The sequence below is a fragment of the Nuphar pumila genome, chromosome 4 (genome assembly GCF_984573655.1).
Source record: "Nuphar pumila chromosome 4, dmNupPumi1.hap1.1, whole genome shotgun sequence".
Lineage (NCBI taxonomy): Eukaryota > Viridiplantae > Streptophyta > Magnoliopsida > Nymphaeales > Nymphaeaceae > Nuphar > Nuphar pumila.
Window position 1 is genome coordinate 105891854 of NC_143252.1, and position 72089 is coordinate 105963942.

Genomic DNA, 72089 nt, shown 5'->3' on the forward strand with positions numbered 1-72089 from the left:
CTTCAGGTGAAGCGAACTTTCTAAATCCAGTTTTCACTGGTCGAACTTCTTAAATCCGGTTTTTACTGGTCGAACTTCCTAAATCCGGTTTTTACTGGTCGAACTTCCTAAATCCGGTTTTTACTGGTTGAACTTTCTAAATCCGGTTTTTACTGGTCGAACTTCCTAAATCCGGTTTTTACTGGTCGAACTTCCTGAATCCAGTTTTCACTAGTCAAACTTCCTAAATCCGGTTTTTACTGGTCGAACTTCCGAAATCCGGTTTTTACTGGTCGAACTTCCTAAATCCGGTTTTTACTGGTCGAACTTCTTGAATCCAGTTTTTACTGGTCGAACTTCCTGAATCCAGTATTCACTGGTCGAACTTCCTGAATCCAGTATTCACTGGTCGAACTTCCTAAATCCGGTTTTTACTGGTCGAACTTCCTGAATCCAGTTTTCACTGGTCAAACTTCCTAAATCCGGTTTTTACTGGTCGAACTTCCTAAATCCGGTTTTTACTGGTCGAACTTCCTAAATCCGGTTTTTACTAGTCGAACTTCCTAAATCCGGTTTTTACTGGTCGAACTTCCTAAATCCGGTTTTTACTGGTCGAACTTCTTGAATCCAATTTTTACTGGTCGAACTTCCTGAATCCAGTATTCACTGGTCGAACTTCCTGAATCCAGTATTCACTGGTCGAACTTCCTAAATCCGGTTTTTACTAGTCGAACTTTCTGAATCCAGTATTCACTGGTCGAACTTCCTGAATCTGGTTTTTACTGGTCGAACCCTCTAAATTCAGTATTCACTGGTCAGACTTTTTCAAAGCCCAGCGTTCGTGCGGATACCTTTTTTAAAATCCAGTGCTCATGCTGATATCCTTCCAAAATCCAGTGCTCGTACTGGTAGCCTTTTAAAGTCCAGTGCTCGAACTGGTATCCTTTAAAAATTTAGTGCTCGTATTGGTAATCTTTCAAAATCCAGTGCTCGTACTGGTAACCTTCCAAAATCCAGCGCTCGTACTGGTAATCTTTTAAATACCAGTGCTCGTACTGGTAATCTTTTAAAACTCAGTGCTCGTACTGGTAACCTTTTAAAACTCAGTGCTCGTACTGGTAACCTTTTAAAACCCAGTGCTCATATTGGTACTCTTCCAAAATCTGATGCTCGTACTAGTTGAACTAGTCCCAAATGTCATCTTTATACTTATCAACTTTTCTTTCCTTTAAATGTTTTGAATTGGTCTAGAAGAGTCGAGTTTCGATTCGAATCTTCTTCCAAATCCAATTCAGAATTGGTCTAGAAAATCCAAGTTCCGACTTGAATTTTCTTACAAATCCAATTCATATAATTTTCTTTCCTCTAGATTCTAGAATTGGTCTAGAAGAGTCGAGTTCCGATTCGAATCTTCTTCCAAATCCAATTCAGAATTGGTCTAGAAAATCCAAGTTCCGACTTGAATTTTCTTACAAATCCAATTCGTATAATTTTCTTTCCTCTAGATTCTAGAATTGGTCTAGAAGAGTCGAGTTCCGATTCGAATCTTCTTCCAAATACAATTCAGAATTGGTCTAGAAAATCCAAGTCCCGACTTGAATTTTCTTACAAATCCAATTCGTATAATTTTCTTTTCTCTAGATTCTTGAATTGGTCAAGAAGAGTCGAGTTCCGATTCGAATCTTCTTCCAAATCCAATTCAGAATTGGTCTAGAAAATCCAAGTCCCGACTTGAATTTTCTTACAAATCCAATTCGTATAATTTTCTTTCCTCTAGATTCTAGAATTGGTCTAGAAGAGTCGAGTTCTGATTCAAATCTTCTTCCAAATCCAATTCAGAATTGGTCTAGAAAATCCAAGTCCCAACTTGAATTTTCTTACAAATCCAATTCGTATAATTTTCTTTCCTCTAGATTCTAGAATTGGTCTAGAAGAGTCGAGTTCCGATTCGAATCTTCTTCCAAATCCAATTCAGAATTGGTCTAGAAAATCCAAGTCCCGACTTGAATTTTCTTACAAATCCAATTCGTATAATTTTCTTTCCTCTAGATTCTAGAATTGGTCTAGAAGAGTCGAGTTCCGATTCGAATCTTCTTCCAAATCCAATTCAGAATTGGTCTAGAAAAATCAAAGTTCCGACTTGAATTTTCTTACAAATCCAATTCGTATAATTTTCTTTTCTCTAGATTCTAGAATTGGTCTAGAAGAGTCGAGTTCCGATTCGAATCTTCTTCCAAATCCAATTCAGAATTGGTCTAGAAAATCAGAGTTCCGACTCGAATTTTCTTTCAAATCCAATTCGCTTAGCTTTCCTTTACAAGTTTGAACTTCTACTCAAACTATCCTGCGAGTTGGTCTAGAAGATCCGAGTTCCGACTCGAATTGTCTTTCAAAATCCAATTCATCTAGTTTTCCTTGAAGAGTTGAATTCTGATTCGAATCTTCCCTCAAAAACCCAGTTTAGCACCTGGTCCATTCAAAGCTCACAAGTTGGAATCATTCCTTCTTAAGCTATGATCCTTAAGTTGAATTCCTATGGAATTGATAATTCGTAGGTCGAACCCCTGCGAAACCAATGCTGTTCTAAATTGAACCAATGTCGTTCGTAGGCTGAATACCTATCGAACCCATGTCGTTCCTAGTGAACCAATGTCGTTCTTAATTGAACCAATGTCGTTCTTAGGCTGAATCCCCATCAAACCTATGTCATTCCCAATTTCGACCCTTTTGGGTCACCCAATACCAATTTCAATCATCTTCTCTTGCGAGGGACCCTTTTTCCAAGGAGAGTTCAAGGGAGCTCATTCTTTTTCGCATGTCTTTATTGTACGTTTGTTGAACCCCTTTTTCTAGGGAGAGTTTGAAGGGACTCATGATTCACGAACAGTTTGCAAAACAATCTTTATTGTCACACAAGGAACCCTTTTTCCAGGAAGAGTTTTGACGGAAGCTCGTCCTCCTTGTAACCTTAAAAGTCTTTTGTTAGGCCACCCCCATCGTCGAGGACCCTTTTTCCACGGAGAGTGTGATCGACTCATTCCTCTATGATATCCTTTCAATCTCTGTTAGCGGCCCCCTTTCCATAAGAGAAGCCTAGAAATAGGGAGTTTTGACGAAAACTCTACTTCTCTTCGAAAGTTCGTTTTGCAAACACCTCCTCTTCAGGGAAGAGAGGAGTATCTTTTGTTACCCGTTCAGGTAAGGGTTAAGCCTGAGTCTCTCCTTTGGGGAAAGGAGAGAAGAATCTAGCCACAGATGTGTCATTTAGATCTCAAGTGATTTCTTTCACCAAGGATTTCAGGAATATTTTGCCAATTTGTCATGAAAAATAGTTGTTGATCTCAAAATCTTTACTGCATAAAATTGTACCTCAGAATACCTTTAGTATTACTTCCGAAAGGACAAAGCTTTTGTGAAAAAGGATTCAAAATTCAAAATCTTTCTATTGGCCAACCAAAAGGATGAAGAATAAATCCGCGATATGGCCAACAAAGAAAATTCAATGTTGTTGCAAAGCCAGAAGTGATTGATATTGATCGCAGTCAATGGCATATTTTTAAAGACCATTCTTGGAAAATAAGCAGTCAAAATATCCTGGGTGATACAGAAAAATCCATTCAATCTCCATATCTCCTCAATCACCTAAGCTGCAATTAAATATCTGCAAAAGGGATCTCTCAACTGTCATCAAGATGAAGGCAAATTAGACGAGTCGACCCCCGGGGCTAAAGAAGATTTGGATCATCTCCAAGATGACGGAGTTTGTGACGGATCCTTCCAGGGAAAGTTCAGATCACCGTCGAGATGAAGGTGAGTGTGATGAGCCTACCGACAAACCCTAAAAGATATTTAATTTCTGCTATCATCAAGAGATTCCCAACCAATGAGCCAATAACCGTCAATATAATCCCTGAGAGAAAAGAAGTTTGTGACGTATCCTTCCAAAAAAAATAAAGAGAGAAAAGCCAGGACATCTCCAAAATGAAGGATGATGTAATTCCCAAAAAATCCAAGAGAGCTCCAATTCTGTCAAAAAGAGAGTGCAGAAAGATCATCATGAGAAGAGAATCCCAAGATATCAGACTTCCGAATCTATCGAGAATCTTCTTTAATTTTGTGAAATTCTTTTATCAATATCCTTTCACTAATAGCTCTCGCAATATCAAGAATACATTCTTTTCCGTCCATATCAATGAAATTGATAGCCTCCTTGAAGAAAAGTCAATTGCAAGTAATTTGAATTCGAATCTTGATTCTACGGAGTTAAGCCCAGTCGGAGGTAATACTTCAGGTAGAAAAGAGGGAATATTTTTCATATATATATGTGCTTATCATGCTTGAATTAACTACAATTTTTTATCTTATTGGCAATCTTTTTAAGTTATCCTGACATGAAGTGAGAACTTGATATTTATTTTGATGTATCCAGGTGTTGTTGTTATCCTTTTTAGGATCGGATGATGGGAGTTGTCCAAGATCCTTCCCTTCTTGTTTTGATCTGAGTGCCTGGGCTCTCAGATTCGCACACTTCCCTGTGCTCCCCACTGTCCCACCATAGAGAGTTCCCGTTCAGGTTAAGTGTTAAACCTGAATTTTCTGCAAAAGGTCATCTGTCTTAAAAGCCATTCAGTCTTAGCAATGAGACGTCCAAGATCAATCCCTTTTCAAGCTTTAGGGAACCCCCTTTCTTCCTTTTGCAAACCCCTCTCGGATTTATTGTGCAGAATTCGAAGGTCCCATCATGGTTTCTTCATTTGAGGATTCCGTATATCGTCCCCTTTCAGGTTAAGGGTTAAGCCTGAGCCTCGTTTTTCCACGAGGTATCGTCCCCTTTCAGGTTAAGGGTTAAGCCTAAGCCTCGTTTTTCCACGAGGTATCGTCCCCTTTCAGGTTAAGGGTTAAGCCTGAGCCTCGTTTTTCCACGAGGTATTGTCCCCTTTCAGGTTAAGGGTTAAGCGTATCGTCCCCTTTCAGGTTAAGGGTTAAGCCCGAGCCTCGTTTTTCCATGAGGTATCGTCCCCTTTCAGGTTAATGGTTAAGCCTGAGCCTCGTTTTTCCACGAGGTATCGTCCCCTTTCAGGTTAAGGGTTAAGCTTGAGCCTCGTTTTTGCACGAGGTATCGTCCCCTTTCAGGTTAAGGGTTAAGCCTGAGCCTTGTTTTTCCACGAGGTATCGTCCCCTTTCAGGTTAAGCGTTAAGCCTGAGCCTCGTTTTTCCACGAGGTATCGTACCCTTTCAGGTCAAGGGGTTAAACCTGAGCCTCACTCTGAGGAGGTATTTAATTTATCGTCCCCTTTCAGGTTAAGGGTTAAGCCTGAACTTTGTTCCATACGAGGTATTTCCTGTCCCATCCAGTTTATGGGCAAAACCTGAATCTCACTTCTTTTCGAAGTAAAATTTTCTCCTTATTCTTCATTTCATATCTATCATAATCATTTGAACTAATTCTTTCATACCCAGTCAGATTCATCTAACTGGCGCATTTTTATAGTCCAAATTTGGTATGTTTTCTTTGCCACTAAGCTCGGCTTTCAACCGGCTTAGCAGCAAAGAGGGGCATGTGTAAACACACCAAATTTTTACCTTCATCCAGTGTTTGTCCATTTCATAAGTCATCACAGATCATTGCATGTCATTGCACGCATTCTGCATAGCATTGTATGACATTGCATCTCATTTTCGAGATCCAGCACTCCTATTTCAAAACATTCAATCCAGATTGGAATTTTAAAGCTTTATTTCAAAATCAATTTCAAAACCTGGGTTTTTATTCAATACTCTGTCATTTTCCAACCCCAGGACTTTGTATTTCGAAATATTATCTCAGAAAACAATCTGGATTCCTTTCAAATTCAAACTTTAATCGATTTCAATTCACAGATGAGACCCATTTAGATGGTGTCGCTTTTGAATGCCTCTATTCATCAAATTTCTCAAATTTTTGAAAGTTTCAGTCCGATCAGGACTCTGTCTCAGAGTCCTAATCCGGTCAGAAGTCTGGTTTTTAAGTCTGTTTTACTTCCATTCTCAATCTTTTTCGTTTGTTTTCAAAATTTAGGTCATTTTACAGAGTCCAGTTAGTTCAGGACTCTATTTTAGAGTTCGGTCGAGTTAGGAGTCTAACCCTGACCGTGTTTTCTGACTTATTTCATCATTTCTTGATAAAATCTTTTGAAAATTCTTTCATTTGGCTTTTAAAATCTAAAATCTCAGAGTCCTAAGAGTTCAGGACTCTAACCCGGAGTTCCAGTTCGCTTGAGACCCTATTTTCAAAGATCTTGAATTTCAAATACTGATTTTAACCCCTTTTCAAAGCCATTTCAGTGTTTATTTCAAAAATGTTCAAAATTCGATGTGGGCCCACTCAGTTGGCACCATATCCAGAGGAATTCTAACTCAGTTAAGACCTTATGCCATTTCAAAAATCCTAATTTTAAGTTTACTTTTGAAAATCTTTTGAAAACTTCTTCAATTTCAAGTTTTAAAATCATTTTTTTTGAAAAACTCAAGTAGGGCCCACTCGGGGTGGTGCCATATTCGAGTCAGTCAGGGCTAGACTAGGGTTAGTTGATGTCTTGGTTAGTGTTAGAGGTTTAGAAGAGTCAAAACCATTTTGAAAAAAACTCATTTTTGAAAGTTAGTTTTTAAAACTAGTGTTTTTAAAGGTTTTTAAAAATGTTTTAAAAACCCAATGTGAGAGAATGCCAAGTGGAACCACATTTGGGGGATTTTTAGGATTAACTAGGGGTTAATTAGGGAGGTGATCTGGGAGGTGATTCCTGACGATCAAAGTAATCCCCCAAATGTGTATCTGGGAGGAAAGGGGGTTCCCTAAAGCTTGAAAATGGATTGATCTTGGACGTCTCATTGCTAAGACTGAATGGCTTTTAAGACAGATGACCTTTTGCAGAAAATTCAGGTTTAACCCTTAACCTGAACAGGAACTGTCTATGGTGGGACAGTGGGGAGCACAGGGAAGTGTGCGAATCTGAGAGCCCAGGCACTCAGATCAAAACAAGAAGGGAAGGATCTTGGACAACTCCCATCATCCGATCCTAAAAGGGATAACAACAACACCTGGATACATCAAAATAAATATCAAGTTCTCACTTCATGTCAGGATAACTTAAAAAGATTGCCAATAAGATAAAAAATTGTAGTTAATTCAAGCATGATAAGCACATATATATATATGAAAAATATTCACTCTTTTCTACCTGAAGTATTACCTTCGACTGGGCTTAACTCCGTAGAATCAAGATTCGAATTCAAATTACTTGCAATTGACTTTCCTTCAAGGAGGCTATCAATTTCATTGATATGGACGGAAAAGAATGTATTCTTGATATTGCGAGAGCTATTAGCGAAAGGATATTGATAAAAGAATTTCACAAAATTAAAGAAGATTCTCGATAGATTCGGCAGTCTGATATCCTGGGATTCTCTTCTCATGATGATCTTTCTGCACTCTCTTTTTGACAGAATTGGAGCTCTCTTGGATTTTTTGGGAATTACATCATCCTTCATTTTGGAGATGTCCTGGCTTTTCTCTCTTTATTTTTTTTGGAATGGTACGTCACAAACTCCTTCATCTCAGAGATGTTCCGATCCTTCTTTTCTCTCAGGTATTATATTGACGGTTATTGGCTCATTGGTTGGGAATCTCTTGATGATAGCAGAAATTAAATATCTTTTAGGGTTTGTCGGTAGGCTCATCACACTCGCCTTCATCTCGACGGTGATCTGAACTTTCCCTGGAAGGATCCGTCACAAACTCCGTCATTTTGGAGATGATCCAAATCTTCTTTAGCGCCGGGGGTCGACTCGTCTAATTCGCCTTCATCTTGACGATTTTTATTTTCCATATTTTTCCCAATTTTCTAAAATACTGGACGATTTTCTCAAAATTCCCCAATCCATGTACTATCCATGTTTTAAATCCTGGACGATTTTCAAAACACTTCATTTTATAAAGTACTTCCTTATATTTCATCAAACCCTGGACGATTTTCCAAATTTCCCTTCATTTCCTTCAAAACTCCAGGTGATTTCCCATCTTTCCTGTCTTCTGGATCTCGAATTTCCTGCTTTATCCTGCCTGCATTTTCCTCAAAATTCCTGTATTTTTCAAGTCTTATTCCAATTTCCATGTCTTCCAGTCCGATGGCATCCAGTCAGCTTGATTCAGTCTTCCCTGAGGGTCACATCTCCTACGAGGTGCGACAAAGTCTTCCCGAACATCGAGTCCTCAACACCGGATCTTTCTTTCCCTGGTGGTATTATTCATGGTTCAAGAACTTCTCTCGTATGTTTCCGGACCATCTGGACGAGTGTGGATTGGAACTGGCGTCCGCAGTGAGAAAGCAGACAGTCAACGGCAACTTGATCCATGCACTAGCAGAGCGGTGGAATCCGAGCACTTCTACCTTCTGGTTCCCGTGGGGTGAGATGACAGTGCTGATGGATGAATTTTCAGAGATCATGGGATTGCCCGAGCCAGCCGGTCAGCCTGGAGATCCATTGGAGAAACAGTTTCTGATTAATGTTAAGGGTCTGGACCCTAAGGATGCCTTAGCTCGAATGACAGGACGCAAGTCTTGGCCATTGATAAAGGAGGATGGAAACGAATATGTGGACCAGCTCGAAATCTATAGACAGTATGGAACATTTGCAGAAGTCAGCTCGTTGTCCAGGACAGCTCAAGAAAGAATTCAGCAGGCGATGGTTCTGTGCACGGTGGGATTAGATTTCTTTCCCGACGGACGAAATTACATAGATATCAGAATAGTTCAGCTTCTAAGGAGATGGGGAAGTCGACAGACCAGCCGCCTCTCAATAGCCATGGCCGCACTCGCCTTTCTATACCGAGGGTTGACTCATTTTGCACTCGGAAAATCGATTCTAGTCGAAGGGTGCACCTATGCCTTGCAGTCTTGGTTCCTCCGGCATGTTCCAGTCCGAGCCAGTTCCTTCAGATACAATGGTGAAAAGCTTCTTCCAGTTGCGCGATACCGGTTCTTGATCGACAACCTTCAGGAGGAAGAGGTCGTATGGGATTACTTTGATCGTCAGGAATCACCTCCCAGATACACTTATGCTTATGGCAAGCGATTCAGACTACTTGGCTCCTTCTTCTGCGCATACTATCATCCAGAGCGGTGTGTCAGGCAGTTCTCTCAGAGGCAGAAGCGCGTAGAGATTTGTCCACTAGCAGGGGTTCTGCCAGAATTCAACCTCGCATCAGATCAGTGGTCCGAAGTATACCATTCTGCCAGACATGGCTGGGATTCCTTTGTCAATCTTACTATTTTTCTTGGTCCTCGAGTGTCCTCTGATTATCCAGAGTGGTGGAAAATTGTTTGTCCCCCTCCCCTCTGTCAAGAGTATTATTGATAAAATCATGTTTTTCCCCTCAATAAAATTCCTTTATTTTACATCTCATCTTGGTTTGACGACCTCGCCTAGGTAACAAGGCATATTTCCAGTTGTTTATTTTGCAAAGAATAGCAGCGCAATTGTCGTAATTCCAGCAACGACTCAATCCCTAGTAATGGGATACTCTTTCAATTGTCCACCAAATTTCTCAACAAATATTTTCTTTCAACCAAATTTCCTTCAAAAGCCTAATCATCAGTTCTACCTTGCAGAGAGCATCAGTAACATTCAGGAGAGAATTTGTGATACTCGATGGGTCAGACAAGGTCCAAAAAGAAAACCTCATCAGTTAAAGGCGTTGCATACTCAGTCACTTCAGAAGAGGAAATGGACTCACCCCGATCAGTCAGAAGTCAAGGTCAGCAAGCAGAGGATGATGTTGATCCTCAGATATATGCTATGTTCAAAGAGATGATGACCAAAATGTTGACAGAACAAGCTGAAGCTAGTACAGAAAAGATCCAGGTCAAGCAGAGGGCAAAAGGCCGGTCAGCCAAGAAAGTTTTAAAACTATCCAAGAAATATATCCAACACAAGGATACATCTAATGAGTCAGAATCAGTAGGCGGCACTGATAAAGAGTATGAAGTCTGGCAAGCACTTCAAAGATCCCCTCATAGGCAAGGGACAACCTATAAAGGGAAAAATCAAGCAATGGATGATCCGTTCCAAATACAGCTGAAGGAAATGGCAAATAAGATTAAAGATTTGCAAGCCCGCCATAAGGGCAAGAAGGTCTTCAGGAGCAAAGATTTCTACAAGAGCATCACTCCTGTCAGGAGTAATCAAGATTCAAAAAAGACAAATTCTGTTAAGGCCCACCGCGAGGGGTGCAAGGATAACAAGGGCAATCATACAAGTCAGAAAGAGAAATCTTTAAAGCAGAGTGAAAAATTGAGTCAACAGAAAGAGAAGAAAAAGCATGACGGTTGGGGTTACGATCGTGAATTCACTCCTCTAGATCAGCCCCTCGAAGAGGTCCTTGAATACATGCTGAGCAAAGGAATGGTTAAGCTTCCAAGAATTGCTAATCCTCTGGTCGCCCTAGGGAAATGGAAAGACCGCTTCTGCAAATTCCACCAAACAATGGGACACGATATTGAACATTGTTTCGTCTTTAAGAATATCATCCAAGATCATATCGACAAGAATCTCTTCATTGAAAATGAGAAAGAGTACTGGTCAACTGTCTTATCCAAGTCTCAGCAAAAATCAAGTACTCGACAAGAGATGCAGCGTGATGATCCAAACCAGGACCACAAGATGGCCCCATTAGATCAAATACTCGAGAGTTTCTTGGAATACATGCACACAAAAGATACAGTCGGGTCTCTGAAGGCTCACTCCACATTTTCTACCAATTCTACCAGAAGTAGCAATGGACAAAACAAAAGAGGAGGTAGAAAAAATCATACTGGAGGCTCAGGAAATCCAAACTTAGAGAAAAATGACCTCGCAAGACGGAAGGATAAAATGGACAAGCGAGATGACAAGTCTTCCTCAAGTGTCCAATTCGAATTAAAATTCCAAGGAAAACCAAAGCATGATGGTTGGGGGTACGATCATAATTTTACTCCCTTAGAACAGCCACTGGAGCAAGTTCAGGAATACATGATAGCCAAAGGGAAGGTTAGACTCCCCAAGATAGCAAATCCTCCTGTGACCATGGGAAGGTTTAAAGATCAGTTTTGCAAATTTCATCGGGCAATGGGTCACGATACCGAGCATTGTTTTGTCCTTAAAAATATTATCCAAGACGTCATTGACAAGAATATTCTCGTTGGAGATGAAAAGGAGGACCATTCATCCTGATCATGTTTCTCCCCAATCATTCAAAAAATTGATATCACTAGCACTTTCCTAATTTCTCATCTTGCTTTTATTATTTCAAAGGGATGATGTAATCTCGTCTGTCTTTCCTCTATTTGTTACCTTTCCTTCAATACATCAATAAAGTTGTCAGTTTTTCTCGCAAGCTCGGTGCCATTTTTTTTATTCTCCTCGGCAAAATGTTCTTTTATGAGGAATGACCTCTTCAGAGTCTCTTCTGAATCAATCAAAAGCCAATTGTCGTGTCACCTTCAGAGAGTGCTCCTCAAACATCAATCATTTATCCTTTTGTTCAAATTCTTCTTTTCCAGTTACACTGGGGCATTTTCAAAATTTTCATTTTATCTTCAAAACTTTCTGTATGCAGGCAGGATAAACAAATCTCTCATTTCACGTACTTGTGCACGCATGTGCACCCATTTACATTCATGTGCATTTGCATACATTCATTCGCATTTATCTGCATCAATTTGTATTTGCATCGATTACCCATTCAGGATAAGGGATAAATCCTGAGACCCCGACATTTGTCTATGTCAGCGTGAGGGTAAAAGTTTGAAAATCTCACATTACAATCATCAAGCGCTTTCTAAACACCAACCTTTTTCAAGTTCGTCCTGCGGGCCGAGTTTTTATCAAAACCATTTTTACCGGTCAACCTTCGGGTGAAGCGAACTTTCTAAATCCAGTTTTCACTGGTCGAACTTCTTAAATCCGGTTTTTACTAGTCGAACTTCCTAAATCCGGTTTTTACTGGTCGAACTTCCTAAATCCGGTTTTTACTGGTTGAACTTTCTAAATCCGGTTTTTACTGGTCGAACTTCCTAAATCCGGTTTTTACTGGTCGAACTTCCTGAATCCAGTTTTCACTAGTCAAACTTCCTAAATCCGGTTTTTACTGGTCGAACTTCCTAAATCCGGTTTTTACTGGTCGAACTTCCTAAATCCGGTTTTTACTGGTCGAACTTCTTGAATCCAGTTTTTACTGGTCGAACTTCCTGAATCCAATATTCACTGGTCGAACTTCCTGAATCCAGTATTCACTGGTCGAACTTCCTAAATCCGGTTTTTACTGGTCGAACTTCCTGAATCAAGTTTTCACTGGTCAAACTTCCTAAATCCGGTTTTTACTGGTCGAACTTCCTAAATCCGGTTTTTACTGGTCGAACTTCCTAAATCCGGTTTTTACTGGTCGAACTTCTTGAATCCAGTTTTTCCTGGTCGAACTTCCTGAATCCAGTATTCACTGGTCGAACTTCCTGAATCCAGTATTCACTGGTCGAACTTCCTAAATCCGGTTTTTACTAGTCGAGCTTCCTGAATCTAGTATTCACTGGTCGAACTTTCTGAATCTGGTTTTTACTGGTCCAACCCTCTAAATTCAGTATTCACTGGTCAGACTTTTTCAAAGCCCAGCGTTCGTGCGGGTACCTTTTTTTAAATCCAGTGCTCATGCTGATATCCTTCCAAAATCCAGTGCTCGTACTGGTAGCCTTTTAAAGTCCAGTGCTCGAACTGGTATCCTTTAAAAATTTAGTGCTCGTACCGGTAATCTTTCAAAATCCAGTGCTCGTACTGGTAACCTTCCAAAATCCAGCGCTCGTACTGGTAATCTTTTAAATACCAGTGCTCGTACTGGTAATCTTTTAAAACCCAGTGCTCGTACTGGTAACCTTTTAAAACCCAGTGCTCGTACTGGTAACCTTTTAAAACCCAGTGCTCATATTGGTACTCTTCCAAAATCTGATGCTCGTACTAGTTGAACTAGTCACAAATGTCATCTTTATACTTATCAACTTTTCTTTCCTTTAAATGTTTTGAATTGGTCTAGAAGAGTCGAGTTCCGATTCGAATCTTCTTCCTGACGATCAAAGTAATCCCATACGACCTCTTCCTCCTGAAGGTTGTCGATCAAGAACCGGTATCGCGCAACTGGAAGAAGCTTTTCACCATTGTATCTGAAGGAACTGGCTCGGACTGGAACATGCCGGAGGAACCAAGACTGCAAGGCATAGGTGCACCCTTCGACTAGAATCGATTTTCCGAGTGCAAAATGAGTCAACCCTCGGTATAGAAAGGCGAGTGCGGCCATGGCTATTGAGAGGCGGCTGGTCTGTCGACTTCCCCATCTCCTTAGAAGCTGAACTATTCTGATATCTATGTAATTTTGTCCGTCGGGAAAGAAATCTAATCCCACCGTGCACAGAACCATCGCGTGCTGAATTCTTTCTTGAGCTGTCCTGGACAACGAGCTGACTTCTGCAAATGTTCCATACTGTCTATAGATTTCGAGCTGGTCCACATATTCGTTTCCATCCTCCTTTATCAATGGCCAAGACTTGCGTCCTGTCATTCGAGCTAAGGCATCCTTAGGGTCCAGACCCTTAACATTAATCAGAAACTGTTTCTCCAATGGATCTCCAGGCTGACCGGCTGGCTCGGGCAATCCCATGATCTCTGAAAATTCATCCATCAGCACTGTCATCTCACCCCACGGGAACCAGAAGGTAGAAGTGCTCGGATTCCACCGCTCTGCTAGTGCATGGATCAAGTTGCCGTTGACTGTCTGCTTTCTCACTGCGGACGCCAGTTCCAATCCACACTCGTCCAGATGGTCCGGAAACATACGAGAGAAGTTCTTGAACCATGAATAATACCACCAGGGAAAGAAAGATCTGGTGTTGAGGACTCGATGTTCGGGAAGACTTTGTCGCACCTCGTAGGAGATGTGACCCTCAGGGAAGACTGAATCAAGCTGACTGGATGCCATCGGACTGGAAGACATGGAAATTGGAATAAGACTTGAAAAATACAGGAATTTTGAGGAAAATGCAGGCAGGATAAAGCAGGAAATTCGAGATCCAGAAGACAGGAAAGATGGGAAATCACCTGGAGTTTTGAAGGAAATGAAGGGAAATTTGGAAAATCGTCCAGGGTTTGATGAAATATAAGGAAGTACTTTATAAAATGAAGTGTTTTGAAAATCGTCCAGGATTTAAAACATGGATAGTACATGGATTGGGGAATTTTTAGAAAATCGTCCAGTATTTTAGAAAATTGGGAAAAATATGGAAAATAAAAATCGTCAAGATGAAGGCGAATTAGACGAGTCGACCCCCGGCGCTAAAGAAGATTTGGATCATCTCCAAAATGACGGAGTTTGTGACGGATCCTTCCAGGGAAAGTTCAGATCACCGTCGAGATGAAGGCGAGTGTGATGAGCCTACCGACAAACCCTAAAAGATATTTAATTTCTGCTATCATCAAGAGATTCCCAACCAATGAGCCAATAACCGTCAATATAATACCTGAGAGAAAAGAAGGATCGGAACATCTCTGAGATGAAGGAGTTTGTGACGTACCCTTCCAAAAAAAATAAAGAGAGAAAAGCCAGGACATCTCCAAAATGAAGGATGATGTAATTCCCAAAAAATCCAAGAGAGCTCCAATTCTGTCAAAAAGAGAGTGCAGAAAGATCATCATGAGAAGAGAATCCCAGGATATCAGACTGCCGAATCTATCGAGAATCTTCTTTAATTTTGTGAAATTCTTTTATCAATATCCTTTCGCTAATAGCTCTCGCAATATCAAGAATACATTCTTTTCCGTCCATATCAATGAAATTGATAGCCTCCTTGAAGGAAAGTCAATTGCAAGTAATTTGAATTCGAATCTTGATTCTACGGAGTTAAGCCCAGTCGAAGGTAATACTTCAGGTAGAAAAGAGTGAATATTTTTCATATATATATATGTGCTTATCATGCTTGAATTAACTACAATTTTTTATCTTATTGGCAATCTTTTTAAGTTATCCTGACATGAAGTGAGAACTTGATATTTATTTTGATGTATCCAGGTGTTGTTGTTATCCCTTTTAGGATCGGATGATGGGAGTTGTCCAAGATCCTTCCCTTCTTGTTTTGATCTGAGTGCCTGGGCTCTCAGATTCGCACACTTCTTTGTGCTCCCCACTGTCCCACCATAGACAGTTCCTGTTCAGGTTAAGGGTTAAACCTGAATTTTCTGCAAAATGTCATCTGTCTTAAAAGCCATTCAGTCTTAGCAATGAGACGTCCAAGATCAATCCATTTTCAAGCTTTAGGGAACCCCCTTTCTTCCTTTTGCAAACCCCTCTCGGATTTATTGTGCAGAATTCGAAGGTCCCATCATGGTTTCTTCATTTGAGGATTCCGTATATCGTCCCCTTTCAGGTTAAGGGTTAAGCCTGAGCCTCATTTTTCCACGAGGTATCGTCCCCTTTCAGGTTAAGGGTTAAGCCTGAGCCTCGTTTTTCCACGAGGTATCGTCCCCTTTCAGGTTAAGGGTGAAGCCTGAGCCTCGTTTTTCCACGAGGTATTGTCCCCTTTCAGGTTAAGGGTTAAGTCTGAGCCTCGTTTTTCCATGAGGTATCGTCCCCTTTCAGGTTAAGGGTTAAGCCCGAGCCTCGTTTTTCCACGAGGTATCATCCCCTTTCAGGTTAAGGGTTAAGCCTGAGCCTCGTTTTTCCACGAGGTATCGTCCCCTTTCAGGTTAAGGGTTAAGCCTGAGCCTCATTTTTCCACGAGGTATCGTCCCCTTTCAGGTTAAGGGTTAAGCCTGAGCCTTGTTTTTCCACGAGGTATCGTCCCCTTTCAGGTTAAGCGTTAAGCCTGAGCCTCGTTTTTTCACGAGGTATCGTACCCTTTCAGGTCAAGGGGTTAAACCTGAGCCTCACTCTGAGGAGGTATTTAATTTATCGTCCCCTTTCAGGTTAAGGGTTAAGCCTGAGCTTTGTTCCATACGAGGTATTTCCTGTCCCATCCAGGTTAAGGGCAAAACCTGAATCTCACTTCTTTTCGAAGTAAAATTTTCTCCTTATTCTTCATTTCATATCTATCATCATCATTTGAACTAATTCTTTCATACCCAGTCAGATTCATCTAACGGGGGTTCCCTAAAGCTTGAAAATGGATTGATCTTGGACGTCTCATTGCTAAGACTGAATGGCTTTTAAGACAGATGACCTTTTGCAGAAAATTCAGGTTTAACCCTAATTTTCAAAATTGTCAATTTTTAAACCTAATTTTTTTATTATAAATAGAGGCAAAAGGGGGGTCAATTTTTGAATCTCTCTCCTATTGGATTCTTGGAGCTTCTCTCTCCTATCCATCCCTTCATCCATTGCAGCAACCTCAAGGTAATGTTTTTCTTTAATTTTTAGTTTTTATTTAATGTTTTTCATTATTTTAAGCATGATTTAGCCATTGGCACCATCATCTTCATGGATTAAACCATGGATTTAACCTCAAGAACCATCAAGAATCAGCAAGAACACTCCAAGAAGGTGATCTAACCCTGTTTTGTATGATTTACAGAGATTTTAATCCATTAGAATTGATTTTAACATGATTCTTTGCATTATTAACCAATAAAATATATGATTTACCCTTTTTAATGGGTTAAATCTATGTTTTAAAGGTGATATCAAATTCCAGCCATTGATTCCCTGTTTTTAATTTATTTTCATGGTTTATTTATGTTTGTTTTACGTTCTATAGCATAGAAATAAGTTTTATTTACTGTTTTATGGTTTATTTTATTTATTTACATTAGTTAAAGCATGGTTTTTCAAGTTTCTTAAATTTCTGTGTGTTCTAGGTTTAGAACAGTAAAGATGATGTTATTTCGGATTGAAGCACTCGTTTTTTATTTCTGATTTTTTTATATGTAATGCATGCATGAGTTATTGAGTTACTGTAGAAAAATCAGATGTTTTGGATCTCGGGAACTCTGTCAAAAAAATCAGACATCAAATCGGTTTTTTAAAGCTTTAAAATCGTGTTTAAAATCAAGAAGGTAACTTGCTGTTATGATATTTCTCTCATCTTATATTCGATTTTAGATATGTAAAGTGATATGGATTCACATTGAGTAGACATGTCTGCTGTGAAATTTTCGGATTTTTTGATCACTGTTTAGTATTTTTCCCCTTTTAGAGAATCTGTTTTTAAAGTTTAAACTCGTTAGGGTTTACCAAAACCCTAATCAGACTTGTATTAGTCATAAATCCCAAACCACAGATCCGATTTTAGATCTGTAAAAAGTGAGTATTGTTTTTTTTCTGTCTACTATTCATCAATAAAATTTCAGAGATTTTTGTTTAGGTTTTCTATTTATTCCTGTATTTTCAATCTGAAGTAGCCGTTTTAATCCCTGTTAAGAGTGATATATTTTAGCCCAGGTTGCCGGAAGGGTTTCTCCCTAACCGGAGATGATTTTTCCGATCTGTAAATTGGGAAATATCTGTTTTCCTTTATAGTTAGTCTCTGTAAAATTTCATAAATTTCTATGGAGATTTGACCCCAAATTCAGGTCTTGGATTGAAACTGGTTGGTGAATTAGGTCAAAAATAGCATATTTTTAGGGTTTAATGCAATTTTCGGATTAATTTAATGTCAAAAAATTATTTTTATAATTCCAATTCGACATTAGGGTTATAACAAGTGCAGGTACCAATTTTTATGGATTTTGGAATCCATTTGATGGCTGAATCAAGCAAATTGCAAAACCGGGTTCCTGAAAGATCCAAAAACACTGCTAAAATCACAGTTTTTGTGATATTATTGGATTTTCGTGCATAAGCATATATTTTTAGGGTTTTATTATGTTCATAAGCATCTTAGGATACTTTAGGTTTAATTTTGTGCTCATTTGATTTCATTTAGTGCATAAAACCTAAGTTTTTACCAAAATCTCTTTTTAAAAACCCTGATTTCAAGGCCATAGTCTTGCTATCGGGGGCAATTTGGTCATTTGACCTAAATTTCGAAATCCCTAACCCTAATTTTCATATTTTTAAGCATGTCACATCATATTTAGCTTAGTTTATTACATTCAAATTTCAAAACTTGCATTTTATCAAAATATCTTTTTAAAAACCCTAATTTCAAGGCCATAGTCTTGTTATTATGGGTATTTTGGTCATTTGGACCCCAATTTCGAAATTTCATATCTTCTCTTCCTTATTTATTCCATTTTATTTCATATTTTATCATTTTGATTTAAGGGAATCATGGCAAAAAGACTTATATCTAGTAAAATCCAACAATTTCCTGATATTGTTGGATAAATCTAGAAAAGCCAACATATTTTCATTAACCAAGTTTTCTAGTTTTGCAGGTACATTGAAGACTTTATTTTTCATGTATTTAAATTTCAATAGTGATGTAATTTGTAATTAAACTTTGGAATAAGAATTTACATTTCCTGCTTAGCTTAAGTTGCATTGCATATAGTTTATTTTTATAATCTTAATGTGTGATGAATGATGATTCATGCATATTTTTACAAATTCACCATGGTCTACACGAATGGCACATGCACTAGCTTCTATGAAGTTTATAAACTTTGTGGAATTTGTATTTATGGCCATAGTCAGAATACGAACGATACTTAGATTTATGATCTTCACATTAGCCACATTCAGTCTACACTCTTAGGCTAACTTAAAAATGCACTGCATTTTTCAAAAATACAAAAAGTATTTCTCAATTCCTCAAATCCATATTCATTCATTTCATGCATTTGCCAATTCAAATTCAAATTTCAATTCAAAGAAGTTCATATTCTCAAAATCTCCTAAGTCTTATAGCAAAATCGATTTTCCCAAAGACATTGAATTTCAAAGGATATTTCAAGTATTTGCCAAGTTCCAAATTCAAATTTCCTAAGTTAGAATTTCAATTTCCAAGTTTGAATTCAGAGAAACCAAGTCTCTCAGAATCGATTTTCACTAAATGTCAAGGATTTCTCAAAATCGTTTTTTATTTCTTTTAGAAGTATATTTGAAATCCCAATTCACGATTTTCCAAGATTTACATTTTATATTTCAATCATTCAAAGCAAACACCATGTTTTCAAAATGTGCATTTTCTGAAAATTCATAGCACATGCCTGATTCTATGTGCAATTAGAAATTAGAATATGATTTAGACAAGTTGAATAGAGTAGAGCATAAGATTGATCCTTGGTACAATTACCCTGTTAAAGGTGGCAGGAACGGTTGAACCTCGTACCGACAGGCGAGTCCCATTCTACGGAATTTTCCCGCATTTTAAAAATGGAGGCGAGTTATTTTCAAAAACTTTTTCAAAGGTCAGTTTGATTTGCAAAAGTAAAATTTTGCGATGATAACAGGTTTGGCGACCGTGATGGGACCTGTCTTTGCCTGATCAATCTAATGCTCTACTTAGTTCAAATTGTCAAAATCGATTTCCATGGAATGTCAGCTTTGCTTTATGATATCATGTGAACCTAGGAGCCTAGACTTGAACCCAGCTGACATGGAATGCATATAGACTAGGTATGGTTTGGTTGGACCATATTGAGGAGAATTATTCATGCTCACATAGACTTAGGTCTAATACAACACTCCTCAATTTAGGAATTGTATGAAAACAATGTTTGCTTCTTCAAATATTTCAAAATTCTATCTCTTTAGGACTTAGAGCCTTCTGTTTGATTGCATGTGCTCATGTTTTTCAAAAACCACCCCACCTATATTATACCGGTCTTCACGTTGCTGGGCTCTCTTCCAGAACCATAGTTCGGGACAGAGCTTCACAACTGGGCCACTTATTTGGGTGAAAACCCCCTTGCCACGTACCAAGGGCCATAGTCCAACGTATATCGGCAGGTGCTCAAGGATGTTGGAAAACTTGAACCTAGAACCAGAGAAATTGATTTTATGCCACGTACATCGAGCCTTGGCTTGAGTATATAGGCATAACTGGATTGGATACAGTTGATCTGAACCTTAGAGTTAGGATTAAGGTCCTACAGCCATTTCAGAATTTATGCATCTAGAGTCAGCTTTTAGGGAATGTTGTTTGTGCATACTTGTTTATGCAGAATTTGATTGAATATGTTATTTCCTTTTTATTTTCCATATTTTTCCCAATTTTCTAAAATACTAGACGATTTTCTCAAAATTCCCCAATCCATGTACTGTCCATGTTTTAAATCCTGGACGATTTTCAAAACACTTCATTTTATAAAGTACTTCCTTATATTTCATCAAACCCTAGACGATTTTCCAAATTTCCCTTCATTTCCTTCAAAACTCCAGGTGATTTCCCATCTTTCCTGTCTTCTGGATCTCGAATTTCCTACTTTATCCTACCTGCATTTTCCTCAAAATTCCTGTATTTTCCAAGTCTTATTCCAATTTCCATGTCTTCCAGTCCGATGGCATCCAGTTAGCTTGATTCAGTCTTCCCTGAGGGTCGCATCTCCTACGAGGTGCGACAAAGTCTTCCCGAACATCGAGTCCTCAGCACCGGATCTTTCTTTCTCCGGTGGTATTATTCATGGTTCAAGAACTTCTCTCGTATGTTTCCGGACCATCTAGACGAGTGTGGATTGGAACTGGCGTCCGCAGTGGGAAAGCAAACAGTCAACGGCAACTTGATCCATGCACTAGCAGAGCGGTGGAATCCGAGCACTTCTACCTTCTGGTTCCCGTGGGGCGAGATGACAGTGCTGATGGATGAATTTTCAGAGATCATGGGATTGCCCGAGCCAGCCGGTCAGCCTGGAGATCCATTGGAGAAACAGTTTCTGATTAATGTTAAGGGTCTGGACCCTAAGGATGCCTTAGCTTGAATGACAGGACGCAAGTCTTGGCCATTGATAGAGGAGGATGGAAACGAATATGTGGACCTGCTCGAAATCTATAAACAGTATGGAACATTTGCAGAAGTCAGCTCGTTGTCCAGGATAGCTCGAGAAAGAATTCAGCACACGATGGTTCTGTGCACGGTGGGATTAGCTTTCTTTCCCGACGGACGAAATTACATAGATATCAGGATAGTTCAGCTTCTAAGGAGATGGGGAAGTCGACAGACCAGCCACCTCTCGATTGCCATGGCCGCACTGGCCTTTCTATTCCGAGGGTTGATCCGTTTCACACTCGGAGGGTCGATCCTAGTCGAAGGGTGCACCTATGCCTTGCAGTGTTGGTTCCTCCGGCATGTGCCAGTCCGAGCCAGTTCCTTCAGATACAATGGTGAAAAGCTACTTCCAGTTGCGCGATACCGGTTCTTGATCGACAACCTTCAGGAGGAAAAGGTTGTATGGGATTACTTTGATCGTCAGGAATCACCTCCCAGATACACTTATGCTTATGGCAAGCGATTCAGACTACTTGGCCCCTTCTTCTGCGCATACTATCATCCAGAGCGGTGTGTCAGGCAGTTCTCTCAGAGGCAGAAGCACGTAGAGATTTGTCCACTAGCAGGGGTTCTGCCAGAATTCAACCTCGCATCAGATCAGTGGTCCGGAGCATACCATTCTGCCAGACATGGCTGGGATTCCTTGTCAATCTTACTATTTTTCCTGGTCCTCGAGTGTCCTCTGATTATCCAGAGTGGTGGAAAATTCTTTGTCCCCCTCCCTTCTGTCAAGAGTATTATTGATAAAATCATATTTTCCCCTCAATAAAATTCCTTTATTTTACATCTCATCTTGGTTTGACGACCTCGCCTAGGTAACAAGGCATATTTCCAGTTGTTTTTTTTGCAAAGAATAGCAGCGCAATTGTCGTAATTCCAGCGACGACTCAATCCCTAGTAATGGGATACTCTTTCAATTGTCTACCAAAATTCTCAACAGATATTTTCTTTCAACCAAATTTCCTTCAAAAGCCTAATCATCAGTTCTACCTTGCAGAGAGCATCAGTAACATTCAGGAGAGCATTTGTGATACTCGATGGGTCAGACAAGGTCCGAAAAGAAAACCTCATCAGTTAAAGGCGTTGCATACTCAGTCACTTCAGAAGAGGAAATGGATTCACCCCGATCAGTCAGAAGTCAAGGTCAGCAAGCAGAGGATGATGTTGATCCTCAGATATATGCTATGTTCAAAGAGATGATGACCAAAATGTTGACAGAACAAGCTGAAGCTAGTACAGAAAAGATCCAGGTCAAGCAGAGGGCAAAAGGCCGGTCAGCCAAGAAAGTTTTAAAACTATCCAAGAAATATATCCAACACAAGGATACATCTAATGAGTCAGAATCAGTAGGCGGCACTGATAAAGAGTATGAAGTCTGGCAAGCACTTCAAAGATCCCCTCATAGGCAAGGGACAACCTATAAAGGGAAAAATCAAGCAATGGATGATCCGTTTCAAATACAGCTGAAGGAAATGGCAAAGAAGATTAAAGATTTGCAAGCCCGCCATAAGGGCAAGAAGGTCTTCAGGAGCAAAGATTTCTACAAGAGCATCACTCCCGTCAGGAGTAATCAAGATTCAAAAAAGACAAATTCTGTTAAGGCCCACCGCGAGGGGTGCAAGGATAACAAGGGCAATCTTACAAGTCAGAAAGAGAAATATTTAAAGCAGAGTGAAAAATTGAGTCAACAGAAAGAGAAGAAAAAGCATGACGGTTGGGGTTACGATCGCGAATTCACTCCTCTAGATCAGCCCCTCGAAGAGGTCCTTGAATACATGCTGAGCAAAGGAATGGTTAAGCTTCCAAGAATTGCTAATCCTCTGGTCGCCCTAGGGAAATGGAAAGACCGCTTCTGCAAATTCCACCAAACAACGGGGCACGATATTGAACATTGTTTCGTCTTTAAGAATATCATCCAAGATCATATCGACAAGAATCTCTTCATTGAAAATGAGAAAGAGTACTGGTCAACTGTCTTATCCAAGTCTCAGCAAAAATCAAGTACTCGACAAGAGATGCAGCGTGATGATCCAAACCAGGACCACAAGATGGCCCCGTTAGATCAAATACTCGAGAGTTTCTTGGAATACATGCACACAAAAGATACAATTGGGTCTTTGAAGGCTCACTCCACATTTTCTACCAATTCTACCAGAAGTAGCAATGGACAAAACAAAATAGGAGGTAGAAAAAATCATACTGGAGGCTCAGAAAATCCAAACTTAGAGAAAAATGACCTCGCAAGACGGAAGGATAAAATGGACAAGCGAGATAACAAGTCTTCCTCAAGTGTCCAATTCGAATTAAATTTCCAAGGAAAACCAAAGCATGATGGTTGGGGGTACGATCGCAATTTTACTCCCTTAGAACAGCCACTGGAGCAAGTTCTGGAATACATGATAGCCAAAGGGAAGGTTAGACTCCCCAAGATAGCAAATCCTCCTGTGACCATGGGAAGGTTTAAAGACCAGTTCTGCAAATTTCATCGGGCAATGGGTCACGATACCGAGCATTGTTTTGTCCTTAAAAATATTATCCAAGACGTCATTGACAAGAATATTCTCGTTGGAGATGAAAAGGAGGACCATTCATCCTGATCATGTTTCTCCCCAATCATTCAAAAAATTGATAACACTAGCACTTTCCTAATTTCTCATCTTGCTTTTATTATTTCAAAGGGATGATGTAATCTTGTCTGTCTTTCCTCTATTTGTTACCATTCCTTCAATACATCAATAAAGTTGTCAGTTTTTCTCGCAAGCTCGGTGCCATTTTTTTTATTCTCCTCGGCAAAATGTTCTTTTATGAGGAATGACCTCTTCAGAGTGTCTTCTGAATCAATCAAAAGCCAATTGTCGTGTCACCTTCAGAGAGCGCTCCTCAAACATCAATCATTTATCCTTTTGTTCAAATTCTTCTTTTCCAGTTACACTGGGGCATTTTCAAAATTTTCATTTTATCTTCAAAACTTTCTGTATGCAGGCAGGATAAACAAATCTCTCATTTCACGTACTTGTGCACGCATGTGCACCCATTTACATTCATGTGCATTTGCATACATTCATTCGCATTCATCTGCATCAATTTGTATTTGCATCGATTACCCATTCAGGATAAGGGATAAATCCTGAGACCCCGACATTTGTCTAGGTCAGCGTGAGGGTAAAAGATTGAAAATCTCACATTACAATCATCAAGCGCTTTCTAAACACCAACCTTTTTCAAGTTCGTTCTGCGGGCCGAGTTTTTATCAAAACCATTTTTACCGGTCAACCTTCGGGTGAAGCGAACTTTCTAAATCCAGTTTTCACTGGTCGAACTTCTTAAATCCGGTTTTTACTGGTCGAACTTCCTAAATCCGGTTTTTACTGGTCGAACTTCCTAAATCCGGTTTTTACTAGTTGAACTTCCTAAATCCGGTTTTTACTGGTCGAACTTCCTAAATCCGGTTTTTACTGGTCGAACTTCCTAAATCCGGTTTTTACTGGTCGAACTTCTTGAATCCAGTTTTTACTGGTCGAACTTCCTGAATCCAGTATTCACTGGTCGAACTTCCTGAATCCAGTATTCACTGGTCGAACTTCCTAAATCCGGTTTTTACTGGTCGAACTTCCTGAATCCAGTTTTCACTGGTCAAACTTCCTAAATCCGGTTTTTACTGGTCGAACTTCCTAAATCCGGTTTTTACTGGTCGAACTTCCTAAATCCGGTTTTTACTGGTCGAACTTCTTGAATCCAGTTTTTACTGGTCGAACTTCCTGAATCCAGTATTCACTGGTCGAACTTCCTGAATCTAGTATTCACTGGTCAAACTTCCTAAATCCGGTTTTTACTAGTCGAACTTCCTGAATCCAGTATTCACTGGTCGAACTTCCTGAATCTGGTTTTTACTGGTCGAACCTTCTAAATTCAGTATTCACTGGTCAGACTTTTTCAAAGCCCAGCGTTCGTGCGGGTACCTTTTTTTAAATCCAGTGCTCATGCTGATATCCTTCCAAAATCCAGTGCTCGTACTGGTAGCCTTTTAAAGTCCAGTGCTCGAACTGGTATCCTTTAAAAATTTAGTGCTCGTACTGGTAATGTTTCAAAATCCAGTGCTCGTACTGGTAACCTTCCAAAATTCAGCGCTCGTACTGGTAATCTTTTAAATACCAGTGCTCGTACTGGTAATCTTTTAAAACCCAGTGCTCGTACTGGTAACCTTTTAAAACCCAGTGCTCGTACTGGTAACCTTTTAAAACCCAGTGCTCATATTGGTACTCTTCCAAAATCTGATGCTCGTACTAGTTGAACCAGTCCCAAATGTCATCTTTATACTTATCAACTTTTCTTTCCTTTAAATGCTTTGAATTGGTCTAGAAGAGTCGAGTTCCGATTCGAATCTTCTTCCAAATCCAATTCAGAATTGGTCTAGAAAATCCAAGTTCTGACTTGAATTTTCTTACAAATCCAATTCTTATAATTTTCTTTCCTCTAGATTCTAGAATTGGTCTAGAAGAGTCGAGTTCCGATTCGAATCTTCTTCCAAATCCAATTCAGAATTGGTCTAGAAAATCCAAGTTCCGACTTGAATTTTCTTACAAATCCAATTCGTATAATTTTCTTTCCTCTAGATTCTAGAATTGGTCTAGAAGAGTCGAGTTCCGATTCGAATCTTCTTCCAAATCCAATTCAGAATTGGTCTAGAAAATCCAAGTCCCGACTTGAATTTTCTTACAAATCCAATTCGTATAATTTTCTTTTCTCTAGATTCTTGAATTGGTCTAGAAGAGTCGAGTTCCGATTCGAATCTTCTTCCAAATCCAATTCAGAATTGGTCTAGAAAATCCAAGTCCCGACTTGAATTTTCTTATAAATCCAATTCGTATAATTTTCTTTCCTCTAGATTCTAGAATTGGTCTAGAAGAATCGAGTTCCGATTCGAATCTTCTTCCAAATCTAATTCAGAATTGGTCTAGAAAATCCAAGTCCCGACTTGAATTTTCTTACAAATCCAATTCGTATAATTTTTTTTCCTCTAGATTCTAGAATTGGTCTAGAAGAGTCGAGTTCCGATTTGAATCTTCTTCCAAATCCAATTCAGAATTGGTCTAGAAAATCCAAGTCCCGACTTGAATTTTGTTACAAATCTAATTCGTATAATTTTCTTTTCTCTAGATTCTAGAATTGGTCTAGAAGAGTCGAGTTCCGATTCGAATCTTCTTCCAAATCCAATTCAGAATTGGTCTAGAAAAATCAAAGTTCCGACTTGAATTTTCTTACAAATCCAATTCGTATAATTTTCTTTTCTCTAGATTCTAGAATTGGTCTAGAAGAGTCGAGTTCCGATTCGAATCTTCTTCCAAATCCAATTCAGAATTGGTCTAGAAAATCAGAGTTCCGTCTCGAATTTTCTTTCAAATCCAATTCGCTTAGCTTTCCTTTACAAGTTTGAACTTCTACTCAAACTATCCTGCGAGTTGGTCTAGAAGATCCGAGTTCCGACTCGAATTGTCTTTCAAAATCCAATTCATCTAGTTTTCCTTGAAGAGTTGAATTTCGATTCGAATCTTCCCTCAAAAACCCAGTTTAGCACATGGTCCATTCAAAGCTCACAAGTTGGAATCATTCCTTCTTAAGCTATGATCCATAAGTTGAATTCCTATGGAATTGATAATTCGTAGGTCGAACCCCTGCGAAACCAATGCTGTTCTAAATTGAACCAATGTCGTTCGTAGGCTGAATACCTATCGAACCCATGTCGTTCCTAGTGAACCAATGTCGTTCTTAATTGAACCAATGTCGTTCTTAGGCTGAATCCCCATCAAACCTATGTCATTCCCAATTTCGACCGTTTTGGGTCACCCAATACCAATTTCAATCATCTTCTCTTGCGAGGGACCCTTTTTCCAGGGAGAGTTCGAGGGAGCTCATTCTTTTTCGCATGTCTTTATTGTACGTTTGTTGAACCCCTTTTTCTAGGGAGAGTTTGAAGGGACTCATGATTCACGAACAGTTTGCAAAACAATCTTTATTGTCACACAAGGAACCTTTTTTCCAGGGAGAGTTTTGACGGAAGCTCGTCCTCCTTATAACCTTAAAAGTCTTTTGTTAGGCCACCCCCATCGTCGAGGACCCTTTTTCCAAGGAGAGTGTAATGGACTCGTTCCTCTATGATATCCTTTCAATCTCTGTTAGCGGCCCCCTTTCCATAAGAGAAGCCTAGAAATAGGGAGTTTTGACGAAAACTCTATTTCTCTTCGAAAGTTCGTTTTGCAAACACCTCCTCTTCAGGGAAGAGAGGAGTATCTATTGTTACCCGTTCAGGTAAGGGTTAAGCCTGGGTCTCTTTTTTGGGGAAAGGAGAGAAGAATCTAGCCACGGATGTGTCATTTAGATTTCAAGTGATTTCTTTCACCAAGGATTTCAGGAATATTTTGCCAATTTGTCATGAAAAATAGTTGTTGATCTCAAAATCTTTACTGCATAAAATTGTACCTCAGAATACCTTTAGTATTACTTCCGAAAGGACAAAGCTTTTGTGAAAAAGGATTCAAAATTCAAAATCTTTCTATTGGCCAACCAAAAGGATGAAGAATAAATCCGCGATATGGCCAGCAAAGAAAATTCAATGTTGTTGCAAAGCCAGAAGTGATTGATATTGATCGCAGTCAATGGCATATTTTTAAAGACCATTCTTGGAAAATAAGCAGTCAAAATATCCTGGGTGATACAGAAAAATCTACTCAATCTCCATATCTCCTCAATCACCTAAGATGCAATTAAATATCCGCAAAAGGGATCTCTCAACTGTTGTCAAGATGAAGGCGAATTAGACGAGTCGACCCCCGGGGCTAAAGAAGATTTGGATCATCTCCAAGATGACGGAGTTTGTGACGGATCCTTACAGGGAAAGTTCAGATCACCGTCGAGATGAAGGCGAGTGTGATGAGCCTACCGACAAACCCTAAAAGATATTTAATTTCTGCTATCATCAAGAGATTCCCAACCAATGAGCCAATAACCGTCAATATAATCCCTGAGAGAAAAGAAGGATCGGAACATCTCTGAGATGAAGGAGTTTGTGACGTACCCTTCCAAAAAAATAAAGAGAGAAAAGCCAGGACATCTCCAAAATGAAGGATGATGTAATTCCCAAAAAATCCAAGAGAGCTCCAATTCTGTAAAAAAGAGAGTGCAAAAAGATCATCATGAGAAGAGAATCCCAGGATATCAGACTGCCGAATCTATCGAGAATCTTCTTTAATTTTGTGAAATTCTTTTATCAATATCCTTTCGCTAATAGCTCTCGCAATATCAAGAATACATTCTTTTCCGTCCATATCAATGAAATTGATAGCCTCCTTGAAGGAAAGTCAATTGCAAGTAATTTGAATTCGAATCTTGATTCTACGGAGTTAAGCCCAGTCGGAGATAATACTTCAGGTAGAAAAGAGAGAATATTTTTCATATATATATGTGCTTATCATGCTTGAATTAACTACAATTTTTTATCTTATTGGCAATCTTTTTAAGTTATCCTGACATGAAGTGAGACCTTGATGTTTATTTTGATGTATCCAGGTGTTGTTGTTATCCCTTTTAGGATCGGATGATGGGAGTTGTCCAAGATCCTTCCCTTCTTGTTTTGATCTGAGTGCCTGGGCTCTCAGATTCGCACACTTCCCTGTGCTCCCCACTATCCCACCATAGACAGTTCCCGTTCAGGTTAAGGGTTAAACCTGAATTTTCTGCAAAAGGTCATCTGTCTTAAAAGCCATTCAGTCTTAGCAATGAGACGTCCAAGATCAATCCCTTTTCAAGCTTTAGGGAACCCCCTTTCTTCCTTTTGCAAACCCCTCTCGGATTTATTGTGCAGAATTCGAAGGTCCCATCATGGTTTCTTCATTTGAGGATTCCGTATATCGTCCCCTTTCAGGTTAAGGGTTAAGCCTGAGCCTCGTTTTTCCACGAGGTATCGTCCCCTTTCAGGTTAAGGGTTAAGCCTGGGCCTCGTTTTTCCACGAGGTATCGTCCCCTTTCAGATTAAGGGTTAAGCCTGAGCCTCGTTTTTCCACGAGGTATCGTCCCCTTTCAGGTTAAGGGTTAAGCCTGAGCCTCGTTTTTCCACGAGGTATTGTCCCCTATCAGGTTAAGGGTTAATCCTGAGCCTCATTTTTCCACGAGGTATTGTCCCCTTTCAGGTTAAGGGTTAAGCCCGAGCCTCGTTTTTCCACGAGGTATCGTCCCCTTTCAGGTTAAGGGTTAAGCCTGGGCCTCGTTTTTCCACGAGGTATCGTCCCCTTTCAGGTTAAGGGTTAAGCCTGAGCCTCGTTTTTCCACGAGGTATCGTCCCCTTTCAGGTTAAGGGTTAAGCCTGAGCCTCGTTTTTCCACGAGGTATTGTCCCCTATCAGGTTAAGGGTTAATCCTGAGCCTCATTTTTCCACGAGGTATCGTCCCCTTTCAGGTTAAGGGTTAAGCCCGAGCCTCATTTTTCCACGAGGTATCGTCCCCTTTCAGGTTAAGGGTTAAGCCTGAGCCTCGTTTTTCCACGAGGTATCGTCTCCTTTCAGGTTAAGGGTTAAGCCTGAGCCTCGTTTTTCCATGAGGTATCGTCCCCTTTCAGGTTAAGGGTTAAGCCTGAGCCTCATTTTTCCACGAGGTATCGTACCCTTTCAAGTCAAGGGGTTAAACCTGAGCCTCACTCTGAGGAGGTATTTCATTTATCGTCCCCTTTCAGGTTAAGGGTTAAGCCTGAGCTTCGTTCCATACGAGGTATTTCCTGTCCCATCCAGGTTAAGGGCAAAACCTGAATCTCACTTCTTTTCGAAGTAAAATTTTCTCCTTATTCTTCATTTCATATCTATCATCATCATTTGAACTAATTCTTTCATACCCAGTCAGATTCATCTAACTGGGGCATTTTTATAGTCCAAATTTGGTATGTTTTCTTTGCCACTAAGCTTGACTTTCAACCGGCTTAGCAGCAAAGAGGGGCATCTGTAAACACACCAAATTTTTACCTTCATCCAGTGTTTTTCCATTTCATAAGTCATCACAGATCATTGCACGCATTCTGCATAGCATTGTATGACATTACATCTCATTTTCGAGATCCAACACTCCTATTTCAAAACATTCAATCCAGATTGGAATTTTAAAGCTTTATTTCAAAATCAATTTCAAAACCTGAGTTTTTATTCAATACTCTGTCATTTTCCAACCCCAGGACTTTGTATTTCGAAATATTTTCTCAGAAAACAACCTGGATTCCTTTCAAATTCAAACTTTAATCGATTTCAATTCACAGATGAGACCCATTTAGATGGTGTCGCTTCTGAATGCCTCTATTCATCAAATTTCTCAAATTTTTGAAAGTTTCAGTCCGATCAGGACTCTGTCTCAGAGTCCTAATCCGGTCAGAAGTCTGGTTTTTAAGTCTGTTTTACTTCCATTCTTAATCTTTTTCGTTTGTTTTCAAAATTTAGGTCATTTTACAGAGTCCAGTTAGTTCAGGACTCTATTTTAGAGTTCGGTCGAGTTAGGAGTCTAACCCTGACTGTGTTTTCTGACTTATTTCATCATTTCTTGATAAAATCTTTTGAAAATTCTTTCATTTGGCTTTTAAAATCTAAAATCTCAGAGTCCTAAGAGTTCAGGACTCTAACCCGGAGTTCCAGTTCGCTTGAGACCCTATTTTCAAAGATCTTGAATTTCAAATACTGATTTTAACCCCTTTTCAAAGCCATTTCCAGTGTTTATTTCAAAAATGTTCAAAATTCGATGTGGGCCCACTCAGTTGGCACCATATCCAGAGGAATTCTAACTCAGTTAAGACCTTATGCCATTTCAAAAATCCTAATTTTAAGTTTACTTTTGAAAATCTTTTGAAAACTCCTTCAATTTTAAGTTTTAAAATCATTTTTTTTTGAAAAACTCAAGTAGGGCCCACTCGGGGTGGTGCCATATTCGAGTCAGTCAGGGCTAGACTAGGGTTAGTTGATGTCTTGGTTAGTGTTAGAGGTTTAGAAGAGTCAAAACCATTTTGAAAAAAACTCATTTTTGAAAGTTAGTTTTTAAAACTAGTGTTTTTAAAGGTTTTTAAAAATGTTTTAAAAACCCAATGTGAGAGAATGCCAAGTGGCACCACATTTGGGGGATTTTTAGGATTAGCTAGGGGTTAATTAGGCATTATTTAGGATAATTTAGACTAGGGGTAGTTAGGTAACTCCACCTAAAAATCGCCCCCCCCCTTTAGAGTCCAAAATTTTCAAAATTGTCAATTTTTAAACCTAATTTTTTTATTATAAATAGAGGCAAAAGGGGGGTCGTTGAATCTCTCTCCTATTGGATTCTTGGAGCTTCTCTCTCCTCTCCAGCCCTTCCTCCATTGCAGCAACCTCAAGGTAATGTTTTTCTTTAATTTTTAGTTTTTATTTAATGTTTTTCATTGTTTTAAGCATGATTTAGCCATTGGCACCATCATCTTCATGGATTAAACCATGGATTTAACCTCAAGAACCATCAAGAATCAGCAAGAACACTGCAAGAAAGTGATCTAACCCTGTTTTGGATGATTTACAGAGATTTTAATCCATTAGAATAGATTTTAACATGATTCTTTGCATTATTAACCAATAAAATATATGATTTACCCTTTTTAATGGGTTAAATCTATGTTTTAAAGGTGATATCAAATTCCAGCCATTGATTCCTTGTTTTTAATTTATTTTCATGGTTTATTCATGTTTTTTTTACGTTCTATAGCATAGAAATAAGTTTTATTTACTGTTTTATGGTTTATTTTTTTATTTACATTAGTTAATGCATGGTTTTCAAGTTTCTTAAATTTCTGTGTGTTCTAGGTTTAGAACAGTAAAGATGATGTTATTTCGGATTGAAGCACTCGTTGTTTATTTCTGATTTTTTTATATGTGATGCATGCATGAGTTATTGAGTTACTGTAGAAAAATCAGAGGTTTTGGATCTCGGGAACCCTGTCAAAAAAATCAGACATCAAATCGGGTTTTTAAAGCTTTAAAATCCTGGTTAAAATCAAGAAGGTAACTTGCTGTTATGATATTTCTCTCATCTTATATCCGATTTTAGATCTGTAAAGTGCTATGGATTCACATTGAGTAGATATGTCTGCTGTGAAATTTTCGGATTTTTTGATCACTGTTTAGTATTTTTCCCCTTTTAGAGAATCTGTTTTTTAAGTTTAAACTCGTTAGGGTTTACCAAAACCCTAATCAGACTTGTATTAGTCATAAATCCCAAACCACAGATCCGATTTTAGATCTGTAAAAAGTGAGTATTGTTATTTTTCTGTCTACTGTTCATCAATAAAATTTCAGAGATTTTTGTTTAGGTTTTCTATTTATTCCTGTATTTTCAATCTGAAGTAGCCGTTTTAATCCCTGTTAAGAGTGATATATTTTAGCCCAGGTTGCCGGAAGGGTTTCTCCCTAACCGGAGATGATTTTTCCGATCTGTAAATTGGAAAATCTCTGTTTTCTTTTCTAGTTAGTCTCTGTAAAATTTCATAAATTTCTATGGAGATTTGACCCCTGATTCAGGTCTTGGATTGAAACTGGTTGGTGAATTAGGTCAAAAATAGCATATTTTTAGGGTTTAATGCAATTTTTGGATTAATTTAATGTCAAAAAATTATTTTTATAATTCCAATTCGACATTAGGGTTATAACAAGTGCAGATACTAATTTTTATGGATTTTGGAATCCATTTGATGGCTGAATCAAGCAAATTGCAAAACCGGGTTCCTGAAAGATCCAAAAACACTGCTAAAATCACAGTTTTTGTGATATTATTGGATTTTCGTGCATAAGCATATATTTTTAAGGTTTTATTATGTTCATAAGCATCTTAGGATACTTTAGGTTTAATTTTGTGCTCATTTGATTTCATTTAGTGCATAAAACCTAAGTTTTTACCAAAATCTCTTTTTAAAAACCCTGATTTCAAGGCCATAGTCTTGCTATCGGGGGCAATTTGGTCATTTGACCTAAATTTCGAAATCCCTAACCCTAATTTTCATATTTTTAAGCATGTCACATCATATTTAGCTTAGTTTATTACATTCAAATTTCAAAACTTGCATTTTATCAAAATATCTTTTTAAAAACCCTAATTTCAAGGCCATAGTCTTGTTATTAGGGGTATTTTGGTCATTTGGACCCCAATTTCGAAATTTCATATCTTCTCTTCCTTATTTATTCCATTTTATTTCATATTTTATCATTTTGATTTAAGGGAATCATGGCAAAAAGACTTATATCTAGTAAAATCCAACAATTTCATGATATTGTTGGATAAATCTAGAAAAGCCAACATATTTTCATTAACCAAGTTTTCTAGTTTTGCAGGTACATTGAAGACTTTATTTTTCATGTATTTAAATTTCAATAGTGATGTAATTTGTAATTAAACTTTGGAATAAGAATTTACATTTCCTGCTTAGCTTAGGTTGCATTGCATATAGTTTGTTTTTATAATCTTAATGTGTGATGAATGATGATTCATGCATATTTTTACAAATTCACCATGGTCTACACGAATGGCACATGCACTAGCTTCTATGAAGTTTATAAACTTGGTGGAATTTGTATTTATGGCCATAGTCAGAATATGAACGATACTTAGATTTATGATCTTCACATTAGCCACATTCAGTCTACACTCTTAGGCTAACTTAAAAATGCACTGCATTTTTCAAAAATACAAAAAGTATTTCTCAATTCCTCAAATCCATATTCATTCATTTCATGCATTTGTCAATTCCAATTCAAATTTCAATTCAAAGAAGTTCATTTTCTCAAAATCTCCTAAGTCTTATAGCAAAATTGATTTTCCCAAAGACATTGAATTTCAAAGGATATTTCAAGTATTTCCCAAGTTCCAAATTCAAATTTTCTAAGTTAAAATTTCAATTTCCAAGTTTGAATTCAGAGAAACCAAGTCTCTCAGAATCGATTTTCACTAAATGTCAAGGATTTCTCAAAATCGATTTTTATTTCTTTCAGAAGTATATTTGAAATCCCAATTCACGATTTTCCAAGATTTACATTTTAGATTTCAATCATTCAAAGCAAACATCATGTTTTCAAAATGTGCATTTTCTGAAAATTCATAGCACATGCCTGATTCTATGTGCATTTACAAATTAGAATATGATTTAGACAAGTTGAATAGAGTAGAGCATAAGATTGATCCTTGGTTCAATTACCCCTGTTAAAGGTGGCAGGAACGGTTGAACATCGTACCGACAGGCGAGTCCCATTCCAAGGAAAACCAAAGCATGATGGTTGGGGGTACAATCGCAATTTTACTCCCTTAGAACAGCCACTGGAGCAAGTTCTGGAATACATGATAGCCAAAGGGAAGGTTAGACTCCCCAAGATAGCAAATCCTCATGTGACCATGGGAAGGTTTAAAGATCAGTTCTGCAAATTTCATCGGATAATGGGTCACGATACCGAGCATTATTTTGTCCTTAAAAATATTATCCAAGACGTCATTGACAAGAATATTCTCGTTGGATGATGATGCATAAATATCATGTTTTATTAATACATTTTCACTGCATAAATGCATCATCTATAGGTTTAAAGCATACACTTAGGTGCATAATGATGTTAGAGAGCTCTGGTTCTAATTTCATCAAAATCGGAGTTACTTTGAAGGAATTATGGCATTTACAGTGTAACGGGTCAAATATCGGATCCGATTTGAGAGATTTGGATCCAGACGCCCATTTGGACTTTGGATCTGGACCAAATTACATGGATTTAACGCAGCTCCAGCCCACTTAAGTTTTGTAAAAACATTTTCTAAAAACCCCCATGCAGAAAGAGGCGCCCTGCAAATATTTTTATTTTAATCCTGTTTTTGTAAAATAGCCAAAAGAAGCCAAATCATCAAAATGGAGAGGGGGCGCCCATTCCACCGGGTCTTTGTCTTGATTTTTGTGCCCTAGGGGCACGATTCTAGCTCCAGCCCCTTCTCATCTTCCACCTCCTTCCATCTCCATTGAAGACATGGAGAAAAGCTTGAGAACCAAGCATTCTACCTTGTCTCCCTTTCAACTCTTTTCATTTCTTTATCTTCCATGTTGTTTAATCTCCATTGTTGCTGTGTTTTGCAGGTGCAGCAGAGGTGGGAAGCATCTATTCTCGTGTGGAAGTGCGAAACACTCCAACGAGAAGGGCCGGCTCTATCTCCATCCGGTCTTCTACGCCCCCCGATCGAGAATCGGTTCACACTTCATCTTCGGTGGATTTCCAACGTGTTGCAGCTGTAGGACATGGTACCATGGTGTATTTCCAGCATCAACGAGGTCCTGAACGGTGCGAAGCCAAGCAAAGTCCGCTCTTCTCTTCATCCCCCCATTCTTCGGATCGGCCAAAAGGTAGGTCTTCTCACCCATTGCTTCTAGTTAAAACCTATCATGTGCGTGTGTAATATGTGGGTGTTTTTCTGTATTTTTGTCAGCCTTAGTGTAGCTTTTGTTCGTGCAAAAGCCAGCACGTAGGATGTTTAGGTGTTTGGGTCATTTACTTTTAGGTTTTCAATCCAACGTTGGGCGTTTTTAATGTCTTTTTGAGTATGTGCGTGTATTTGAAATGAGATTTCTGCATGTCTGCGTTTTTCAGTTGTTCTAAGTCTAATGGTTCTTGTTTTGTTCGAGTTAGTACCTTAGGACAAGTGTCTAGATGATTTCATGTTTTATGTATTTTTAGATTTTGCTAAACTTGTCTAGTCGAGTGTAGTTTTTCCGGTTTTTAGGTAGGACGTTCAGCAGTTTGTAGCATTTTCTGTAGTTCTTTTATTTGTTATGTTCATGTCAATTTGTTAATCATTCTTTAGGTTTTTACTAGATTTTAAATCGTGTAGTAGTTTAGGTTATGAATTTATGTTTTGTTCTTAGGTTAGTCGATTGTAGTAATTTGATAGAATTCGTTTTCTGTTATGATTTAATTTCCAGCATGTTGGTTGTTTAGTTTGTGTGTTTTTTAGTTTAAATTAGATTGTCATAATCGTTTGTTAGTTTAGTTTAATTTAGCTTTGCAATTATTATTGTGTTTTTAGTTAAAATTAGATTTTCCAATTTTTTAGTGTGAGTGTCTTCTTCTTCCTCATAGGTAGGGCGGCCATTAGAGGTCCATCAAGGTTGCATAATTCGTGATTTTTGTGGTAGTTAATTTAGCATTAACTTAGTGTTTTTAATTTTTGTGTAGTAGTTAATAGGGATAGGTTTGATTTTGGTAGCTTTCCCTTTATACCCTTTGTTTGCTTTGTATATATGTTACGTTAGTTAGATTAATTATATTTTAGCATAGTAAAATAATTAGATGGAGTTGAAATTTAGGAGGGCAATATGGTCTTTTAAGTGTAAATCCGATTTTGGTATGAATACATCTCCTCCCAATTCGTGGCTAGTATTTAAGAAGATTATATTTCCCAATCTAATCATTAATGCATTCTCCTTTCCAATGGGGAACCCTTTGGAATTCCAAAGACCTTTTTAAGAGGGTTACACGATTTTTGGAAAACCTTTGGAATTCCAAAGGTCCTTCTAATTATCTCTACACGTTTTTTGTGGAAAGATTTGAAATTCTAAATGTGTATTTAAAGCCAACCCCAACAATCGTGTGGGATGCTTTGGGAAAGATTTTCAAAAAGAGGATTTAATGCTTGGTGGTTTCCGAAATGGTTTACTCGATTTTGGCAAGAATTTAAATGCTATTTCTTCATTTAAGACTAGTCAAAATCGTGTAGTGTGATTTTAGAAGGTTTTCAAAAGGGATTCAATAGTTTTTAATGCCTATTTGGAAAAACGTGTAAATCCAATGGGTTGGACGGTTTTTGAAGATGAGCCTTCCCCTAAGTGCAATTAAGGCAAGAAGAGGAGGAGATGTCCTCTACCAAAATCGTGCTTCTCAAATTTATTAGCCCTATTTATTCTTTCCTAGTTTAACGTAGCATAGGATTAATGTTAATTAATTTAGTAAGTTAGTAATAGTATGGATTTTAGAAAATCGTGTATACTTAATTAGGTAGGTGCTAACTCTAGAGTATATTGAAGATAGGATTTAATTTAGATTGACTTTAGTATTTTAGGAAATATCAATTAGTATTAGCCTAATTAAAATCAAGCTAGGTTGGCGTGAACCCATTTGAATCCTATTCTAAAACCGCCACCTAGACTAACCCTAGTTAAGTAAACCTAACCGACCCTAGTCTAACCGACCTTATCTAACCCTAGTTAGTTAATAACTGTAGTTAGCTAAACCCTAATCAACCATTGTAAACCCTAGTCGACCTTAGTTAATATATCCTAACCATAGTTAGATATTTAACCCTAACCTTAGTTTAATTAACTAGTTAGCCCTAGTTTACCCCATGTAACTAACCTAGTTAGTTAGTTGAGCCGAGCCTTAGTCTACCCTAGTTTATCTCATTTGACCTTAGTAAACCCTTACCTAAACCTAGTTAAGTACCCTAATCACCCTCTTAACCTTAACCGAACCATAGTTAATCATAGTTAATTCATTAACCCTAGTTAGTCTTAAGTAACCGATCCCTAGTTACACCCTCTTAACCCAAACCGACCCTAGCTAGTTAACCTAACCCTAGTCATATCTCTAGTCAACCATATCTAACCCTAGTCGACCCTACCTTAGTTAGGTTAGTTAGTGACTCTAGGTTGGCGTGTATTCAAATCTCTATCCTAAACCGTCACCTAGTGAACCCTTAACCCTAGTTAATGTTAGCAACCCTAGTAGTTACACTCTAGTTAATTAGTCGGTTAACCTAGTAACCTTAGTCAACTAACTATAGTTAGTCATTAGTCTAGTTAGCCTAACCCTAGTTAGTATTAACCGACCCTAACTAACCGTAGTTAATATTTAACCCTAGATAACTAACCTAGTTAGTTATTAGCTTAGTAAGCCTAACCGTAGTTAGAATTAATATTAGAATAGATGGTTAAGTTAGTTAGTAATATTAGATGTTATAAATTAGGTTTAATTAGAGTTTATACTCATTTAGATATCTTATTTAGAGTATTAGTGAGTTTAGGTTAGGTATTTCTTAAATTTTATAACTTAGTTTAACTGTTATTGTTTGCTGTAGTTTAACAGTAGGTTAGGTTCAGTTAGGACTGTTTTTGTACATGGTTCAATGTCCAAATGTCAAATGTGGATTCAAAGGGACGAATAGTGCACTGAACCAAAACCCTAATTTTTACCCGATCATGAACTAGCTAGTTCATGTGGATTTTTCGTGAGGTTTCTGGATATTATTTTTCTATTCTCCACATTGATGTGTTAACTGTCTGCAGACCAAATTTCAGCTCGATCCGAGTTGATTTGGTCTGGTTTTTAAGCGTATTATGAAAACAGCTTTTTCTGATTTTGAAATTTCGGGTCCTGCGATTTCTCAATTTATCCTGATTTTGAAACGCTTCGTTCTGGAGATCCAGAATGTATTTTTCACTTCTTTAAAATGCGTCAGCTTCTCAGATCTGTCTTTTACAGAATAGAAGTGATTTGACCAAATTTGGAATTCGTTTGTCCCCTCAAACATTCGTTTTGCGAAAAGCTGTCAGAATCCATTTTTGCCTTTTTTAGGAACAAAACAGTCTTTTACTTATTTGTCTGATTTCGTGTAGTTTTACTGTTCTCTCACATAGTAGTTAGTATATTAACAGTATTTAGAGTAATTAGAGTTATTTAGTTTAGTTAGTTTACTTAGTTAGTATAATTTTAGTTTTAGATATTTAAATTAACTGTAGTTTAATGTAGAAATAGTTTAGAATTAGTATTAGATGTAATTTAGATGATTTCTTGATTTAGTTACTGACTTTTTGTTTTTATTATGTAGGTTGTTAAGTTAGAACAGGTTAACAGATGCAATTCAATTGTGATGTGCGACTGCACTTGATGTGAAAAGATAGAAATGCCCCTGGAGACCTGCTGAAGACTTAGCCGCCTATTGTTGTTTATTTTCATAATTAGAATGTTATGCAATGTAACTTGTACTCATTGACATAGATGTAAACTTTGTCTTTATTAATAAAGTGTTATTTTGGAATTAATTTAGAATGTTCCCGTTCCCTGTGGATTCGACCCGTACTCGCCACTTCGGTGGAAAGTCGGTTTTAAATCTTTGGTTGACGATTTTCCAATGTTCTTATTGCAAAATATTGTTTAAAAATATTCACTCCAAAAGTCCAACCAAATTTTGGCGCCGTTGCCGGGGAACGGCGATATATTATGAATATTTCTGAGATATCATTTTATTAATATATGTGTTTAGTTTAGCTTAGTTTATTTAATCATTTTAGTTTGTAGAATTAACATTGTTAGAAAAATATAGGGTTCATTTGCTGTTTTTCTTAAAGATTCACTGAATTTCATGCTTCAATGATATATTAAACATGTGAGTCTTAGATAAAATAGTTGTGAATTCCTGTATTTGCTGATTTTTTGATTTAGAATAGCTTATCTCTTATTTCATAGAGTAATTAACTTAGTTTAACATTGTTAACATAGTTGCATGGTTTAATTAGATAACTTTAACATAGTTAAAACAGTTAGTTGTTTAACTTTCTGATTTAGAGTAGATGCATTTTTTATTTCGTAAAGTAATTAGATTAATCTGACATAGAGTAAAGTAGAGTAATTACTAATTTTCTGACTTAGACTAGATTGATTATCTTAGTTTAATTCTAACATAGGTTAGCTGCTACTTTGTTCATTGTTTTACTGATTTAGATGTAGATTATTCTAACATAGTTAGTGGTTATATATTAATGTTTTATATTATTTAGATGTATCATATGTACATTATAATAAAGTAGTATTTGTTTATGTGTTTTGTTTTATTCTGAATTTTATTTTGATTTCATTTGAATTTCATTGTGTACATGTATGAACATCCGATCCATCAATGTATGAGTCCAAGTAATCGGATATGAAGAAGCCTTCAAGAGTAGAACATTGACCAAATGAGCAGAAAACTATGCATTTATACATGCATAGTGGTAGTGCAGAGTCCAGTCAATCGACAACTCCAGAGGGTCGAGTATGCCAGGTTGTATCAATCCTTTCTCCTTATTCATTTTATTGTTCTATAGTGTGCATCTATATTACATGTTTACATTATTCTGTATGCCACTAGGGACAGTGTCATTCAAGCATGGGGGGATGGTTTAGATGCATAAATTTTAAAAAAAAAAATTCTTCATGTCTGATAGCTTAAAACTCATAAAAGTAGGTCTTTTAAGAATAATTTGTAGCATTTATGATTGTATTTCTGCATGATCTGACAATTTAGAAATGTATAAGCCCCATGTAAAATATTTTTTTTCTTATCTGATTTAAATAGAGTAGTGGTTTATGAAATAGAAAAGAAAAGATAGTATTTGATATGTTAGAAAGTTTTGATTCACTTAAGTATAAGTATGCATAGTGTGTTTTATGAGAAAAGTGAGCAATTGAATTATGTTTTGAAAAATGAGCTTAATAGTATAAAGCTACGTTTAGTTGTTGATGTCTTCGTGAATCCAAGTAGTAGAACTCAGACACGAGTTGAAATGTTTGAGTCTTTTACGAAATGGATAACGAAGGAGGTCATTCTCTTATTTAGTCGATATCTGTGGCCTTTGTGGTTCGAGTAAGTAGAGTCTGAAGGGTGTTTTACACCTGGTGCCCTAAAGCCAGCTGGTTTGGGAGCCACCGACTCAAAAACTTGTTACATGGACTGCATAGAAAGCCTAAGAGATAGAGACATTGCACGTGATGAGAGGAAAACTATACGTAACTATTAGAATTGAAGGTTTAGTGACTCGAGCAATTAAGTCTGAGGGATACTTTGTATCTAGTGCCCTAAGGCCGGCCGACGTGGGAGTCACTGACCTAAAGCTCGCTACACGGGTCATGAGACTTGATATTCGAAATAGTGCTCAATTTAGAAGATTGAAAAAGAGTGAAAATTGAATATAAAAAGAAAAAGAATGAGCTTAAAGAGAGAAATTCAATGCTTAAGAATAATTACTGAATTACTGTGCAGAAAATATACAGGTGAGGATAAATGAGTAAAACATGATAATACTTGATTTTCTGAAAAAGATTCATAAATATTTACAAGTTTAGAGAAGTGAAAGAAAAATGATTTTTACTATGGTGGCATAGAAATTTCTGAATTTGTTTTGAAAATGTAGATTACATGAAATATTTGTTTACAATAAGTTCTTAATTGCCTATTATTTCTGAAAAATTATTCATGCATGATTTTGATGTTTGTGGGTAGCATCTCTGCAAACCCTCACGAGTCCTTACTCGTCCACTGGGGTAACCCAGGGGTTTAAAGGGCTTGTTGCATATGCTAAATGCAACCGTGATTCCTACGAAAGTGAGTTAGTTTTTATTTCTTCAGTATTTTTTATTTTTATTTAATAAGAGCTTTCATGATTATTGGGTAGTCCATATTTTTATTGCATGTTAGAGTGTATTGCTAGGGACTAGCAATTATTCTAGCATGGGGGTATTTGATGATGCATAAATATCATGTTTTATTAATACATTTTCACTGCATAAATGCATCATCTATAGGTTTAAAGCATACACTTAGGTGCATAATGATGTTAGAGAGCTCTGGTTCTAATTTCATCAAAATCGGAGTTACTTTGAAGGAATTATGGCATTTACAGTGTAACGGGTCAAATATCGGATCCGATTTGAGAGATTTGGATCCAGACGCCCATTTGGACTTTGGATCTGGACCAAATTACATGGATTTAACGCATCTCCAGCCCACTTAAGTTTTGTAAAAACATTTTCTAAAAACCCCCATGCAGAAAGAGGCGCCCTGCAAATATTTTTATTTTAATCCTGTTTTTGTAAAATAGCCAAAAGAAGCCAAATCATCAAAATGGAGAGGGGGCGCCCATTCCACCGGGTCTTTGTCTTGATTTTTGTGCCCTAGGGGCACGATTCTAGCTCCAGCCCCTTCTCATCTTCCACCTCCTTCCATCTCCATTGAAGACATGGAGAAAAGCTTGAGAACCAAGCATTCTACCTTGTCTCCCTTTCAACTCTTTTCATTTCTTTATCTTCCATGTTGTTTAATCTCCATTGTTGCTGTGTTTTGCAGGTGCAGCAGAGGTGGGAAGCATCTATTCTCGTGTGGAAGTGCGAAACACTCCAACGAGAAGGGCCGGCTCTATCTCCATCCGGTCTTCTACGCCCCCCGATCGAGAATCGGTTCACACTTCATCTTCGGTGGATTTCCAACGTGTTGCAGCTGTAGGACATGGTACCATGGTGTATTTCCAGCATCAACGAGGTCCTGAACGGTGCGAAGCCAAGCAAAGTCCGCTCTTCTCTTCATCCCCCCATTCTTCGGATCGGCCAAAAGGTAGGTCTTCTCACCCATTGCTTCTAGTTAAAACCTATCATGTGCGTGTGTAATATGTGGGTGTTTTTCTGTATTTTTGTCAGCCTTAGTGTAGCTTTTGTTCGTGCAAAAGCCAGCACGTAGGATGTTTAGGTGTTTGGGTCATTTACTTTTAGGTTTTCAATCCAACGTTGGGCGTTTTTAATGTCTTTTTGAGTATGTGCGTGTATTTGAAATGAGATTTCTGCATGTCTGCGTTTTTCAGTTGTTCTAAGTCTAATGGTTCTTGTTTTGTTCGAGTTAGTACCTTAGGACAAGTGTCTAGATGATTTCATGTTTTATGTATTTTTAGATTTTGCTAAACTTGTCTAGTCGAGTGTAGTTTTTCCGGTTTTTAGGTAGGACGTTCAGCAGTTTGTAGCATTTTCTGTAGTTCTTTTATTTGTTATGTTCATGTCAATTTGTTAATCATTCTTTAGGTTTTTACTAGATTTTAAATCGTGTAGTAGTTTAGGTTATGAATTTATGTTTTGTTCTTAGGTTAGTCGATTGTAGTAATTTGATAGAATTCGTTTTCTGTTATGATTTAATTTCCAGCATGTTGGTTGTTTAGTTTGTGTGTTTTTTAGTTTAAATTAGATTGTCATAATCGTTTGTTAGTTTAGTTTAATTTAGCTTTGCAATTATTATTGTGTTTTTAGTTAAAATTAGATTTTCCAATTTTTTAGTGTGAGTGTCTTCTTCTTCCTCATAGGTAGGGCGGCCATTAGAGGTCCATCAAGGTTGCATAATTCGTGATTTTTGTGGTAGTTAATTTAGCATTAACTTAGTGTTTTTAATTTTTGTGTAGTAGTTAATAGGGATAGGTTTGATTTTGGTAGCTTTCCCTTTATACCCTTTGTTTGCTTTGTATATATGTTACGTTAGTTAGATTAATTATATTTTAGCATAGTAAAATAATTAGATGGAGTTGAAATTTAGGAGGGCAATATGGTCTTTTAAGTGTAAATCCGATTTTGGTATGAATACATCTCCTCCCAATTCGTGGCTAGTATTTAAGAAGATTATATTTCCCAATCTAATCATTAATGCATTCTCCTTTCCAATGGGGAACCCTTTGGAATTCCAAAGACCTTTTTAAGAGGGTTACACGATTTTTGGAAAACCTTTGGAATTCCAAAGGTCCTTCTAATTATCTCTACACGTTTTTTGTGGAAAGATTTGAAATTCTAAATGTGTATTTAAAGCCAACCCCAACAATCGTGTGGGATGCTTTGGGAAAGATTTTCAAAAAGAGGATTTAATGCTTGGTGGTTTCCGAAATGGTTTACTCGATTTTGGCAAGAATTTAAATGCTATTTCTTCATTTAAGACTAGTCAAAATCGTGTAGTGTGATTTTAGAAGGTTTTCAAAAGGGATTCAATAGTTTTTAATGCCTATTTGGAAAAACGTGTAAATCCAATGGGTTGGACGGTTTTTGAAGATGAGCCTTCCCCTAAGTGCAATTAAGGCAAGAAGAGGAGGAGATGTCCTCTACCAAAATCGTGCTTCTCAAATTTATTAGCCCTATTTATTCTTTCCTAGTTTAACGTAGCATAGGATTAATGTTAATTAATTTAGTAAGTTAGTAATAGTATGGATTTTAGAAAATCGTGTATACTTAATTAGGTAGGTGCTAACTCTAGAGTATATTGAAGATAGGATTTAATTTAGATTGACTTTAGTATTTTAGGAAATATCAATTAGTATTAGCCTAATTAAAATCAAGCTAGGTTGGCGTGAACCCATTTGAATCCTATTCTAAAACCGCCACCTAGACTAACCCTAGTTAAGTAAACCTAACCGACCCTAGTCTAACCGACCTTATCTAACCCTAGTTAGTTAATAACTGTAGTTAGCTAAACCCTAATCAACCATTGTAAACCCTAGTCGACCTTAGTTAATATATCCTAACCATAGTTAGATATTTAACCCTAACCCTAGTTTAATTAACTAGTTAGCCCTAGTTTACCCCATGTAACTAACCTAGTTAGTTAGTTGAGCCGAGCCTTAGTCTACCCTAGTTTATCTCATTTGACCTTAGTAAACCCTTACCTAAACCTAGTTAAGTACCCTAATCACCCTCTTAACCTTAACCGAACCATAGTTAATCATAGTTAATTCATTAACCCTAGTTAGTCTTAAGTAACCGATCCCTAGTTACACCCTCTTAACCCAAACCGACCCTAGCTAGTTAACCTAACCCTAGTCATATCTCTAGTCAACCGTATCTAACCCTAGTCGACCCTACCTTAGTTAGGTTAGTTAGTGACTCTAGGTTGGCGTGTATTCAAATCTCTATCCTAAACCGTCACCTAGTGAACCCTTAACCCTAGTTAATGTTAGCAACCCTAGTAGTTACACTCTAGTTAATTAGTCGGTTAACCTAGTAACCTTAGTCAACTAACTATAGTTAGTCATTAGTCTAGTTAGCCTAACCCTAGTTAGTATTAACCGACCCTAACTAACCGTAGTTAATATTTAACCCTAGATAACTAACCTAGTTAGTTATTAGCTTAGTAAGCCTAACCGTAGTTAGAATTAATATTAGAATAGATGGTTAAGTTAGTTAGTAATATTAGATGTTATAAATTAGGTTTAATTAGAGTTTATACTCATTTAGATATCTTATTTAGAGTATTAGTGAGTTTAGGTTAGGTATTTCTTAAATTTTATAACTTAGTTTAACTGTTATTGTTTGCTGTAGTTTAACAGTAGGTTAGGTTCAGTTAGGACTGTTTTTGTACATGGTTCAATGTCCAAATGTCAAATGTGGATTCAAAGGGATGAATAGTGCACTGAACCAAAACCCTAATTTTTACCCGATCGTGAACTAGCTAGTTCATGTGGATTTTTCGTGAGGTTTCTGGATATTATTTTTCTATTCTCCACATTGATGTGTTAACTGTCTGCAGACCAAATTTCAGCTCGATCCGAGTTGATTTGGTCTGGTTTTTAAGCGTATTATGAAAACAGCTTTTTCTGATTTTGAAATTTCGGGTCCTGCGATTTCTCAATTTATCCTGATTTTGAAACGCTTCGTTCTGGAGATCCAGAATGTATTTTTCACTTCTTTAAAATGCGTCAGCTTCTCAGATCTGTCTTTTACAGAATAGAAGTGATTTGACCAAATTTGGAATTCGTTTGTCCCCTCAAACATTCGTTTTGCGAAAAGCTGTCAGAATCCATTTTTGCCTTTTTTAGGAACAAAACAGTCTTTTACTTATTTGTCTGATTTCGTGTAGTTTTACTGTTCTCTCACATAGTAGTTAGTATATTAACAGTATTTAGAGTAATTAGAGTTATTTAGTTTAGTTAGTTTACTTAGTTAGTATAATTTTAGTTTTAGATATTTAAATTAACTGTAGTTTAATGTAGAAATAGTTTAGAATTAGTATTAGATGTAATTTAGATGATTTCTTGATTTAGTTACTGACTTTTTGTTTTTATTATGTAGGTTGTTAAGTTAGAACAGGTTAACAGATGCAATTCAATTGTGATGTGCGACTGCACTTGATGTGAAAAGATAGAAATGCCCCTGGAGACCTGCTGAAGACTTAGCCGCCTATTGTTGTTTATTTTCATAATTAGAATGTTATGCAATGTAACTTGTACTCATTGACATAGATGTAAACTTTGTCTTTATTAATAAAGTGTTATTTTGGAATTAATTCAGAATGTTCCCGTTCCCTGTGGATTCGACCCGTACTCGCCACTTCGGTGGAAAGTCGGTTTTAAATCTTTGGTTGACGATTTTCCAATGTTCTTATTGCAAAATATTGTTTAAAAATATTCACTCCAAAAGTCCAACCAAATTTTGGCGCCGTTGCCGGGGAACGGCGATATATTATGAATATTTCTGAGATATCATTTTATTAATATATGTGTTTAGTTTAGCTTAGTTTATTTAATCATTTTAGTTTGTAGAATTAACATTGTTAGAAAAATATAGGGTTCATTTGCTGTTTTTCTTAAAGATTCACTGAATTTCATGCTTCAATGATATATTAAACATGTGAGTCTTAGATAAAATAGTTGTGAATTCCTGTATTTGCTGATTTTTTGATTTAGAATAGCTTATCTCTTATTTCATAGAGTAATTAACTTAGTTTAACGTTGTTAACATAGTTGCATGGTTTAATTAGATAGCTTTAACATAGTTAAAACAGTTAGTTGTTTAACTTTCTGATTTAGAGTAGATGCATTTTTTATTTCGTAAAGTAATTAGATTAATCTGACATAGAGTAAAGTAGAGTAATTACTAATTTTCTGACTTAGACTAGATTGATTATCTTAGTTTAATTCTAACATAGGTTAGCTGCTACTTTGTTCATTGTTTTACTGATTTAGATGTAGATTATTCTAACATAGTTAGTGGTTATATATTAATGTTTTATATTATTTAGATGTATCATATGTACATTATAATAAAGTAGTATTTGTTTATGTGTTTTGTTTTATTCTGAATTTTATTTTGATTTCATTTGAATTTCATTGTGTACATGTATGAACATCCGATCCATCAATGTATGAGTCCAAGTAATCGGATATGAAGAAGCCTTCAAGAGTAGAACATTGACCAAATGAGCAGAAAACTATGCATTTATACATGCATAGTGGTAGTGCAGAGTCCAGTCAATCGACAACTCCAGAGGGTCGAGTATGCCAGGTTGTATCAATCCTTTCTCCTTATTCATTTTATTGTTCTATAGTGTGCATCTATATTACATGTTTACATTATTCTGTATGCCACTAGGGACAGTGTCATTCAAGCATGGGGGGATGGTTTAGATGCATAAATTTAAAAAAAAAAAATTCTTCATGTCTGATAGCTTAAAACTCATAAAAGTAGGTCTTTTAAGAATAATTTGTTGCATTTATGATTGTATTTCTGCATGATCTGACAATTTAGAAATGTATAAGCCCCATGTAAAATATTTTTTTTCTTATCTGATTTAAATAGAGTAGTGGTTTATGAAATAGAAAAGAAAAGATAGTATTTGATATGTTAGAAAGTTTTGATTCACTTAAGTATAAGTATGCACAGTGTGTTTTATGAGAAAAGTGAGCAATTGAATTATGTTTTGAAAAATGAGCTTAATAGTATAAAGCTACGTTTAGTTGTTGATGTCTTCGTGAATCCAAGTAGTAGAACTCAGACACGAGTTGAAATGTTTGAGTCTTTTACGAAATGGATAACGAAGGAGGTCATTCTCTTATTTAGTCGATATCTGTGGCCTTTGTGGTTCGAGTAAGTAGAGTCTGAAGGGTGTTTTACACCTGGTGCCCTAAAGCCAGCTGGTTTGGGAGCCACCGACTCAAAAACTTGTTACATGGACTGCATAGAAAGCCTAAGAGATAGAGACATTGCACGTGATGAGAGGAAAACTATACGTAACTATTAGAATTGAAGGTTTAGTGACTCGAGCAATTAAGTCTGAGGGATACTTTGTATCTAGTGCCCTAAGGCCGGCCGACGTGGGAGTCACTGACCTAAAGCTCGCTACACGGGTCATGAGACTTGATATTCGAAATAGTGCTCAATTTAGAAGATTGAAAAAGAGTGAAAATTGAATATAAAAAGAAAAAGAATGAGCTTAAAGAGAGAAATTCAATGCTTAAGAATAATTACTGAATTACTGTGCAGAAAATATACAGGTGAGGATAAATGAGTAAAACATGATAATACTTGATTTTCTGAAAAAGATTCATAAATATTTACAAGTTTAGAGAAGTGAAAGAAAAATGATTTTTACTATGGTGGCATAGAAATTTCTGAATTTGTTTTGAAAATGTAGATTACATGAAATATTTGTTTACAATAAGTTCTTAATTGCCTATTATTTCTGAAAAATTATTCATGCATGATTTTGATGTTTGTGGGTAGCATCTCTGCAAACCCTCACGAGTCCTTACTCGTCCACTGGGGTAACCCAGGGGTTTAAAGGGCTTGTTGCATATGCTAAATGCAACCGTGATTCCTACGAAAGTGAGTTAGTTTTTATTTCTTCAGTATTTTTTATTTTTATTTAATAAGAGCTTTCATGATTATTGGGTAGTCCATATTTTTATTGCATGTTAGAGTGTATTGCTAGGGACTAGCAATTATTCTAGCATGGGGGTATTTGATGATGCATAAATATCATGTTTTATTAATACATTTTCACTGCATAAATGCATCATCTATAGGTTTAAAGCATACACTTAGGTGCATAATGATGTTAGAGAGCTCTGGTTCTAATTTCATCAAAATCGGAGTTACTTTGAAGGAATTATGGCATTTACAGTGTAACGGGTCAAATATCGGATTCGATTTGAGAGATTTGGATCCAGACGCCCATTTGGACTTTGGATCTGGACCAAATTACATGGATTTAACGCAGCTCCAGCCCACTTAAGTTTTGTAAAAACATTTTCTAAAAACCCCCATGCAGAAAGAGGCGCCCTGCAAATATTTTTATTTTAATCCTGTTTTTGTAAAATAGCCAAAAGAAGCCAAATCATCAAAATGGAGAGGGGGCGCCCATTCCACCGGGTCTTTGTCTTGATTTTTGTGCCCTAGGGGCACGATTCTAGCTCCAGCCCCTTCTCATCTTCCACCTCCTTCCATCTCCATTGAAGACATGGAGAAAAGCTTGAGAACCAAGCATTCTACCTTGTCTCCCTTTCAACTCTTTTCATTTCTTTATCTTCCATGTTGTTTAATCTCCATTGTTGCTGTGTTTTGCAGGTGCAGCAGAGGTGGGAAGCATCTATTCTCGTGTGGAAGTGCGAAACACTCCAACGAGAAGGGCCGGCTCTATCTCCATCCGGTCTTCTACGCCCCCCGATCGAGAATCGGTTCACACTTCATCTTCGGTGGATTTCCAACGTGTTGCAGCTGTAGGACATGGTACCATGGTGTATTTCCAGCATCAACGAGGTCCTGAACGGTGCGAAGCCAAGCAAAGTCCGCTCTTCTCTTCATCCCCCCATTCTTCGGATCGGCCAAAAGGTAGGTCTTCTCACCCATTGCTTCTAGTTAAAACCTATCATGTGCGTGTGTAATATGTGGGTGTTTTTCTGTATTTTTGTCAGCCTTAGTGTAGCTTTTGTTCGTGCAAAAGCCAGCACGTAGGATGTTTAGGTGTTTGGGTCATTTACTTTTAGGTTTTCAATCCAACGTTGGGCGTTTTTAATGTCTTTTTGAGTATGTGCGTGTATTTGAAATGAGATTTCTGCATGTCTGCGTTTTTCAGTTGTTCTAAGTCTAATGGTTCTTTTTTTGTTCGAGTTAGTACCTTAGGACAAGTGTCTAGATGATTTCATGTTTTATGTATTTTTAGATTTTGCTAAACTTGTCTAGTCGAGTGTAGTTTTTCCGGTTTTTAGGTAGGACGTTCAGCAGTTTGTAGCATTTTCTGTAGTTCTTTTATTTGTTATGTTCATGTCAATTTGTTAATCATTCTTTAGGTTTTTACTAGATTTTAAATCGTGTAGTAGTTTAGGTTATGAATTTATGTTTTGTTCTTAGGTTAGTCGATTGTAGTAATTTGATAGAATTCGTTTTCTGTTATGATTTAATTTCCAGCATGTTGGTTGTTTAGTTTGTGTGTTTTTTAGTTTAAATTAGATTGTCATAATCGTTTGTTAGTTTAGTTTAATTTAGCTTTGCAATTATTATTGTGTTTTTAGTTAAAATTAGATTTTCCAATTTTTTAGTGTGAGTGTCTTCTTCTTCCTCATAGGTAGGGCGGCCATTAGAGGTCCATCAAGGTTGCATAATTCGTGATTTTTGTGGTAGTTAATTTAGCATTAACTTAGTGTTTTTAATTTTTGTGTAGTAGTTAATAGGGATAGGTTTGATTTTGGTAGCTTTCCCTTTATACCCTTTGTTTGCTTTGTATATATGTTACGTTAGTTAGATTAATTATATTTTAGCATAGTAAAATAATTAGATGGAGTTGAAATTTAGGAGGGCAATATGGTCTTTTAAGTGCAAATCCGATTTTGGTATGAATACATCTCCTCCCAATTCGTGGCTAGTATTTAAGAAGATTATATTTCCCAATCTAATCATTAATGCATTCTCCTTTCCAATGGGGAACCCTTTGGAATTCCAAAGACCTTTTTAAGAGGGTTACACGATTTTTGGAAAACCTTTGGAATTCCAAAGGTCCTTCTAATTATGTCTACACGTTTTTTGGGGAAAGATTTGAAATTCTAAATGTGTATTTAAAGCCAACCCCAACAATCGTGTGGGATGCTTTGGGAAAGATTTTCAAAAAGAGGATTTAATGCTTGGTGGTTTCCGAAATGGTTTACTCGATTTTGGCAAGAATTTAAATGCTATTTCTTCATTTAAGACTAGTCAAAATCGTGTAGTGTGATTTTAGAAGGTTTTCAAAAGGGATTCAATAGTTTTTAATGCCTATTTGGAAAAACGTGTAAATCCAATGGGTTGGACGGTTTTTGAAGATGAGCCTTCCCCTAAGTGCAATTAAGGCAAGAAGAGGAGGAGATGTCTTCTACCAAAATCGTGCTTCTCAAATTTATTAGCCCTATTTATTCTTTCCTAGTTTAACGTAGCATAGGATTAATGTTAATTAATTTAGTAAGTTAGTAATAGTATGGATTTTAGAAAATCGTGTATACTTAATTAGGTAGGTGCTAACTCTAGAGTATATTGAAGATAGGATTTAATTTAGATTGACTTTAGTATTTTAGGAAATATCAATTAGTATTAGCCTAATTAAAATCAAGCTAGGTTGGCGTGAACCCATTTGAATCCTATTCTAAAACCGCCACCTAGACTAACCCTAGTTAAGTAAACCTAACCGACCCTAGTCTAACCGACCTTATCTAACCCTAGTTAGTTAATAACTGTAGTTAGCTAAACCCTAATCAACCATTGTAAACCCTAGTCGACCTTAGTTAATATATCCTAACCATAGTTAGATATTTAACCCTAACCTTAGTTTAATTAACTAGTTAGCCCTAGTTTACCCCATGTAACTAACCTAGTTAGTTAGTTGAGCCGAGCCTTAGTCTACCCTAGTTTATCTCATTTGACCTTAGTAAACCCTTACCTAAACCTAGTTAAGTACCCTAATCACCCTCTTAACCTTAACCGAACCATAGTTAATCATAGTTAATTCATTAACCCTAGTTAGTCTTAAGTAACCGATCCCTAGTTACACCCTCTTAACCCAAACCGACCCTAGCTAGTTAACCTAACCCTAGTCATATCTCTAGTCAACCATATCTAACCCTAGTCGACCCTACCTTAGTTAGGTTAGTTAGTGACTCTAGGTTGGCGTGTATTCAAATCTCTATCCTAAACCGTCACCTAGTGAACCCTTAACCCTAGTTAATGTTAGCAACCCTAGTAGTTACACTCTAGTTAATTAGTCGGTTAACCTAGTAACCTTAGTCAACTAACTATAGTTAGTCATTAGTCTAGTTAGCCTAACCCTAGTTAGTATTAACCGACCCTAACTAACCGTAGTTAATATTTAACCCTAGATAACTAACCTAGTTAGTTATTAGCTTAGTAAGCCTAACCGTAGTTAGAATTAATATTATAATAGATGGTTAAGTTAGTTAGTAATATTAGATGTTATAAATTAGGTTTAATTATAGTTTATACTCATTTAGATATCTTATTTAGAGTATTAGTGAGTTTAGGTTAGGTATTTCTTAAATTTTATAACTTAGTTTAACTGTTATTGTTTGCTGTAGTTTAACAGTAGGTTAGGTTCAGTTAGGACTGTTTTTGTACATGGTTCAATGTCCAAATGTCAAATGTGGATTCAAAGGGATGAATAGTGCACTGAACCAAAACCCTAATTTTTACCCGATCGTGAACTAGCTAGTTCATGTGGATTTTTCGTGAGGTTTCTGGATATTATTTTTCTATTCTCCACATTGATGTGTTAACTGTCTGCAGACCAAATTTCAGCTCGATCCGAGTTGATTTGGTCTGGTTTTTAAGCGTATTATGAAAACAGCTTTTTCTGATTTTGAAATTTCAGGTCCTGCGATTTCTCAATTTATCCTGATTTTGAAACGCTTCGTTCTGGAGATCCAGAATGTATTTTTCACTTCTTTAAAATGCGTCAGCTTCTCAGATCTGTCTTTTACAGAATAGAAGTGATTTGACCAAATTTGGAATTCGTTTGTCCCCTCAAACATTCGTTTTGCGAAAAGCTGTCAGAATCCATTTTTGCCTTTTTTAGGAACAAAACAGTCTTTTACTTATTTGTCTGATTTCGTGTAGTTTTACTGTTCTCTCACATAGTAGTTAGTATATTAACAGTATTTAGAGTAATTAGAGTTATTTAGTTTAGTTAGTTTACTTAGTTAGTATAATTTTAGTTTTAGATATTTAAATTAACTGTAGTTTAATGTAGAAATAGTTTAGAATTAGTATTAGATGTAATTTAGATGATTTCTTGATTTAGTTACTGACTTTTTGTTTTTATTATGTAGGTTGTTAAGTTAGAACAGGTTAACAGATGCAATTCAATTGTGATGTGCGACTGCACTTGATGTGAAAAGATAGAAATGCCCCTGGAGACCTGCTGAAGACTTAGCCGCCTATTGTTGTTTATTTTCATAATTAGAATGTTATGCAATGTAACTTGTACTCATTGACATAGATGTAAACTTTGTCTTTATTAATAAAGTGTTATTTTGGAATTAATTCAGAATGTTCCCGTTCCCTGTGGATTCGACCCGTACTCGCCACTTCGGTGGAAAGTCGGTTTTAAATCTTTGGTTGACGATTTTCCAATGTTCTTATTGCAAAATATTGTTTAAAAATATTCACTCCAAAAGTCCAACCATTGGAGATGAAAAGGAGGACCATTCATCCTGATCATGTTTCTCCCCAATCATTCAAAAAATTGATAACACTAGCACTTTCCTAATTTCTCATCTTGCTTTTATTATTTCAAAGGGATGATGTAATCTCGTCTGTCTTTCCTCTATTTGTTACCTTTCCTTCAATACATCAATAAAGTTGTCAGTTTTTCTCGCAAGCTCGGTGCCATTTTTTTTATTCTCCTCGGCAAAATGTTCTTTTATGAGGAATGACCTCTTCAGAGTCTCTTCTGAATCAATCAAAAGCCAATTGTCGTGTCACCTTCAGAGAGCGCTCCTCAAACATCAATCATTTATCCTTTTGTTCAAATTCTTCTTTCCCAGTTACACTGGGGCATTTTCAAAATTTTCATTTTATCTTCAAAACTTTCTGTATGCAGGCAGGATAAACAAATCTCTCATTTCACGTACTTGTGCACGCATGTGCACCCATTTACATTCATGTGCATTTGCATACATTCATTCGCATTCATCTGCATCAATTTGCATTTGCATCGATTACCCATTCAGGATAAGGGATAAATCCTGAGACCCCGACATTTGTCTAGGTCAGCGTGAGGGTAAAAGATTGAAAATCTCACATTACAATCATCAAGCGCTTTCTAGACACCAACCTTTTTCAAGTTCGTCCTGCGGGCCGAGTTTTTATCAAAACCATTTTTACCAGTCAACCTTCGGGTGAAGCGAACTTTCTAAATCCAGTTTTCCCTGGTCGAACTTCTTAAATCCGGTTTTTACTGGTCGAACTTCCTAAATCCGGTTTTTACTGGTCGAACTTCCTAAATCCGGTTTTTACTGGTGGAACTTCCTAAATCCGGTTTTTACTGGTCGAACTTCCTAAATCCGGTTTTTACTGGTCGAACTTCCTAAATCCGGTTTTTACTGGTCGAACTTCCTAAATCCGGTTTTTACTGGTCGAACTTCTTGAATCTAGTTTTTACTGGTCGAACTTCCTGAATTCAGTATTCACTGGTCGAACTTCCTGAATCCAGTATTCACTGGTCGAACTTCCTAAATCCGGTTTTTACTGGTCGAACTTCCTGAATCCAGTTTTCACTGGTCAAACTTCCTAAATCCGGTTTTTACTGGTCGAACTTCCTGAATCCAGTTTTCACTGGTCAAACTTCCTAAATCCGGTTTTTACTGGTCGAACTTCCTAAATCCGGTTTTTACTGGTCGAACTTCCTAAATCCGGTTTTTACTGGTCGAACTTCTTGAATCCAGTTTTTACTGGTCGAACTTCCTGAATCCAGTATTCACTGGTCGAACTTCCTGAATCTAGTATTCACTGGTCGAACTTCCTAAATCCGGTTTTTACTAGTCAAACTTCCTGAATCCAGTATTCACTGGTCGAACTTCCTGAATCTGGTTTTTACTGGTCGAACCCTCTAAATTCAGTATTCACTGGTCAGACTTTTTCAAAGCCCAGCGTTCGTGCGGGTACCTTTTTTTAAATCCAGTGCTCATGCTGATATCCTTCCAAAATCCAGTGCTCGTACTGGTAGCCTTTTAAAGTCCAGTGCTCGAACTGGTATCCTTTAAAAATTTAGTGCTCGTACCGGTAATCTTTCAAAATCTAGTGCTCGTACTGGTAACCTTCCAAAATCCAGTGCTCGTACTGGTAATCTTTTAAATACCAGTGCTCGTACTGGTAATCTTTTAAAACCCAGTGCTCGTACTGGTAACCTTTTAAAACCCAGTGCTCGTACTGGTAACCTTTTAAAACCCAGTGCTCATATTGATACTCTTCCAAAATCTAATGCTCGTACTAGTTGAACTAGTCCCAAATGTCATCTTTATACTTATCAACTTTTCTTTCCTTTAAATGCTTTGAATTGGTCTAGAAGAGTCGAGTTCCGATTCGAATCTTCTTCCAAATCCAATTCAGAATTGGTCTAGAAAATCCAAGTTCCGACTTGAATTTTCTTACAAATCCAATTCTTATAATTTTCTTTCCTCTAGATTCTAGAATTGGTCTAGAAGAGTCGAGTTCCGATTCGAATCTTCTTCCAAATCCAATTCAGAATTGGTCTAGAAAATCCAAGTTCCGACTTGAATTTTCTTACAAATCCAATTCGTATAATTTTCTTTCCTCTAGATTCTAGAATTGGTCTAGAAGAGTCGAGTTTCGATTCAAATCTTCTTCCAAATCCAATTCAGAATTGGTCTAGAAAATCCAAGTCCCGACTTGAATTTTCTTACAAATCCAATTCGTATAATTTTCTTTCCTCTAGATTCTTAAATTGGTCTAGAAGAGTCGAGTTCCGATTCGAATCTTCTTCCAAATCCAATTCAGAATTTGTCTAGAAAATCCAAGTCCCGACTTGAATTTTCTTACAAATCCAATTCGTATAATTTTCTTTCCTCTAGATTCTAGAATTGGTCTAGAAGAGTCGAGTTCCGATTCGAATCTTCTTCCAAATCCAATTCAGAATTGGTCTAGAAAATCCAAGTCCCGACTTGAATTTTCTTACAAATCCAATTCGTATAATTTTCTTTTCTCTAGATTCTAGAATTGGTCTAGAAGAGTCGAGTTCCGATTCGAATCTTCTTCCAAATCCAATTCAGAATTGGTATAGAAAATCCAAGTCCCGACTTGAATTTTCTTACAAATCCAATTTGTATAATTTTCTTTCCTCTAGATTCTAGAATTGGTCTAGAAGAGTCGAGTTCCGATTCGAATCTTCTTCCAAATCCAATTCAAAATTGGTCTAGAAAAATCAAAGTTCCGACTTGAATTTTCTTACAAATCCAATTCGTATAATTTTCTTTTCTCTAGATTCTAAAATTGGTCTAGAAGAGTCGAGTTCTGATTCGAATCTTCTTCCAAATCCAATTCAGAATTGGTCTAGAAAATCAGAGTTCCGACTCGAATTTTCTTTCAAATCCAATTCGCTTAGCTTTCCTTTACAAGTTTGAACTTCTACTCAAACTATCCTGCGAGTTGGTCTAGAAGATCTGAGTTCCGTCTCGAATTGTCTTTCAAAATCCAATTCATCTAGTTTTCCTTGAAGAGTTGAATTCCGATTCGAATCTTTCCTCAAAAACCCAGTTTAGCACCTGGTCCATTCAAAGCTCACAAGTTGGAATCATTCCTTCTTAAGCTATGATCCTTAAGTTGAATTCCTATGGAATTGATAATTCGTAGGTCGAACCCCTGCGAAACCAATGCTGTTCTAAATTGAACCAATGTCGTTCGTAGGCTGAATACCTATCGAACCCATGTCGTTCCTAGTGAACCAATGTCGTTCTTAATTGAACCAATGTCGTTCTTAGGCTGAATCCCCATCAAACCTATGTCATTCCCAATTTCGACCCTTTTGGGTCACCCAATACCAATTTCAATCATCTTCCCTTGCGAGGGACCTTTTTCCAGGGAGAGTTCGAGGGAGCTCATTCTTTTTCGCATGTCTTTATTGTACATTTGTTGAACCCCTTTTTCTAGGGAGAGTTTGAAGGGACTCATGATTCACGAACAGTTTGCAAAACAATCTTTATTGTCACACAAGGAACCCTTTTTCCAGGGAGAGTTTTGACGGAAGCTCGTCCTCCTTGTAACCTTAAAAGTCTTTTGTTAGGCCACCCCCATCGTCGAGGACCCTTTTTCCAGGGAGAGTGTGATGGACTCGTTCCTCTATGATATCCTTTCAATCTCTGTTAGCGGCCCCCTTTCCATAAGAGAAGCCTAGAAATAGGGAGTTTTGACGAAAACTCTATTTCTCTTCGAAAGTTCGTTTTGCAAACACCTCCTCTTCAGGGAAGAGAGGAGTATCTTTTGTTACCCGTTCAGGTAAGGGTTAAGCCTGAGTCTCTCCTTTGGGGAAAGGAGAGAAGAATCTAGCCACGGATGTGTCATTTAGATTTCAAGTGATTTCTTTCACCAAGGATTTCAGGAATATTTTGCCAATTTGTCATGAAAAATAGTTGTTGATCTCAAAATCTTTACTGCATAAAATTGTACCTCAGAATACCTTTAGTATTACTTCCGAAAGTACAAAGCTTTTGTGAAAAAGGATTCAAAATTCAAAATCTTTCTATTGGCCAACCAAAAGGATGAAGAATAAATCTGCGATATGGCCAGCAAAGAAAATTCAATGTTGTTGCAAAGCCAAAAGTGATTGATATTGATCGCAGTCAATGGCATATTTTTAAAGACCATTCTTGGAAAATAAGCAGTCAAAATATCCTGGGTGATACAGAAAAATTCACTCAATCTCCATATCTCCTCAATCACCTAAGCTGCAATTAAATATCCGCAAAAGGGATCTCTCAACTGTCGTCAAGATGAAGTCGAATTAGACGAGTCGACCCCCGGGGTTAAAGAAGATTTGGATCATCTCCAAGATGACGGAGTTTGTGACGGATCCTTCCAGGGAAAATTCAGATCACCGTCGAGATGAAGGCGAGTGTGATGAGCCTACCGACAAACCCTAAAAGATATTTAATTTCTGTTATCATCAAGAGATTCCCAACCAATGAGCCAATAACCGTCAATATAATCCCTGAGAGAAAAGAAGGATCTCAACATCTCTGAGATGAAGGAGTTTGTGACGTACCCTTCCCAAAAAAATAAAGAGAGAAAAACCAGGACATCTCCAAAATGAAGGATGATGTAATTCCAAAAAAATCCAAGAGAGCTCCAATTCTGTCAAAAAGAGAGTGCAGAAAGATCATCATGAGAAGAGAATCCCAGGATATCAGACTGCCAAATCTATCGAGAATCTTCTTTAATTTTGTGAAATTCTTTTATCAATATCCTTTCGCTAATAGCTCTCGCAATATCAAGAATACATTCTTTTTCGTCCATATCAATGAAATTGATAGCCTCCTTGAAGGAAAGTCAATTGCAAGTAATTTGAATTCGAATCTTGATTCTACGAAGTTAAGCCCAGTCGGAGGTAATACTTCAGGTAGAAAAGAGTGGATATTTTTCATATATATATGTGCTTATCATGCTTGAATTAACTACAATTTTTTATCTTATTGGCAATCTTTTTAAGTTATCCTCACATGAAGTGAGAACTTGATGTTTATTTTGATGTATCCAGGTGTTGTTGTTATCCCTTTTAGGATCGGATGATGGGAGTTGTCCAAGATCCTTCCCTTCTTGTTTTGATCTGAGTGCCTGGGCTCTCAGATTCGCACACTTCCCTGTGCTCCCCACTGTCCCACCATAGACAGTTCATGTTCAGGTTAAGGGTTAAACCTGAATTTTCTGCAAAAGGTCATCTGTCTTAAAAGTCATTCAGTCTTAGCAATGAGACGTCCAAGATCAATCCCTTTTCAAGCTTTAGGGAACCCCCTTTCTTCCTTTTGCAAACCCCTCTCGGATTTATTGTGCAGAATTCGAAGGTCCCATCATGGTTTCTTCATTTGAGGATTCCGTATATCGTCCCCTTTCAGGTTAAGGGTTAAGCCTGAGCCTCATTTTTCCACGAGGTATCGTCCCCTTTCAGGTTAAGGGTTAAGCCTGAGCCTCGTTTTTCCACGAGGTATCGTCCCCTTTCAGGTTAAGGGTTAAGCCTGAGCCTCGTTTTTCCACGAGGTATTGTCCCCTATCAGGTTAAGGGTTAATCCTGAGCCTCATTTTTCCACGAGGTATCGTCCCCTTTCAGGTTAAGGGTTAAGCCCGAGCCTCGTTTTTCATCGAGGTATCGTCCCCTTTCAGGTTAAGGGTTAAGCCTGAGCCTCGTTTTTCCACGAGGTATCGTCCCCTTTCAGGTTAAGGGTTAAGCCTGAGCCTCGTTTTTCCACAAGGTATCGTCCCCTTTCAGGTTAAGGGTTAAGCCTGAGCCTCATTTTTCCACGAGGTATCGTCCCCTTTCAGGTTAAGGGTTAAGCCTGAGCCTCGTTTTTCCATGAGGTATCGTACCCTTTCAGGTCAAGGGGTTAAACGTGAGCCTCACTCTGAGGAGGTATTTAATTTATCGTCCCCTTTCAGGTTAAGGGTTAAGCCTGAGCTTTGTTCCATACGAGGTATTTCCTGTCCCATCCAGGTTAAGGGCAAAACCTGAATCTCACTTCTTTTCGAAGTAAAATTTTCTCCTTAATCTTCATTTCATATCTATCATCATCATTTGAACTAATTCTTTCATACCCAGTCAGATTCATCTAACTGGGGCATTTTTATAGTCCAAATTTGGTATGTTTTCTTTGCCACTAAGCTCGGCTTTCAACCGGCTTAGCAGCAAAGAGGGGCATCTGTAAACACACCAAATTTTTACCTTCATCCAGTGTTTGTCCATTTCATAAGTCATCACAGATCTTTGCATGTCATTGCACGCATTCTGCATAGCATTGTATGACATTGCATCTCATTTTCGAGATCCAGCACTTCTATTTCAAAACATTCAATCCAGATTGGAATTTTAAAGCTTTATTTCAAAATCAATTTCAAAACCTGAGTTTTTATTCAATACTCTGTCATTTTCCAACCCCAGGACTTTGTATTTCGAAATATTATCTCAGAAAACAATCTGGATTCCTTTCAAATTCAAACTTTAATCGATTTCAATTCACAGATGAGACCCATTTAGATGGTGTCGCTTCTGAATACCTCTATTCATCAAATTTCTCAAATTTTTGAAAGTTTCAGTCCGATCAGGACTCTGTCTGAGAGTCCTAATCCGGTCAGAAGTCTGGTTTTTAAGTCTGTTTTACTTCCATTCTCAATCTTTTTCGTTTGTTTTCAAAATTTAGGTCATTTTACAGAGTCCAGTTAGTTCAGGACTCTATTTTAGAGTTCGGTCGAGTTAGGAGTCTAACCCTAACTGTGTTTTCTGACTTATTTCATCATTTCTTGATAAAATCTTTTGAAAATTCTTTCATTTGGCTTTTAAAATCTAAAATCTCAAAGTCCTAAGAGTTCAGGACTCTAACCCGGAGTTCCAGTTCGCTTGAGACCCTATTTTCAAAGATCTTGAATTTCAAATACTGATTTTAACCCCTTTTCAAAGCCATTTTCAGTGTTTATTTCAAAAATGTTCAAAATTCGATGTGGGCCCACTCAGTTGGCACCATATCCAGAGGAATTCTAACTCAGTTAAGACCTTATGCCATTTCAAAAATCCTAATTTTAAGTTTACTTTTGAAAATCTTTTGAAAACTCCTTCAATTTTAAGTTTTAAAATCATTTTTTTTGAAAAACTCAAGTAGGGCCCACTCGGGGTGGTGCCATATTCGAGTCAGTCAGGGCTAGACTAGGGTTAGTTGATGTCTTGGTTAGTGTTAGAGGTTTAGAAGAGTCAAAACCATTTTGAAAAAAACTCATTTTTGAAAGTTAGTTTTTAAAACTAGTGTTTTTAAAGGTTTTTAAAAATGTTTTAAAAACCCAATGTGAGAGAATGCCAAGTGGCACCATATTTGGGAGATTTTTAGGATTAGCTAGGGGTTAATTAGGCATTATTTAGGATAATTTAGACTAGGGGTAGTTAGGTAACTCCACCCAAAAATCGCCCCCCCCCCCTTTAGAGTCCAAAATTTTCAAAATTGTCAATTTTTAAACCTAATTTTTTTATTATAAATAGAGGCAAAAGGGGGGTCGATTTTTGAATCTCTCTCCTATTGGATTCTTGGAGCTTATCTCTCCTCTCCAGCCCTTCCTCCATTGCAGCAACCTCAAGGTAATGTTTTTCTTTAATTTTTAGTTTTTATTTAATGTTTTTCATTGTTTTAAGCATGATTTAGCCATTGGCACCATCATCTTCATGGATTAAACCATGGATTTAACCTCAAGAACCATCAAGAATCAGCAAGAACACTCCAAGAAGGTGATCTAACCCTGTTTTGGATGATTTACAGAGATTTTAATCCATTAGAATTGATTTTAACATGATTCTTTGCATTATTAACCAATAAAATATATGATTTACCCTTTTTAATGGGTTAAATCTATGTTTTAAAGGTGATATCAAATTCCAGCCATTTATTCCCTGTTTTTAATTTATTTTCATGGTTTATTCATGTTTGTTGTACGTTCTATAGCATAGAAATAAGTTTTATTTACTGTTTTATTGTTTATTTTATTTATTTACATTAGTTAATGCATGGTTTTTCAAGTTTCTTAAATTTCTGTGTGTTCTAGGTTTAGAATAGTAAAGATGATGTTATTTCAGAATGAAGCACTCGTTGTTTATTTCTGATTTTTTTATATATGATGCATGCATGAGTTATTGAGTTACTGTAGAAAAATTAGAGGTTTTAAATCTCGGGAACCCTGTCAAAAAAATCAGACATCAAATCGGGTTTTTAAAGCTTTAAAATCATGGTTAAAATCAAGAAGGTAACTTGCTGTTATGATATTTCTCTCATTTTATATCCGATTTTAGATCTGTAAAGTGATATGGATTCACATTGAGTAGATATGTCTGCTGTGAAATTTTTTGATTTTTTGATCACTGTTTAGTATTTTTACCCTTTTAGAGAATCTGTTTTTAAAGTTTAAACTCGTTAGGGTTTACCAAAACCCTAATCAGACTTGTATTAGTCATAAATCCCAAACCACAGATCCGATTTTAGATCTGTAAAAAGTGAGTATTGTTATTTTTCTGTCTACTTTTCATCACTAAAATTTCAGAGATTTTTGTTTAGGTTTTCTATTTATTCCTGTATTTTCAATCTGAAGTAGCCGTTTTAATCCCTGTTAAGAGTGATATATTTTAGCCCAGGTTGCCGGAAGGGTTTCTCCCTAACCGGAGATGATTTTTCCGATCTGTAAATTGGGAAATCTCTGTTTTCCTTTCTAGTTAGTCTTTGTAAAATTTTATAAATTTCTATGGAGATTTGACCCCTGATTCAGGTCTTGGATTGAAACTGGTTGGTGAATTAGGTCAAAAATAGCATATTTTTAGGGTTTAATGCAATTTTCGGATTAATTTAATGTCAAAAAATTATTTTTATAATTCCAATTCAACATTAGGGTTATAAAAAGTGCAGGTACCAATTTTTATGGATTTTGGAATCCATTTGATGGCTGAATCAAGCAAATTGCAAAACCGGGTTCCTGAAAGATCCAAAAACACTGCTAAAATCACAGTTTTTGTGATATTATTGGATTTTCGTGCATAAGCATATATTTTTAGGGTTTTATTATGTTCATAAGCATCTTAGGATACTTTAGGTTTAATTTTGTGCTCATTTGATTTCATTTAGTGCATAAAACCTAAGTTTTTACCAAAATCTCTTTTTAAAAACCCTGATTTCAAGGCCATAGTCTTGCTATCGGGGGCAATTTGGTCATTTGACCTAAATTTCGAAATCCCTAACCCTAATTTTCATATTTTTAAGCATGCAACATCATATTTAGCTTAGTTTATTACATTCAAATTTCAAAACTTGCATTTTATCAAAATATCTTTTTAAAAACCCTAATTTCAAGGCCATAGTCTTGTTATTAGGGGTATTTTGGTCATTTGGACCCCAATTTCGAAATTTCATATCGTCTCTTCCTTATTTATTTCATTTTATTTCATATTTTATAATTTTGATTTAAGGGAATCATGGCAAAAAGGCTTATATCTAGTAAAATCCAACAATTTCCTGATATTGTTGGATAAATCTAGAAAAGCCAACATATTTTCATTAACCAAGTTTTCTAGTTTTGCAGGTACATTGAAGACTTTATTTTTCATGTATTTAAATTTCAATAGTGATGTAATTTGTAATTAAACTTTGGAATAAGAATTTACATTTCCTGCATAGCTTAGGTTGCATTGCATATAGTTTATTTTTATAATCTTAATGTGTGATGAATGATGATTCATGCATATTTTTACAAATTCACCATGGTCTACACGAATGGCACATGCACTAGCTTTTATGAAGTTTATAAACTTGGTGGAATTTGTATTTATGGCCATAGTCAGAATACGAACGATACTTAGATTTATGATCTTCACATTAGCCACATTCAGTCTACACTCTTAGGCTAACTTAAAAATGCACTGCATTTTTCAAAAATACAAAAAGTATTTCTCAATTCCTCAAATCCATATTCATTCATTTCATGCATTTGCCAATTCCAATTCAAATTTCAATTCAAAGAAGTTCATATTCTCAAAATCTCCTAAGTCTTATAGCAAAATCGATTTTCCCAAAGACATTGAATTTCAAAGGATATTTCAAGTATTTCCCAAGTTCCAAATTCAAATTTTCTAAGTTAGAATTTCAATTTCCAAGTTTGAATTCAGAGAAACCAAGTCTCTCAGAATCGATTTTCACTAAATGTCAAGGATTTCTCAAAATCGTTTTTTATTTCTTTCAGAAGTATATTTGAAATCCCAATTCACGATTTTCCAAGATTCACATTTTATATTTCAATCATTCAAAGCAAACATCATGTTTTCAAAATGTGCATTTTCTGAAAATTCATAGCACATGCCTGATTCTATGTGCATTTAGAAATTAGAATATGATTTAGACAAGTTGAATGGAGTAGAGCATAAGATTGATCCTTGGTTCAATTACCCTGTTAAAGGTGGCAGGAACGGTTGAACCTCGTACCGACAGGCGAGTCCCATTCTACGGAATTTTCCCGCATTTTAAAAACGGAGGCGAGTTATTTTCAAAAACTTTTCAAAGGTCAGTTTGATTTGCAAAAGTAAAATTTTGCGATGATAACAGGTTTGGCGACCGTGATGGGACCTGTCTTTGCCTGATCAATCTAATGCTCTACTTAGTTCAAATTGTCAAAATCGATTTCCATGGAATGTCAGCTTTGCTTTATGATATCATGTGAACCTAGGAGCCTAGACTTGAACCCAGCTGACATGGAATGCATATAGACTAGGTATGGTTTGGTAGGACCATATTGAGGAGAATTATTCATGCTCACATAGACTTAGGTCTAATACAACACTCCTCAATTTAGGAATTGTATGAAAACAATGTTTGCTTTTTCAAATATTTCAAAATTCTATCTCTTTAGGACTTAGAGCCTTCTGTTTGATTGCATGTGCTCATGTTTTTCAAAAACCACCCCACCTATATTGTCCCGGTCTTCACGTTGCTGGGCTCTCTTCCAGAACCATAGTTCGGGACAAAGCCTCACAACTGGGCCACTTATTTGGGTGAAAACCCCCCTGCCACGTACCAAGGGCCATAGTCCAACGTATATCGGCAGGTGCTCAAGGATGTTGGAAAACTTGAACCTAGAACCGGAGAAATTGATTTTATGCCACGTACATCGAGCCTTGGCTTGAGTATATAGGCATAACTGGATCGGATACAGTTGATCTGAACCTTAGAGTTAGGATTAAGGTCCTACAACCATTTCAGAATTTATGTATCTAGAGTCAGCTTTTAGGGAATGCTGTTTGTGCATACTTGTTTATGCAGAATTTGATTGAATATGTTATTTCCTTTTTATTTTCCATATTTTTCCCAATTTTCTAAAATACTGGACGATTTTCTCAAAATTCCCCAATCCATGTACTGTCCATGTTTTAAATCCTGGACGATTTTCAAAACACTTCATTTTATAAAGTACTTCCTTATATTTCATCAAACCCTGGACGATTTTCCAAATTTCCCTTCATTTCCTTCAAAACTCCAGGTGATTTCCCATCTTTCCTGTCTTCTGGATCTCGAATTTCCTACTTTATCCTACCTGCATTTTCCTCAAAATTCCTGTATTTTCCAAGTCTTATTCCAATTTCCATGTCTTCCAGTCCGATGGCATCCAGTCAGCTTGATTCAGTCTTCCCTGAGGGTCACATCTCCTACGAGGTGCGACAAAGTCTTCCCGAACATCGAGTCCTCAGCACCGGATCTTTCTTTCTCCGGTGGTATTATTCATGGTTCAAGAACTTCTCTCGTACGTTTCCGGACCATCTAGACGAGTGTGGATTGGAACTGGCGTCCGCAGTGAGAAAGCAGACAGTCAACGGCAACTTGATCCATGCACTAGCAGAGCGGTGGAATCCGAGCACTTCTACCTTCTGGTTCCCGTGGGGCGAGATGACAGTGCTGATGGATGAATTTTCAGAGATCATGGGATTGCCCGAGCTAGTCGGTCAGCCTGGAGATCCATTGGAGAAACAGTTTCTGATTAATGTTAAGGGTCTGGACCCTAAGGATGCCTTAGCTTGAATGACAGGACGCAAGTCTTGGCCATTAATAGAGGAGGATGGAAACGAATATGTGGACCTGCTCAAAATCTACCGACAGTATGGGACATTCGTAGAAGTCAACTCGTTGTCCAAGACAGCTCGAGAAAGAATTCAGCATGCGATGGTTCTGTGCACGGTGGGATTAGCTTTCTTTCCCGATGGACGGAATTACATAGATATCAGAATAGTTCAACTTCTAAGGAGATGGGGAAGTCGACAGACCAGCCGCCTCTCAATAGCCATGGCCGCACTCGCCTTTCTATACCGAGGGTTGACTCGTTTTGCACTCGGAGAATCGATTCTAGTCAAAGGGTGCACCTATGCCTTGCAGTCTTGGTTCCTCCGGCGTGTGCCAGTCCGAGCCAGTTCATTCAGATACAATGGAGAGAAGCTTCTTCCAGTTGCATGATACCGGTTCTTGATCGACAACCTTCAGGAGGAAGAGGTCGTATGGGACTACTTTGATCGCCAGGAATCACCTCCCAGATATACTTATGCATACGGCAAGCGATTCAGGCTACTTGGCCCGTTTTTCTATGCATACTATCATCCAGAGCGGTGTGTAAGGCAGTTCTCTCAGAGGCAGAAGCGCGTAGAGATTCGTCCACTAGCCGGGGTTCTGCCAGAATTCGATCTCACATCAGATCAGTGGTCCGGAGCATACCATTCTGCCAGACATGGCTGGGATTCCTTTGTCAGTCTTACTATTTTTCCTGGCCCTCGAGTATCGTCTGATTATCCAGAGTGGTGGAAAATTGTATGTCCCCCTCCCCTCTGTCAAGTGTATTATTGATAAAATCATGTTTTTCCCCTCAATGAAATTCCTTTATTTTACATCTCATCTTGGTTTGACGACCTCGCCTAGGTAACAAGGCATATTTCCAATTGTTTATTTTGCAAAGAATAGCAACACAATTGTCGTAATTCCAGCGACGACTCAATCCCTAGTAATGGGATACTCTTTCAATTGTCTACCAAAATTCTCAACAGATATTTTCTTTCAACCAAATTTCCTTCAAAAGCCTAATCATCAGTTCTACCTTGCAGAGAGCATCAGTAACATTCAGGAGAGCATTTGTGATACTCGATGGGTCAGACAAGGTCCGAAAAGAAAACCTCATCAGTTAAAGGCGTTGCATACTCAGTCACTTCAGAAGAGGAAATGGATTCACCCCGATCAGTCAGAAGTCAAGGTCAGCAAGCAGAGGATGATGTTGATCCTCAGATATATGCTATGTTCAAAGAGATGATGACCAAAATGTTGACAGAACAAGCTGAAGCTAGTACAGAAAAGATCCAGGTCAAGCAGAGGGCAAAAGGCCGGTCAGCCAAGAAAGTTTTAAAACTATCCAAGAAATATATCCAACACAAGGATACATCTAATGAGTCAGAATCAGTAGGCGGCACTGATAAAGAGTATGAAGTCTGGCAAGCACTTCAAAGATCCCCTCATAGGCAAGGGACAACCTATAAAGGAAAAAATCAAGCAATGGATGATCCGTTCCAAATACAGCTGAAGGAAATGGCAAAGAAGATTAAAGATTTGCAAGCCCGCCATAAGGGCAAGAAGGTCTTCAGGAGCAAAGATTTCTACAAGAGCATCACTCCCGTCAGGAGTAATCAAGATTCAAAAAAGACAAATTCTGTTAAGGCCCACCGCGAGGGGTGCAAGGATAACAAGGGCAATCATACAAGTCAGAAAGAGAAATATTTAAAGCAGAGTGAAAAATTGAGTCAACAGAAAGAGAAGAAAAAGCATGACGGTTGGGGTTACGATCGCGAATTCACTCCTCTAGATCAGCCCCTCGAAGAGGTCCTTGAATACATGCTGAGCAAAGGAATGGTTAAGCTTCCAAGAATTGCTAATCCTCTGGTCGCCCTAGGGAAATGGAAAGACCGCTTCTGCAAATTCCACCAAACAACGAGGCACGATATTGAACATTGTTTCGTCTTTAAGAATATCATCCAAGATCATATCGACAAGAATCTCTTCATTGAAAATGAGAAAGAGTACTGGTCAACTGTCTTATCCAAGTCTCAGCAAAAATCAAGTACTCGACAAGAGATGCAGCGTGATGATCCAAACCAGGACCACAAGATGGCCCCGTTAGATCAAATACTCAAGAGTTTCTTGGAATACATGCACACAAAAGATACAGTCGGGTCTCTGAAGGCTCACTCCACATTTTCTACCAATTCTACCAGAAGTAGCAATGGACAAAACAAAAGAGGAGGTAGAAAAAATCATACTGGAGGCTCAGGAAATCCAAACTTAGAGAAAAATGACCTCGCAAGACGGAAGGATAAAATGGACAAGCGAGATAACAAGTCTTCCTCAAGTGTCCAATTCGAATTAAAATTCCAAGGAAAACCAAAGCATGATGGTTGGGGGTACGATCGCAATTTTACTCCCTTAGAACAGCCACTGGAGCAAGTTCTGGAATACATGATAGCCAAAGGGAAGGTTAGACTCCCCAAGATAGCAAATCCTCCTGTGACCATGGGAAGGTTTAAAGATCAGTTCTGCAAATTTCATCGGGCAATGGGTCACGATACCGAGCATTGTTTTGTCCTTAAAAATATTATCCAAGACGTCATTGACAAGAATATTCTCGTTGGAGATGAAAAGGAGGACCATTCATCCTGATCATGTTTCTCCCCAATCATTCAAAAAATTGATAACACTAGCACTTTCCTAATTTCTCATCTTGCTTTTATTATTTCAAAGGGATGATGTAATCTCGTCTGTCTTTCCTCTATTTGTTACCTTTCCTTCAATACATCAATAAAGTTGTCAGTTTTTCTCGCAAGCTCGGTGCCATTTTTTTTATTCTCCTCGGCAAAATGTTCTTTTATGAGGAATGACCTCTTCAGAGTCTCTTCTGAATCAATCAAAAGCCAATTGTCGTGTCACCTTCAGAGAGGGCTCCTCAAACATCAATCATTTATCCTTTTGTTCAAATTCTTCTTTTCCAGTTACACTGGGGCATTTTCAAAATTTTCATTTTATCTTCAAAACTTTCTGTATGCAGGCAGGATAAACAAATCTCTCATTTCACGTACTTGTGCACGCATGTGCACCCATTTACATTCATGTGCATTTGCATACATTCATTCGCATTCATCTGCATCAATTTGCATTTGCATCGATTACCCATTCAGGATAAGGGATAAATCCTGAGACCCCGACATTTGTCTAGGTCAGCGTGAGTGTAAAAGATTGAAAATCTCACATTACAATCATCAAGCGCTTTCTAAACACCAACCTTTTTCAAGTTCGTTCTGCGGGCTGAGTTTTTATCAAAACCATTTTTACCGGTCAACCTTCGGGTGAAGCGAACTTTCTAAATCCAGTTTTCACTGGTCGAACTTCTTAAATCCGGTTTTTACTGGTCGAACTTCCTAAATCCGGTTTTTACTGGTCGAACTTCCTAAATCCGGTTTTTACTGGTTGAACTTCCTAAATCCGGTTTTTACTGGTCGAACTTCCTAAATCCGGTTTTTACTGGTCGAACTTCCTGAATCCAGTTTTCACTGGTCAAACTTCCTAAATCCGGTTTTTACTGGTCGAACTTCCTAAATCCGATTTTTACTGGTCGAACTTCCTAAATCCGGTTTTTACTGGTCGAACTTCTTGAATCCAGTTTTTACTGGTCGAACTTCCTGAATCCAGTGTTCACTGGTCGAACTTCCTGAATCCAGTATTCACTGGTCGAACTTCCTAAATCCGGTTTTTACTGGTCGAACTTCCTGAATCCAGTTTTCACTGGTCAAACTTCCTAAATCCGGTTTTTACTGGTCGAACTTCCTAAATCCGGTTTTTACTGGTCGAACTTCTTGAATCCAGTTTTTACTGGTTGAACTTCCTGAATCCAGTATTCACTGGTCGAACTTCCTGAATCCAGTATTCACTGGTCGAACTTCCTAAATCCGGTTTTTACTAGTCGAACTTCCTGAATCCAGTATTCACTGGTCGAACTTCCTGAATCTGGTTTTTACTGGTCGAACCCTCTAAATTCAGTATTCACTGGTCAGACTTTTTCAAAGCCCAGCGTTCGTGCGGGTACCTTTTTTTAAATCCAGTGCTCATGCTGATATCCTTCCAAAATCCAGTGCTCGTACTGGTAGCCTTTTAAAGTCCAGTGCTCGAACTGGTATCCTTTAAAAATTTAGAGCTCGTACTGGTAATCTTTCAAAATCCAGTGCTCGTACTGGTAACCTTCCAAAATCCAGCGCTCGTACTGGTAATCTTTTAAATACCAGTGCTCTTACTGGTAATCTTTTAAAACCCAGTGCTCGTACTGGTAACCTTTTAAAACCCAGTGCTCGTACTGGTAACCTTTTAAAACCCAGTGCTCGTACTGGTAACCTTTTAAAACCCAGTGCTCATATTGGTACTCTTCCAAAATCTGATGCTCGTACTAGTTGAACTAGTCCCAAATGTCATCTTTATACTTATCAACTTTTCTTTCCTTTAAATGCTTTGAATTGGTCTAGAAGAGTCGAGTTCCGATTCGAATCTTCTTCCAAATCCAATTCAGAATTGGTCTAGAAAATCCAAGTTCCGACTTGAATTTTCTTACAAATCCAATTCTTATAATTTTCTTTCCTCTAGATTCTAGAATTGGTCTAGAAGAGTCGAGTTCTGATTCGAATCTTCTTCCAAATCCAATTCAGAATTGGTCTAGAAAATCCAAGTTCCGACTTGAATTTTCTTACAAATCCAATTCGTATAATTTTCTTTCCTCTAGATTCTGGAATTGGTCTAGAAGAGTCGAGTTCCGATTCGAATCTTCTTCCAAATCCAATTCAGAATTGGTCTAGAAAATCCAAGTCCCGACTTGAATTTTCTTACAAATCCAATTCGTATAATTTTCTTTTCTCTAGATTCTTGAATTGGTCTAGAAGAGTCGAGTTCCGATTCGAATCTTCTTCCAAATCCAATTCATAATTGGTCTAGAAAATCCAAGTCCCGACTTGAATTTTCTTACAAATCCAATTCGTATAATTTTGTTTCCTCTAGATTCTAGAATTGGTCTAGAAGAGTCGAGTTCCGATTCGAATCTTCTTCCAAATCCAATTCAGAATTGGTCTAGAAAATCCAAGTCCCGACTTGAATTTTCTTACAAATCCAATTCGTATAATTTTCTTTTCTCTAGATTCTAGAATTGGTCTAGAAGAGTCGAGTTCCGATTCGAATCTTCTTCTAAATCCAATTCAGAATTGGTCTAGAAAATCCAAGTCCCGACTTGAATTTTCTGACAAATCCAATTTGTATAATTTTCTTTCCTCTAGATTCTAGAATTGGTCTAGAAGAGTCGAGTTCCGATTCGAATCTTCTTTCAAATCCAATTCAGAATTGGTCTAGAAAAATCAAAGTTCCGACTTGAATTTTCTTACAAATCCAATTCGTATAATTTTCTTTTCTCTAGATTCTAGAATTGGTCTAGAAGAGTCGAGTTCCGATTCGAATCTTCTTCCAAATCCAATTCAGAATTGGTCTAGAAAATCAGAGTTCCGACTCGAATTTTCTTTCAAATCCAATTCGCTGAGCTTTCCTTTACAAGTTTGAACTTCTACTCAAACTATCCTGCGAGTTGGTCTAGAAGATTCGAGTTCCGACTCGAATTGTCTTTCAAAATCCAATTCATCTAGTTTTCCTTGAAGAGTTGAATTCCGATTCGAATCTTCCCTCAAAAACCCAGTTTAGCACCTGGTCCATTCAAAGCTCACAAGTTGGAATCATTCCTTCTTAAGCTATGATCCTTAAGTTGAATTCCTATGGAATTGATAATTCGTAGGTCGAACCCCTGCGAAACCAATGTTGTTCTAAATTGAACCAATGTCGTTCGTAGGCTGAATACCTATCGAACCCATGTCGTTCCTAGTGAACCAATGTCGTTCTTAATTGAACTAATGTCGTTCTTAGGCTGAATCCCCATCAAACCTATGTCATTCCCAATTTCGACCCTTTTGGGTCACCCAATACCAATTTCAATCATCTTCTCTTGCGAGGGACCCTTTTTCCAGGGAGAGTTCGAAGGAGCTCATTCTTTTTCGCATGTCTTTATTGTACGTTTGTTGAACCCCTTTTTCTAGGGAGAGTTTGAAGGGACTCATGATTCACGAACAGTTTGCAAAACAATCTTTATTGTCACACAAGGAACCCTTTTTCCAGGGAGAGTTTTGACGGAAGCTCGTCCTCCTTGTAACCTTAAAAGTCTTTTGTTAGGCCACCCCCATCGTCGAGGACCCTTTTTCCAGGGAGAGTGTGATGGACTCGTTCCTCTATGATATTCTTTCAATCTCTGTTAGCGGCCCCCTTTCCATAAGAGAAGCCTAGAAATAGGGAGTTTTGACGAAAACTCTATTTCTCTTCGAAAGTTCGTTTTGCAAACACCTCCTCTTCAGGGAAGAGAGGAGTATCTTTTGTTACCCGTTCAGGTAAGGGTTAAGCCTGAGTCTCTCCTTTGGGGAAAGGAGAGAAGAATCTAGCCACGGATGTGTCATTTAGATTTCAAGTGATTTCTTTCACCAAGGATTTCAGGAATATTTTGCCAATTTGTCATGAAAAATAGTTGTTGATCTCAAAATCTTTACTGCATAAAATTGTACCTCAGAATACCTTTAGTATTACTTCCGAAAGGACAAAGCTTTTGTGAAAAAGGATTCAAAATTCAAAATCTTTCTATTGGCCAACCAAAAGGATGAAGAATAAATCCGC